Source organism: Tasmannia lanceolata, unplaced genomic scaffold, assembly GCF_043159265.1.
Source record: "Tasmannia lanceolata isolate RefF3 unplaced genomic scaffold, GAP_Taslan_0.1 ptg000003l, whole genome shotgun sequence".
NCBI classification, from domain to species: domain Eukaryota; kingdom Viridiplantae; phylum Streptophyta; class Magnoliopsida; order Canellales; family Winteraceae; genus Tasmannia; species Tasmannia lanceolata.
Genome location: NW_027518680.1, coordinates 32,995,366 through 33,067,454, shown reverse-complemented (window position 1 = coordinate 33,067,454; position 72,089 = coordinate 32,995,366). Strand labels below are relative to the sequence as shown.

General features: G+C 40.3%; 1 protein-coding gene across 1 annotated transcript; it reads right to left on the bottom strand.

The window, feature by feature from the left end:
• Window positions 1-16,767: 16,767 nt before the first annotated feature.
• Window positions 16,768-49,509, bottom strand: LOC143854190 (heme oxygenase 1, chloroplastic-like). The gene is made up of 4 exons (XM_077364034.1): window positions 48,732-49,509; window positions 17,737-17,960; window positions 17,232-17,339; window positions 16,768-17,019 (listed from the first exon to the last, which is right to left on the bottom strand). Exons 1-4 carry the CDS (start codon window positions 49,174-49,176, stop codon window positions 16,927-16,929), a joined length of 870 nt encoding a protein of 289 aa, XP_077220149.1. The 5' UTR covers window positions 49,177-49,509; the 3' UTR covers window positions 16,768-16,926.
• Between the last annotated feature and the right edge of the window lie 22,580 nt (window positions 49,510-72,089).

The window sequence follows — 72,089 nt, the reverse complement described above, 5'->3', positions numbered from 1 at the left end:
GCGGTATCTCATTTTCTGAGTCCATTTGTGAATGGTCTCATGTCCTTCTTGAGCCCGTTTGTGAATGGTGTCTCATTTTCCGAGTCCATTTGTGAATGGTCTCCTATCCTCTTTGAGCCCGTTTGTGAGCGGTATCTCATTTTCTGAGTCCATTTGTGAATGGTCTCATGTCCTTCTTGAGCCCGTTTGTGAATGGTGTCTCATTTTCCGAGTCCATTTGTGAATGGTCTCTTATCCTCTTTGAGCCCGTTTGTGAACGGTGTCTCATTTTTCGAGTCCATTTGTGAATGGCCTCATGTCCTCTTTGAGCCCGTTTGTGAACAATATCTAATTTTCTGAGTCCATTTGTGAATGGTCTCATGTTCTCCTTGAGCCCGTTTGTGAACGGTGCCTCATTTTCTGAGTCCATTTGTGAATGGTCTCATGTTCTCCCTGAGCCCGTTTGTGAACGGTGCCTCATTTTCTGAGTCCATTTGTGAATGGTCTCGTGTTCTCCTTGAGCCCGTTTGTGAACGGTGTCTCATTTTCTGAGTCCATTTATGAATGGTCTCATATCCTCCTTGAGCTCGTTTGTTAACGGTGTCTCATTTTCCGAGTCCATTTATGAATGGTCTCTTATTCTCTTTGAGCCCGTTTGTGAACGGTGTCTCATTTTTCGAGTCCATTTGTGAATGGCCTTATATCCTCTTTGAGCTCGTTTGTTAACGGTGTCTCATTTTCCGAGTCCATTTGTGAATGGTCTCTTATTCTCTTTGAGCCCGTTTGTGAACGGTGTCTCATTTTTCCAGTCCATTTGTGAATGGCCCCATATCCTCCTTGAGCCCATTTGTCAACGGTGTCTCATTTTTCGAGTCCATTTGTGAATGGTCTCTTATTCTCTTTTGGGAATGCCTCTTATCCTCCTTGAGCTCGCTTGTGAACGGTGTCTCATTTTCTTCTAAAAACCGTTTGAGAACGATCTTTGTTCCTTCTCTTCAGAATCCATTCGAAAATGATATCTCATTCTCTCATTGCCCGTTTGTGAACGGCGCCGCATCGGGATTTTTTATTACATTCAAATTCTAAGACTTCGTTTAGGGTCTTGCATTAGGTAGTATATGTTTGCGTCTATCTTCCATTTTGTCTAGAGTCATTTGTTGATTAAAGCTGCGCAAAATGGCTCTGTCACTTTTGCTTTGGTATTCGATGACTACATCATCTCTACCAAAGAGGGGCATCTGTAGACACCCCCATTTTGCTACACTTTAAAAAGTGAAAGATTCGGTAGTATCATCGAGTCTTGAGTCCATATTCAGCATTAGATTAGGCATCTATGCATTTTAGGGTAGATTTCACCTCATTATGGGAGTTTTGAAGTTGATTCGCGATCCTGAAGGTCTCTAGGGGGTTCCTTTGGCCTCTGGAAGATGAAAGTTTAAGTTTCCAAGCAAATGAAAAAACCTCCTATTTTTAAAATTTTCAGGGTTTCCCTCCATTTTGCCTATTTTGCACCGCAGGGGTATTTTGGTCATTCCCGATGTGTCTCGTTTGACCCCTGAGTTATATTTGAGAAATCTTGAGTGATTTTAGAAATTTTGAAAAAGCTGCTATTTTTAGAAACTCATGAGGCTTCCACATTTTTATCATCTTATGGATATTTCAATCATTTCTCATATGGCCAAAGCCATCTCGAGGGTACGGCTGATGGATTAGGAGTAATTTCGTAAGATTTGAGAAACCTGCTAAATTTAGATCTCTCAAGATTTTCTCTTAGTCTTGTACTTCGGGGGTATTTTAGACATTTTCAAACATATCATATTTAGTCCCTAAGTTGTGTTTAAGAAATCTTGAGTCAGTTCATAAATTTTTGAAAATCTGCTATTTTTAGAATTTCTCAAGGTTTTCCCTAGTCTCGCCAAATTCTAGCACCTCGGGGTAATTTGGTCTTTTCCTGTGTAATTCTTTTGATCCCCGAAATATGTCTGAGAGATTATGAATGATTTCCTGAATTTTGGAAAAACTGCTAAATTTAGAATTTCTCAGGAGTTTCGCTTAATTTGGAAATTCTAAGTGTTGAGGGCATTTTGGGTATTTTCAGGGGATACCAAATGATCCTGTTTAATATTGCTCACCGAATGGACCCAATTTTAAAAGTTTCTATTTTTGAAGTTTGACCACAAAGACTTTCCATTTTAAATTTTCCCTTTAGGGGTGAACCAATCTGAGGGTATTTTGGTCGCATTTGGATGTCTAACAGTCAAATAGGGGCATTTTGGTCCGAAAAGTTATTTTCCAAAAAGGATGATCCGATCATGTGTGAGGGATGCACCATAAATGTCAAATGGGTTGGGTCCATATATAGAATGTTGAATTTAGAAAGATTTCATTGATTTTTTACGGAAAAACCCGAAACCCGTGTGAAATGGCCCATTGGGCTAAAGCCCGCAAAGATGGAGCTAATGTGGGTTCACCCATATGGGTCAACTACCATGGTGGGCAGCCCATATGGTTGACCCACATGAGTTGAGCACCCAACCTTGATGATGTCACAATGGTGACATCATATCTGTTAAAAGAAAAATAAAAAGAATAAAAAATAAAAATAAGGAAAGAAGGAAAAGATGAATGATTGCTTAAAAATGTTTTCTTCCAAAGAAGCAATGTGGAGTGAGAATTGAATGTCTTGATTGACAAGAAATTAAGATTGGAATCAAAGCCAATTTGGAAACAAGAAAGAAAGAAAGCAAGAGGAAAAAATTGGAAACAAGCCAAAAAGGGAGCTCTCACATTGGAAATTACTATTTCTCTCTTAACCCTAGCTTTTTTGTAAAAAAATCAAAGAAAACAATGCTAGAAAGGATTGGAAAAAATCCAAATTCGTCCTTTTCTCACTCCTCCCAAGAAATTTTTTTTTTCTCTCTTTAAGTGTGATCTCTCTCTCAAGTGTTCTTCACAAAAGGAATTCTTGAATTCCTTCTTCTTCTCCAAGGCATCACACAATCAAGAATTATTGGAGTGTTCTTTCTACCTTTTGTTAGCGTATAAAAGGGTTGGACAAAGCGTATATCTTGGATCACCAACCCTAGAGACAAGGATCGCGATCAACGGTAAGGATTCCTCATCTTTGTGAAGTAGAAAAAGCATGCTACGGTTTTAATTTTGATGATTCAAATCAACGAGTTTTTCTTTGAAATTCCAGTATGTTATAATATAGATTATGAGTTTTCAAAAACCAAAATTTGATCCAAAATTAATTTTTCTCCATTTAAAAATGGTTTTCTTTTGTTTTTATTCAATATAGATTTAAATTAGATTATCAAAGCAAGTGTTTGAAAACATGGTTCTTTTTAAAAGATGATATTTTATGGGTTTTATATAAAATACAAAACTACTGGAAACTTAATTTCCAACTGCGGTTCAGCCGTTTAATTTTTCATTCTATTTTTCAAAGAATAACCCCGAAAAGGGTTATTTCTTGATGAATAGAGCCAAAATTATATCAAATCATGTCCAAATTTAGTGAAAGTTTGTTTCCAGTAGTTTTACAAGGTTTTTAGATCACCCAAAAATTTCATATTTTTTGGAGTTTATTTAATCGGATTGTTAATTATTTTAAATTTCGGCTATTTTTAATAAATACCAAATCATTTTAAAAATTGATGAACTTTCCAGAATTAAAGCCTAATAATAAATGGAAGTTTCCATTGAAAAATATTTTAAAACAAATATGGTTTTTACTGTTTTCTAATCGCTTCCCCGTTTTACGTGCCATAATTCCTTTTCTTATTAAATTAATATATTTTCAAACTTTTTCTTTACAAACCAGTAACTTTGGTTACTGGAATGTTAGAGAAATATTTTCAATTAATTTTGCAAAGATTTGATAAGGTTTTACAATTTATTTTAATAAACGGGTTTTAACTCCTAGGAAACAAATTGATATCTTATATTTAAAAACCAATTTTATGGAGGAAATTTAAGTTTTAAGTTTTGAAATTTTGGTAATAAATTCTATAATCTATTATATATCTACTGAAATTTTTCATTTGATTTTAGGATACCATTAGGTTTGCTTTTTAAGTAATTCTTTGATTTCATCTGATTTTTGTATGAATTTAAATAGACATCAAATCGTCATAAAAATCCATGAAAGTCATACAGTAGTCTAATCTCATGATTATCTTTATAGTGTAAGAGTTTAAGTTGATTTGAAATAGATATGCTACAGGTTACTGTGTTAATCTATAATCTTATTTGAATTTTGAAAAATCGGGAATTGATATCAAATCTTAATGATAATTCATGAAAATTTTCCAGTAAGCCACAATCATCCATATCTTGTTATTGGAAAAGTTTCAACTGATTTGGAGTTCGATTGCTTAGGGTTACTGTGTATTCCTAGCAATCTGGTCTTAATGATATTAAATCACAATTTAATAGAAAATCAATACAAAAGTCAGTAAAAATCTCCAAAAAACTTTAAGTTTTCATCATAAATGCAATCCCTAACTTTTTTGAAACAGAAACCTTAGGGTTCATAGATTGCCTTTGTAAATTGGCTATTCTGTAACAATTTAATTGCCGAGATCGCAACCGTAATCATATACTAATTGCGATTAATCCTGCATAATTGGAGTGCGTAAATTATAGTATGATATTGGCTCCGAGGTCCACTGTCCACGGAAATCCTGAGAAATATGCCAGGCAATAAGATACTGTAATTTACGTGCTAAATTATACAAGTGTTGAGAGCACGATTCCCTTTCATGGTTGCGATCCGAGGCCGAAACTTGCGAACCATAGAGCCTTTGGTATTCCGTAGATGTTTAGGAATAGAAAATCCTCAAAAATTGAAAATCATTAAGTTCAACAAATCGAATTAACTCGATCCGTGTCTTAGGAGCTGTTGGATTACGGTCTCCTATCGTATGAACCTTTAGGGCCTCTTAGGAACACTTATGTCACGTTGTGTCCTAAGTTTTAGGGAGTCCTAGAGTTAGGAGTCCAGCCTCATCACGAGTGTTTGCTATGGATAGCAATCGTGCCATAGATCTAGTTACACTAGTCACCTCATTTTCCCCTAGGACAAACCTAGTTACCTAGGATGTAGGTTAACCTGCATTAGTCTAAGGGACAACTTGCACTTAGATAGGATCATATAGCATCTTAGATGAAGTCGTAGGATAATAAAGTTGTAATAAAATCTTCAACTTGAATTAAATAACTTCTCTTAAAATTGTTAAAACATTCAATCCAGTCTAGATCGGTGTCTTAGATGAGTTAGGCATAAGTAGCTTAGCTTAGGTGCACCGAACTACGTCGACTCTGATCCCAGTGAGGCTTGGGTACGTAGGCAGCTTGGATGCTTGATGGCATACCAATCACGAGTCGGCCCCTCACATAAGTGGTGGGGTTTTGTATATTAGTTTTCATATAAATTCTTAATTAAAATATGTAGGATTTCCCTCAAATTAGCATTTTAGGAGAACTTTCACTTAGATTGAATTCAAACAAATTAAGAAAATCAAGATAGACATTTAGGAATTACATTGAAATTAGATCTTAGGATGCATGTCACGTAGTTCGCACATTAATATAGAGTTAAATGAGCCATTTAAAATAAATTCAAAAGAGTTAACTTTTGGAATTGAAGACCGATTATCGGGCAGGAATGGTGCATGTGGTGGTAACTCCCCATACCTTCCATTCTCGTAACCAGGTAACGAGTCTAGATTTCTGGTTAATTATGGGTCCTAAATCTCTCATCTAGGTGGCGACTCTGTCACTCTCTTTTGCGTGGAATTCGGATTGCCTTAGTGAAATCAAGTTCACGGAAAAGATGAATTAAATCTCACCTCGCTAGGCTCGGCGGCTTACCCCTGCCCTTATGGGTACTAGGTTGCATGTTTGTTTGTACCCTATGGCTTGGTTGCTGCCTACTTAGTTGGGTAATTAAAATCAATAATAAAAAGCACACGTCATTCGCGTGGGTACGAGAGACCAAGAGAGAGCCTGGTGGCTCGCGGGATCGGGTCCCACAGAAACGAACCGGCCTCAGCTTAACGGTATTATCAATACAATCACAGGAGGGCCTGCAGCAGGAGGAACTTCATCATCAGCCTGAAAAGCATACGCTTGCCAAATCAATGATGTCCATACCTGCAAGAAGAAAATGAAAATAGAAAATGAGATCTCGTTCTCAGACGTGGACCCTTATAACCTGAGACTCCCCAACGACGATGCTTTGGTCATAACCATGCTCGTTCCTAACTAGGAGTTGAAGAAAATCCTGGTCGATAATGGAAGTTCAGCTGACATCCTCTATTATCACGCTTTTAAAAAGATGATGATAGGAGATGACCGTTTAAGACCGGCCAACTCAAATCTGTTCAGATTCTCGGGCGAAGTCGTCAAAGTTGAGGGACAGATTGAGCTCCCCATCCTTGTTGGAGAACCACCCCGTCAAGCTTTTCCGATGGTCAACTTCCTGGTAGTGAGGGCCACTTCCGCCTATAACTCTATCTTGGGAAGACCAGGGCAGAACCTCCTCCATGCTGTTGCATCCGCGTACCATCAAAAAATGAAGTTTATAACACCAAATGGCGTAGGAGAAGTCAGGGGAGCTCAGCCGCAATCCAGGGAGTGTTATGCCATGGCCCTCAAAGGCAGAAACGCATCGGAAACACTCCCAATCGAGCTACTTAACCTAAGGGATGAAGCTCAAATTATTGTGAATGAACCAGTTGGAGACTTGATTTCTATTCCTATGTGCATGGACAGCGATGAAAAGACAATTCAAATCAGCTCCTCCTTAGACGAGGACACTCGGAGGGAGCTCACACAGTTTTGGAAGGATAACGCGGACGTCTTCGCATGGGCCCCCTCAGATATGCCTGGGATAGATCCCAAGGTCAGCATGCATAAACACAGTATCGATCTCATCTGCAAACCAGTAAAACAGAAAAGAAGACATTTCGCCCCAGAAAGGCGACAAGCAATCAGAGAGGAAGTGGAGAGGCTCTTGAGGGCTGACTTCATTCAGGAGATCCAATACCCTGATTGGTTGGCGAATGTGGTGATGGTAAAGAAATCCAATGGAAAGTGGAGAACCTGCATAGACTTCACCAATCTGAACAAGGCCTGCCCAAAGGATAGCTACTCGCTGCCAAAAATCGATCAGCTGATAGATGCTACCTCGGCTCAGGAGCTACTGAGCTTCATGGACGCCTTCTCAGGATACAACCAAATCCGAATGTATGAATCAGATATCCCGAAAACATCCTTCATAACGGATCAAGGAGCCTACTGTTACCGCATAATGCCCTTCGGTCTGAAAAATGCCGGAGCGACATATCAAAGGCTCATAAACAAGCTCTTCAGGAATCAGATCGGACAGAACATGAAAGTCTACATCGACGACATGTTGGTCAAAAGCAAAACAAGGCTGGATCACATATCTGATCTGAAGGAAACGTTCCAGGTTCTGAGAGAGCACAGTATGAAGCTCAACCCAAGCAAGTGCACATTCGGAGTTGCTGCCGGGAAGTTTCTAGGCTTCATGGTAAGCCAAAGAGGAGTAGAAGCAAACCTTGAAAAAATCAAGGCTTTGGTGGAATTGAATACGCCCACCACCATAAGAGAAGTACAACGGCTTACGGGAATGGTGGCCGCTCTGGGGCGTTTCTTCTCAAAATTCGCTGAAAGATGCCTCCCCTTCTTTAATGCCATCAAGGGAATCAAAACAGTCCCCTGGACATCAGAGTGCCAAGTTGCATTCGAAGAACTAAAACAGTACTTAGCCTCCCCACCGTTGTTGACCAAGCAGGAGCCAGGAGAAGAGTTAGTACTATACCTGTCGGTGAGTCTGATGGCATTAGCAGCAGTGTTGATTTGAGAAGAGCACAACCAACAGAAGCCAATCTACTATGTCAGCAAGGTCCTACACGAGGCCGAGATCAGATACAACCGCGTGGAAAAGTTGGCATATGCTCTCATCATGGCGGCCAGGAAGCTGAGGCCGTATTTTCAAGCGCACACAATAAAAGTCTTGACAGGTCAGCCACTCTGACAGATCCTTCACAGGCCGGACACGTCAGGCCGACTGGTGAAGTGGCGAATTTGACATCCAATAGCTACCAAGACCGACGATAAAAGCCCAGATATTTGCTGACTTTGTCGCGGAGTGCACTGTGCCCTCGCCAGATATGGCATCGGAAATAGCTCAACCTTCAGGTGCGGAGGAGATAACTGCACCTGGGGGGCAGATTCAGGATGGGGTGGCTCAGCCCACAGGTGCAGAATTTGCTGTTGCATCTAAAGAACAGAGTCAGTTGCCTGAAGAACCTCTCTGGGAACTGTATGTGGACGGATCTTCAAACAAGCTCGGTAGTGGAGTTGGCTTGATTCTTACTGGACCTGAAAACTTCATCATAGATTACACTGTAAGGTTCGGATTTCGTGCCACTAACAACGAAGCAGAATATGAAGCTCTCATCGCCGGGATGAACCTAGCGGTCTAGACTCGTGGCCAAAAGCGGAAGGCGCACTGTGATTACCAACTGGTTGTTAACCAAGTCCAAGGAATGTATGAGGCCCGCGATGAACGAATGATTAAATACCTAGCAAAAGTCGTCCGCTTAGCCGGCAAATTCCGAAGCTTTGAAGTCGCTAAGATCCCAAGAACGGAGAATACCAAAGCGGACATGCTTTCCAAATTAGCAGCCTCTGGTTATACCGTTCTGGGGAGCATACGCATGGAATTCTTAAAGAAGTCCAGCATCGAGAATGAGATCGTCAAAATAATGCAGATAGATCACGACCCGTGTTGGATGGATGAGATTATCAATTACCTGTGTGACGGAAAGCTTCCCAAAGGAAAGAAAGAAGCACGCAAAGTAGTACAGAGAGTAGTAAGGTTTTCCCTTGATGGTGAGAACCTGTACAAAAGGTCGTACACGCTCCCCTACTTGAAATGGCTCCGGCCGGATGATGCATCATACACTGTGCAAGAAACGCAAGAAGGAATTTGCGGGGAACACTTGGGGGGTAAGGCCCTGGCCATCAAGGTGCTTCTGAGAGGCCTGTATTGGCCAACCTTAAGGGTGGACGCGTTGGAACTCGTCAGAAAGTGCGAGAAGTGTCAAAAAATTTCTCCCACTATTCACCAACCGGCTGTACCCATGCCTGCGATCGTAAGTCTGCTCCCCTTTGCTGTATGGGGAATGGACATTCTAGGACCTTTCCCACTAGCCTCCGGAGGACACGAATTCGTCGTAGTCTCAATAGACTACTTCACCAAGTGGGCGGAGGCTGAACCTCTAGCCAGGATCACAGAGCATAACATACAGACCTTCTTCTGGAAGTCAGTGATCTGCAGGTTTGGGATACCCCGCGTCCTGATAACAGACAATGGTAAACAGTTCGACGGCCGAAACTTCTACAGATTCTGTTCAAATTTGAGGATCGAACAAAGATTTACGTCTGTAGCACATCCCCAAACCAACGGACAGACAGAGGTCACAAACAGGATCCTACTCCAGGGGATCAAGAAGAGGCTGGATGAGAAAGCGAAACGATGGGCGGACGAGTTGTACCATGTCCTATGGGCACACCGAACCACACCGAGAATATCGAACCACACCGCACACCGCGACAGGAGAGTCACCCTTCAACTTAGCTTTTGGAACGGAGGCAGTAATCCCAGTGGACATCGGCGTCCCATCTCCCCGAGTCTGTAACTTTAGTGAGCAGTTCAACGGGGATGGACTCCGTGCGAACTTAGACCTGCTAGAAGAAATCTGAAAAGAATCCAGCATAAGGGCGGCGGCCTATAAGCAGAAAGTGTCCAACTACTACGACGCTAAAATACGCTCCAGAGAGTATCGTGTGGACGATCTAGTCCTAAGGAAGGCAGCAGTGTCTCAACCAAGAAAGGTAGGAAAACTCTCCCCGACCTGGGAGGGGCCGTGGCGGGTGAAAGAAGTCATACGCCCAGGAAGCTACAAACTGGAGATGCTAGGCGAGCACCAGCTTCCCCACGCTTGGAACTCCAAAATCCTGAGGAAATACTACCAATAGATTGCCACCTCCAAAGTCCCAAACGCCATTGTAATCAATGAACACTTCCAGCTAATGAAAAAGGCCACCTCTTTTGCAAGCTCTACGAGTTCGGGTTAAAGATTAATTGGTTCACTCCGGTTCATCACCCATAGACCGGAAGTACACTTCTGGTCGGGGACAAACCAGGGTAGAAAACCAACTTCGAATAAAAATCCAAGTTTTTAAGCTCGAGTTAAAGATTAATTGGTTCACTCTGGTTCATCACCCATAGACCTGAAGTACAATTCTGGTCGGGGACAAACCAGGGTAGAAAACCAACTTTGAACAAAAATCCAAGTTTTTAAAACTCGGGTTAAAGATTGATTGGTTCACTCCAGTTCATCACCCATAGACTGGAAGTACACTTCAGGTCGGGGACAAACCAGGGTAGAAAAACCAACTTTGAATAAAAATCCAAGTTTTTAAAACTCAGGTTAAAGATTAATTGGTTCACTCCGGTTCATCACCCATAGACCGGAAGTACACTTTTGGTCGGGGACAAACTAGGGTAGAAAAACCAACTTTGAATAAAAATCCAAGTTATTAAGCTCGGGTTAAAGGTTAATTGGTTCACTCTGGTTCATCACCCATAGACCGGAAGTACACTTCTGGTCGGGGACAAACCAGGGTAGAAAACAACTTTGAATAAAAATCCAAGTTTTTAAGCTCAGGTTAAAGATTAATTGGTTCACTCCGGTTCATCACCCATAGACCGGAAGTATACTTCTGATCAGGGACAGACCAGGATAGAAAACCAACTTCGAATAAAAATCCAAGTTTTTCGACTCGGGTTACAAACGGCTCGGTTCACTCCAGCTCATCACCAGGAGGTCGTGAGTCCACTTCTGGTCGGGAACGAACCGGGATAGAAACCGCTCTTATAGGTCAAGGTCTGAGCCCATAAGTTGGGATATAAAAGTTGATTTCAATGGCCCAAGAGCCAGGAAATTAAGCACATATTAATCCAAACAGAGATGAACAGAAGCCAAAGCAATGATTTTGACATTCAGAAAGTATAACCATTCACTATTCATAAAAACCCAGGCGGGCAGATGTACAAAAAATAAGCATCCAAGGGCCTTACTAACAAAAAAAATGTACCAAAGTACGGAGCCAAACAAAAAGAATAGGGGGAAACAAGATCAGGAATCCTGGCGACTGCCGTTCCCCTGACGGTCATTTCCCTCCGGTGCGTCCGCAACTGGAGGGGCGCTCTGCTCGCCCACTTCCTCCGCCTCCAGCTCAGGCAGGTAAATGCCGACCAGAGCGATCTTTGGGTGAGCGTCCTTGACTCGCTCAAGGCAATCTGTGAAACCCAGCCTGTAGGAATCGATGTACAGATTGACGAGCTCCGCCTCCTTCTTCTGCACGGCCTCCTTCTCCCGTTTACGGGATCTCTCCCTCTGCTTGTTGAGGGCGTCATGGGCTTTCTCCCCTTGGGCGGTCATGTCACTATTCATCCTCCTGATCTCCTGGTCCCTATCCTCAATGGACCTTTTCAGCTCTGAGGCCTCCTGTTTGAGCTTGCCGATTTCCATCTTGGATTGGGTGATCGCTGTGGAGAAGCCTCGGCTCTTCTCACAAATATCATTATAGTGGCATGCAATCTACGAATGAAGGGAAACGAGATGAATAATAGGACGGGAGATGAATGGATAGGAATTCAATTAAAATTCAGAGTACCTGGTAAATTGAGGTGAACATGGCCTCCTCGGCCGTGCCCGGAGGCTCGTTCATAACCTTGAGCTGGTCCTCCGTCAGCAAGCCCATGGTCATAATCTCTCTGGCCACCTGGCTGTCTCCCAAGCCAGTGTCGTTCTTCTGAACGCCTCAGTTGGGGCGGAAAACTTTGTCCCTGGGCTGTGCGGGGGAGGCCACAGGGGCAGAAATCACATTCTGGCCGGATGAACTTCCCCGACAGTAAGTGCCAACGATCTTCACAGTGGGTTTAACCCCCTTGGGCCGTGCGTCCTGGGCAGCAATGGGAGAGGAGGTTTCAGGGACCTTCCTTTTCTAGCCCCTACCAAGAGCTCCCTGCCTCACCTTCTCCAGCGCGGACTGCTTCTGCATCTCTGAAATCCACCAAGAACACAACCAGCATCAGTGACTAAACTAAAAAGAGAAAGCGAAGGGATACGAAAGCTAGCCTAAAGCCACCTACGTGCTCGAGTCGCAGTACTAATGCCAAGCCCAACCAGAATCTCCTCCCTAAAAAACTTCGTACAATGGATCAGGCCCCCTCGTTGCAGCTCCTCGCAGATTTGGGCAAACGTCGACTTGTCCTCGCCCTCGAGGAGTGGCTTGCGGCTTAACGCAAGCGTGTTCGGAATGGACCATTTTAGAGGAACCGGCCAGACCCCGTAGGTTCACTGTCCTCGACATACAAGAACCTATTTTTCCACTTGTGTATGGAAGTTGGGATGCCCGTGATCATCTTCACCTCAGGTCGTTGGCTGATATAAATCCATCCTCCCTCCTGGTGCCTCTTCAGATGTGCGCACATACGAAACAGCGATATGGATAAATTCCTTTCGAGATGATTTCGGACCAGGTACATAAACCCGATCAGCGTCTCCATGAGTTCGGTACCACCTGAGCCGGGGCCAAGCCATAATATTGGAGAACTTCAACAAAGAATGGGTGTAGCGGGAACATAAGTCCGGCTCGAAGGGCCTCCTCCTATGTGCAGACATCAGAACTGTCGTTACTAGCCCTATCTCTCTCAATTGCCACTCTCAGTCTGAACCACCCAGGGATACAATACCTATCCCTAACCTCTCCTAGTTGGGACTCGTCAAGGAAGTTCTCCTCGTACAGAGCCTGGATATTGCGGGTTGGCATCCATCCGGGCCTCAGCTATGACTTCAGCAGCCCATCCCGGGATGAAGGATGTGGATGTCTCGGCGATATAACTCCCCTCACTCGCCTCTGCTCGGTCTAGGCTATCTACTCGGACTGGGGTGGTGTTTAAATCAAAAATCACCTCGTCCCTAATATCTACAAACTAGTCAAGGTCACCTATATCTTCCCTATGGCCAGCCATATAAGAGCCGGGAATCCTAATCGGGTTGGATCTGGTCCTCTCCGACGAACTAGACCCTGAACTACCAGTGGGAGCGGGTCCCACTGGAGGTGATCTGGAGTCCGGCTTAGCACCAGAACTACTACTGCTAGACATCAAGAATACAAAAAGAAAAACAGACATATAAAGGAAAGATGCACTGAAAGAAGATTACCGGTCCGAAGGAAAGCACCTAACCCAGCGATGACCATGACCTCAAAGCTACTCACAAAGCCGAGCAAGCGGAGCAGAAATAAGGCAAAAAGAAAATGAAGAATGAAGGGGTAAGCAACGCCTCTTATAACCTTGAAGGCTTGAGGTGGTTCGCATTCGCGAACCAAGGGCTGCCACGTGCCCCTCATTAATAGAGTAGGGCACAAGGCACGAGTTGACGCATATGTATATGTAAATAGACGGGTATATACATACGTGTATACGTACATATATACATACGTATATGGATGTATGAATATACATCCAGGAGCTTTGACCGTTATAAAAATCTGGTCGTCCCAAGCCGGCCAGGATATGACGCATTACATAAAACGACAAAAATCTGGTCGTCCCAAGCCGGCCAGGATATGGCACGTTACACAAAACGACAAAAATATGGTCGTCCCAAGCGGGCCAGGATATGGCGCGTTACACAAAACGACAAAAATCTTGTCGTCCCAAGCCGGCCAGGATATGGCGCGTCCACAAAACGACAAAAATCTGGTCGTCCCAAGCCGGCCAGCATATGGCGCGTGCACAACACGACAAAAATCTGGTCGTCCCAGGTCGTGCAGAGGGATTGGCCGGGCAGAGTAATTCACTTCATATCTCCGGTCATCCCAGGCCGTGCAGAGGGCCTGGCCGAGCAGAGTGATTCGCTTCATATTTCTGATCGTCCCAGGCCGTGCAGAGGGCCTCGCCAGGCAGATTAATTCGCTTCATATTTCTGATCGTCCCAGGCCGTGCAGAGGGCCTGGTCAGGCAGAGTAGTTCACTTCATATTTCTAGTCGTCCCAAGCCATACAGAGGGCCTAGCCGGGCAGAGTAGTTCACTTCATATTTCTAGTCGTCCCAAGCTGTACAGAGGGCCTGGCCGGGCAGAGTGATTCACTTCATATTTCTGCTCATCCCAGGCCGTGCAGAGGGCCTGGCCGGGCAGAGTGATTCGCTTCATATTTCTAGTCATCCCAGGCTGTGCAGAGGGCCTAGCCGGGCAGAGTAATTCGCTTCATATTTCTGGTCATCCCAGGCCGTGCAGAGGGCCTGGCCGGGCAGAGTAGTTCACTTCATATTTCTAGTCGTCCTAGGCCGTACAGAGGGCCTGGCCTTGCAGAGTGATTCGCTTCATATTTCTAGTCGTCCCAGGCCGTGAAGAGGGTTTGGCCGACCAGAATATTTCACCTCATATTTCTGGTCGTCCCAGGCCGTGCAGAGTGCCTGTCCGGGTAGAGTAATTCGCTTCATATTTCTGGTCGTCCTAGGCCGTTCAGAGGACCTAGCCGGGCAGAGTGATTCGCTTCATATTTCTGGACGTCCCGAACCGAGCAGGGTACCAGAAACCGGTCTATGCGCTTCATTCTGAGCCTTGACTCATTCAACCGGTCAGGAATGCAACCTCTCATGCTTCCCTAAGTCATCAAAATGACCTGGAGAACCGGGGGACAAATGATGGGTATTAAAAGTCACCCCCAATTAGCTGTCGACATGTGGCCCTTGAAAGGCCCACTAAGAAGTTTGCACCTACCCCAGGGGTAGCCAGGTAATCTACCAAGGGCAGGTAAAATCAGGCCCACACATGGGCTGACACCTGTCCTGGGGTAGGTAATTCAACTACCCCAGGGCTCCCGCTATAAATAACCTTCACAAATGCCAAGGTGGGGGACCAAATCCCTAGATGAAAAAGACCATCTCTAGTTTTGGTTTTTTGAATTTTGTGCCCATTACGGACTTGACTGTCGAAGGGCCCGTCCGGAGCTACAACTTCGGGTTGGATTTCTGACCTCGTGTACTTCTGTGCAGGACATAATTTTCAATCAGTTCAGCAGTTTGGACCCATCACTGCATCATCTGTTACCAATTTTGGGTCACTGCCTCATCTGTTACCAATTTTGGGCCTAACAATTGTATAAGTTTTAACAAAACCCAAAAATGATAGTCGAGTCCTTTGCTTTTATCGACCTGGGGTTTTAGGTTCTCTATTCATACGGGAGAAGAAACGTAATTTTTTAACATAGCTTTTATTAGATGAAACGTTTCTCTACAGTAAAAATAAAAAAAGAATTGGATGTGGGTGGATTGTTAAAGATGAATAATCAGTGGGTGGATTGTTAAAAAATTAACAGAGGCTTTTGAAGACTGTAGGCACGTTTGGGTTATCTAGGGTTATAACATAATTTTTTATCTGGTTTCCTTTTTTAACTATCCAGATAACCCAAAAGGCAAAGGAAAAGACATATAGAAGAGGGATCTAGGATTTCAAAATAGCCACAAAGAAATCGGGTTTGAAGAGAGTAGGGTTGGAGAAGATCTAGGGTTTCACATCTCATTCCAAAAAAGAAAAAGGAAAAACAAAAGGAGAAGATCTAGGGTTTCACGAATCTGATGATGGAGAAGAATAGAAAGGGTAGACTTGGAGGAGAAGACGCGCTTGAAATCTCTGGACCTTCAACCCAAGCCGTAGAGTTGGAGGAGACGAACTAGAGAAGATGAAAACCCTACCTTTCTCAAACTCTTTACCGCTCCAGAGACTGTCCCTTTTTTTTCTATTTGCAAGACTCAAGGGCTCAACTGTCTTTTTGTAAATATGTAAGTTAAAAATTGCTTTCCGGACGCACTGAAGACAGCTAATGAGAAACTACCTTTTAACTCGAGCATAGATGCGCTCTAGCGCAGAAACTCTTTTCTCTAAAAAGTAATATATTATAAATTTTAATCTGATAAGTAAATATATACAACCATGGTTTAAAATTTAGACCGAAATCCAAAATTTCGGGTTTCGGTTGGGACTGACACCGAAATGGCTAATACCCGTACTTTATTTTGCCGAAATTTCAAGAATTACTGTCAAAATTTCTGTTTCCTGTATTTCCGTCCAAAATTTTAGAAAAACAATTATATTTTATTCACCGTGTCTATCTTCTCACCACGTAAGTCTTACCGATGTGCATGTAACGGCTAATACCCGAAACGGTACTTTACGTGTCCTTCCCCGCTTAAGTATCTCCTTTACCCTTGTTTGTTTGAAAACACAGCCCACTTTTTTGATAGATACAGCCAAAGTCAAATAAAGATGGGACAGAGAACTCGCTGGGTTAAAAATCGTGTCCTTCTCTTCTATATCCCTCCTCCTCTCACTGCCACACCACTACACCGCCAACGGCCCTCGCCATATCTCTCTTCATCTCTCCCTCTCTGTCTACAACCGCTTGTTCTCGCTCTTTCTCTGCCTTAGGCTTTCACACACCATATTTCCGAAATTACCGAAATTTCAGGCAGGGATTAAAAGTGGATTTTTTTATTTCGTCGGATTTCGAACTAAATTTTGAAGTTTCGGTCTAAATTTCGATTTCGGTGGGGTCCGAAACCGGCACCAAATCCGAAATTTAAAACCATATATACAACTTACTATTAGGATGGATAAAACACAAAACATGTGATATTTGTGAAGTTGTGGAAGTAGTATATTCAGAAAAAACACAAAAAAGAAATCAGAAACATCACATAGAATCCTTAAGTATTAGAATCCGACACACAGGTATGTCGCCCGTTAAGAAGAATCCATGTAACATGGCACATCATGATAATATCAAACGGAGGATCTCGCCCGAGTGCTTGAAGGATTTCTCAGTTTCTTCTAAGCAATGGTCCTTCTCTTCTCTAGACCAGTTCTGAGTATAATCATAGAGAAAAAGATTAGTAACAGAACTCAATGATAACTTGCAAGTTAGAGATTTTCCAAAGCTGATGAAGCAACATGCGTTATTCGAATAGATGCTAAAGAAAAGAGGCTAGCCAATTTCGCAGAAAGACATTTCGCGGCCGCGAAATCGGCTAGCAAATCCCAAAAAAAGATTGAAGGATAGCTATAGCTAATTCTTACTTCAGCAACTCTATTCAACTTTTCTCTCACATTCTGCAACAGCTGGCGAAGGTCACCATCCCATTTATAGAACTCCAATTCCTTTTTGTCTAGTATCTTCTCAGACACCTGATATACACGAAATTAACATCTAAAAAAAATCAATTACCACAAGCAAGAAATGCTATAAATACTTTTTTTCTGAAAGAAAGCAAAATGTTTAAAGGGAACAGGTGGGACGAATAGGGCCAGAGTACGAACTGAAGGCAGAAAAAAAGTGAAATAAAAATTATACAAATTATGGTAGAGAGAGAGACGTTAGAATCTATCAATATATCCCTAAACTCCACGTTTTTCACAGCTCATCCACCGTATTATGAGCTAAACGAGGGAAAAGAGAGAAGTTGACATAGTTCAAGTCTCGAAAACCAAGAAATATTATTCATTAACTAGAGTGTGTAGGATTTTGGGCTTCAGCATTATGAGAAAAGAAATCGTAGAACAGACAAAAGCAAGGTAATCATACATTTTTACCGATCATTCGGCCCCCAGCAGAGTGAGCGAAATAAATATTGTAAAAGTGACAGATGAAAGCTTGAGGATCCTTTTCTGATAGTTCATTGAGATAATGGGCATAAGAAATCCCAGGAGAAGATGGTTCCGGGATGGCATGACCTTGCTCCTTGAACCAGTCTAAATCTTTTGCCAATTTCTCTGACCTTTCCAAGCATGTGTTGCTGAACTCGGCATCTGAAAATAAGGTAGGCATGTTGTCAAAACAAAGAAATTAAACAGGAAATGCAATCATGAACAAAAAAAATTAACATGGTTCGTCATGCTGTGTTACTATGTTTAATGGGCTAAAGGCAACCCGAGCACATCAACATAGGCAACGATGACAAGGATACCCCAAAAGTTTTACATTTAGACCTTAAATTAAATCCCGATTCTAATCTCAAGTGCTACCTTACTGGTACATTCCTTTCTCTCGTCTTATTCAATTTGAGCATATTTCTAGACACGAAAGGATCGTTTTGAAATGCAAATCGTAAGGGTTAAAATGCCCTTATTTGAGGATAGAATTTGAGACATTAAGTGCAATACCCCACTGAAAAGATTGACTTTACGGAAAAAAATTGTTCTTTCTTTCATTTATTTCATTCAACAAAAAAATATTTTACTATGGTCAAAGAAAATTAAAAAGCATCCGTAGGCAAACATATATTAAGTAAAAAAACAATATATACTATAGATCTGTTACGCGCCTACTTGGCTGTAACACAAATAAAGAAAGAAAAGAGAAGGGATTGTTGATTCGAGGCAACCGGACCTCCCAGTGGTTCAAATCGAGAGGAACCATTACTCTCCTATACAAACTTTCCCTTCTTTGCTGTAATTTTCTCTTCCTCTCCATTTCATTGAAACACAAGAACTTAAATACAAACGCAATGAGACTCCCACATCATCAGCCCATCTGCCCACAACCCTAAATGACATACCCACAACTACATAATAACTACCCATAAACATAAGCACATATCAGGATCATTGTTATGAATTTCGTTTGGTTTTGTCCGAAATTGTCCAAACGTCTCATATCATTTAGGAAAAGGTACAAAAGATCAACCTAAAATATCTGGCTGAAATTTTGTTCCGTACCATGCGGTTTGGTTCAAATTGCCCGTACCGGGCAAAACACAATGAAAAAGGATGAAAACGCATATTTGTTTTTGGAAAATTACAGAATGCCCTTCTATAGGTTTTTTTTTTTTCCTTTTACCGTTTGCCCTTAACTTTTGTCCTTTTTACTGTTTTATAAGCCGTTTCAAGGGTATTTTGCATCTTTTTGTGTCCCCAAACATAAAAACAATAAAAACCCATCCAAACGACCATTTTCTTTACTTCTTCCACACTATCCTTCTCAAATCATTCCCTACTCATTGTTATTGATTTATTAGAAATCTTTTTGTGTTTCTTATAATTACAAAGGGTGATTTTTAACTTCCAAAGGATTCTAATTCTAATTCTACATGAAGAGGAGGCTTGGAAGTGGAGAAGTTTTTTCTTCAAAACGGTATATTCGAAAGAGGTTCCTCGCGTACATTGTGCATAAAACATTTTTGGTTTTTCTTGTATTCTTTAGGGTTTCTTTTTGTTGTATTTCATTTTTATTTCGATTAAATTTAAATAACAAGATGAGTTCAAGACCTTCTGGAGCAGGATCATACATCGGTTCTGCTCCCCCCTAGATCTGATAACCTGACATGGGCTTACAATGCAGTGGTGTCAGGCTATCGAAATAAAATAGTTTCCATATTCTGTAATAAACTTATATTGAGAGAAGGTATTACCTAAATAAAAAAACATCGAACGGATGTTTCGGGAGAAGTGACGATATATAAGAATATCCCATTAGATGTAAAATGGACCTTCTCTTTTTTTTCAAAGGTAATTTCAAAACTTCTATAAAAATACAAAGTGAAAAATCTAGAAAACATATAGTTATGATGAAGGTTGGTAATTCATATGGAACACCACAAGAAATTGAAGATGAGGATGATGTTGGTATTGGTAGCCCCTAGAAGCTATATCGGAGCGTAAGGGAAAAGATGTTGCAGAAGAGAGGGTGTGTGGAAAGAGGAAGAAAGAAAAATGAGGGATCCAAACAATTTTTTGCACCACGAACGACCCCCTAGAGCCTAATCAATCATTAAAAGTGCTTTGGCAAAAAAGGAAACCACTGACCGGGTTGACATGGTGTTTGACATGTTTTGTTATGATACCAACCTCTATTACAATGTTGCTCATTCCCCATATTGATAAACAATATTTGATGCAGTAGGAGATCTAGGGTCGGGTTATAAGGCACGCTCTTACTATGACTTAAGAGGTCCAATATTAAAGAAAAGCGTGCATGAGATACACAACTACTTGGCTGAGGTCAAGTTGTCATGAAAATGCACTGGTTATAGTATTATGACCGATAGATGGGCGGATACAAAATAACATTTATTAATCAACTTCTTAGTTTATTGCACTAAAGGATTAGTTTCCCTTAAATATATCGATGCATCTTGCATAATGAAGAATGCCGATATATTATATAATTTTTTTATCGCACATTTTTAGTTCGGATAACATGCGATTTATAACTGACAGCGAGTCTAGTCATAAATCAAGAGGCAAGAAGTTAGAAATTAAATATCAAACACTCAACTGCACCCCGTGTGCATCCCAAGGCATATATATTATGCTAAAACGCCTATATCTAAACTGGATGAGTTTTCTAACTTTTCTTTATAGCAAACACAATTGAGAGAGCACAAAAGATAACATGATTTATTTATAATCATAGAGGGCAGTTGCATTAGATGAGACAAAAAATCATAAAAGAAAGACTTGTGTCGTCATGCTTGGATGAGATTTGCATTAAATTTTCTGACCATATACAGTCTTATGTTACATAAGAAAGCTCGGCAACAGAAGTTAGTGATTAACAAATATCTTGCCAGTAGGTATGTCAAACATTTGTTGAGTCAAGAAATTATTTAGACCCTTTTAGACAATTCTTTTTAGTCCAACTGTAAATTTAATTTGAAAGTCGGTGAACCTTTAGTGAGAGTGCTTTGCTTGATGGATCTCTAAGACAAAGCCGCAATGGGACATTTGTAGGAGTTCATAGATAAGGTCAAGGAAGCCACAAGGGAGTGGTTAAAGAATAAAAATCGAACTACATGCCCATATGGAGAGTTATAGATCACAGATGTGATAACCAACTTCACAGTCCCCTTTATCCAACGAAATACTTTCTTAACCCAGCGTTGTTTTTTAGTCTCACATTCTCCGGGCACAATGAGGTTACCATTGGCTACACGGATTGTATAAGTATATTGATACTTGATGAAGGTGTGCAGAACATCATCACTGCTCAGGTTGAGGAGTATCACACGGAAGGGTACTTCGTCATAGCGATGATGATCTGTAATCAGGTAAAGTATTTTGTTTCTTCTATGAGGTTCATTTCATTTCAATTTTTAACAGCTAATGATGCTTTGCTAACTGTCTAATTCATTATTATTTTACCATTACAGTTTGCATAGTGGAAGTAGTTTGGTAATGTCATCCTAGAACTACAAATCTTTGTTATTCGGATTCTTATTCAAATTTGTAATGAGACAGGATATAAAAGGAATTGGAGTACTTTTGAACACAACCACGCTGCAAAGAAGAATAAGTGGGACCGCCAGAGATTGGATAACAGAGTGTTTATCCATTACAATTTGAAGTTTCATGAATGATATAATATTTTTAGTTAATGTTCTCACTTCTCAAGAATCAATCACACTTATAAGTTTAAAGTTAAACTCATTTGAATAGAGATGGTTGTCCCTAAGTAGCGTCTCGGTTTTGTACTGGCCTAGGAGCTATGAAGCACCGGTGCGGGTGCGGGGTGCGGGGTGCGGGTGCGACACGACACGGGTACGCAGGTACATGATTTTCCAAAAAACTTGGGTGCGGGTGCGTTGAATATAATAATATTTTTTATTAAAAAAAAAATTTTAAATAGGAAAGCAATCAAATAACAATAACATCACCAGTCACCAAAATGGAAAATTCTAATATTACTCTTTATTTCATACGTGATTAAGTTCATCATTAAAGCACCAAAATAACATAAAGCATCAATGCATCATCAATCCTAGAAGTCAGTCGCTTCATCTCCAATATCGACAATATCATCCTCTACGTCGTCGGTAAAAACAATGAACTCCAACTCCGGCTCATCCAAAGAAAGACTAGCAACTTCAAGTACCCCTACATCCTCGAAGGAATCAAATGTATCTCTACTTATGTCCCACATCTTTGTCTCTCCTTGCTTATATTGTGGAGTTTGTCTTGAGAGAAGCCGAAGATTGCTATGAACGAAAACCATATCTTCAGCTCGCTATGGAGTCATCTTGTTCCTCTTGAGAGAATGCACAAAAGAGTAAGTGCTCCAATTCGTCTCGGCACAAGATGACGATGAAGGTTGCATAAGAATCTTCAAAGCTATGCTTTGAAGCATAGGGGCACATGTACAATAGATGGCCCACCACTCATGAGGCTTGATAGTGAACCGTTCATTGATGGAATCAACAACATTGAATAATCCGGACTTCATGGAGAATTGCGTGAACTCCACATTAGCTCTTGTGCGGTCCGAGGAATTGGTGAAGTACCTCTTGAAGCACTTCATCCTCTCGGTATAAATTTCTACATCCTTATGTGGAGGCACCCGACTTGAATCTTCACTAAGCCATTGCTCACTATAATACCTTTAAGAAGAAAAAACTAATTTAGCTTCAAATTTCAAGTCAAAAGTTAGAACTTAGAAATAAACATAAATAACTAATAATCCAAATAAATTTAAAGTCACCTAACCTTGGATTCAATGAATGAGCCAAGCAATGAAGTGGAGTGTTGCTCTTGTTCCAACAAGCAACAAGAATCTCGTGCACCACGTCAAAAAATTTGGACTCCTCTGCTTTCCTCTTTCCTTCCTTCCTATATATTGCTCCCTTACTTTCTCTATCATGGTATCCCACAAATCATAAACCAAGTGAAGGCAAGGCGTATGCGTGTCACACTCTCTAAGCATGTCATAGATGGGGGATGTAAATGCGAGTATGTAATTGATAGAATCCCACCATACGTCATATAACACCTTCTCTTTTACAAACCTCGATTTTCCCATGTCATCCTCCCTATAACAAGTCCATTTGTCGCTAATAACCACTACTTGAAGACCTTGCTTTAAGAGTTTCAATCTCTTAAGCATAACAATAACACTCGCAAATCGAGTCTCCGCCACGGCAAGCAACTTCAAAGTGTTGAACTCGTTGAATATGGCTAGTCTCATGGAATGATTCATTACGAAATTCTTAATGATGCTAGCATCTCCCGAAACATCCGTTATCCAACTGCATTCGTCATATGTAACTTGATTTGCTTCCACATTCTTCACCGCACATATGTTCTTCAAAGCAAGGTTGAGGGTGTGGACCACACATGGGGTCCAAAAGATGGAAGGAAATTGTGCCTCAATTAGTTGCCCGGCCACCTTGCAATTTGCGGCATTGTCGGTAATTACTTGGACAACATTTTCATGCCCAACTTCCATAATTACCTCCTTCAACAAGTTGGCAATGAAATATTTGTCCTTTGTCTCCCCCGAACAATCTACCGCCTTGAGAAACATAGGCCTACCCTCGGTTACCGCCATTAATGAGAGGCTGCCTTTGTGAGTCACTCCATCCATCACTAACAATGCTCACCCCTTTATCCTTCCATGTCTCTCTAAGGGGCTGCAACAACCTATCAACATTTGCCCTCTCTTTTTGTAGTAAAGTCGTTCTTAGCAAGTTGTACCCTGGAGGCAAATAACCGAAAATTGGATTGTTGGCCGCATAAGAGTATGAACTCGCATAGTGTGGGTTCCTTGCTAGGTGAAATGGCAAGCCACCGGAGTAAAACATCCGAGCAATCTCGCCATGTAGGTGATCGCGGGCCGCCATGTTAAATGCCTTTTCAATAGCACTCACACTTCCACTTGGACCACTTGTCTTCCTCCTCTTTAGATCAAAACTTGGAGGGACAAGCATACTACTTGGGCAACTCAATGATCCACTACTTGATGATGGCCGCAATGGCACTCTCTTGGGAGCATTTTGCTTCATAGCCTCCTTGCATTCTACCTCCAACCTTTGCATTCTGAGTAGGTCATTTGCTTTCACCTTAGGACACGTTTCGATTCCTTGTCCTAATACCTTCAACAAGTGCGCTCTAACCCTTGTGTAGGAGCTATTCCAACTCTTATGACAAAAATTACATTCCCATCTCACATTCCCTCCACCCTTAGGATCTTTATCAAATCTAGTGGCATACCTCCATAAGGGCTTCGAGAGGTCTTCATCAGTAGAAGTAGAAGGTGGTGCATTTGTGGCTTGGGCGGCGGCGCTACTAGCCCTGGATGAAGACATTCTATTAAAAGAACAAACACAAATTTAGTAAGCAAATAAGATTATTGGACTCCCAATCAGTTCACAAGACTCATAATCTTATATCTTGATGGTCTGAAGTCTAAACCCTAAGCCCCTAATTGTGAGCCCAAATCAAGTTATTGGAGTCAAAATTAAACATAATTTTTTTGACTCCTAAAATCAGTTTTGGGCTCCCAATCGATTGTCACAATCTTAAATTAACATGTCCCTAAAGGGTAAAGGCTAAAGCCCTAACTACCTAACCCCTCTAATTGAGCCCAAAACGGATTTTGGGGGTCAAAATTAAACATAATTTTTTACTCCTAAAATCAGTTTTGGGCTCCCAATCGATTGTCACAATCTTAAATTAACATGGCCCTAAAGGGTAAAGGCTAAAGCCCTAACGACCTAACCCCTCTAATTGAGCCCGAAACGGATTTTGGGGGTCAAAATTAAACATAATTTTTTACTCCTAAAATCAGTTTTGGGCTCCCAATCGATTGTCACAATCTTAAATTAACATGGCCCTAAAGGGTAAAGGGCTAAAGGCTAAAGCCCTAATGACCTAACCCTTCTAATTGAGCCCTAAAGGGCTCCCAATTGAATGTCACAATCTCAAATTAACATGGCCTGAAAGCTCACAATTGGAAATTTGGGATTTAGGGCTTTAGGCCCTAAAGCCCAAATTCCCAATTGTGACCTCTAAACTGAAAATCAGTTTAGGACTTCAAAATCACAATCCATTTTAAGATTATGCCAACCGATTGTGAGCTCCAAATTGATTTTTATGTGACTCACAATCGGTTAGGGCTTTAGGCTATTTTTTAGGGCAAATCACAAATAAAAATAAAGGAGAGAGAGAAAGAGAGTAGAGAGAGATACAAAGAGAAAGAGAGAAGTAGAGAGAGAGTACCTTTAAGTAGGGTTAGGTTAGGGCTCCGACGGTGGCGGAGGCGACGGTAGTAGTTGCAGGGAGAGAGAGGAGAAACTGAGAGGGAGAGGAGAAAATGAGAGAAGCCCGAGAGAGAGAGAGAGAGAGAGAGAGAGAGAGAGAGAGAGAGAGAGAAAGAGAGAGAGAGTTGCAGACGAGAGAGGGTGAGGCCGTGAGGGACGAGACAAAGAGGGTGAGGGAGAGAGTTGAATGAGTGTGAGTGAGGGGGTTTGGGTTTTAAAACCCCTTTTATATAATTTAAACCCCCCCCCCCCAAATTGCTATTGGCAGCCTCTTTTTTTTTGTTTTTTTTTTCAAACACTTAAAAACGTGTCGGGTGCGTCGGGGTGCGCACCCCAACCGCACCCGACACGCATCCGCCAGTAAAAATTAGAAAAAAAAAGTTTTTTTAATCGGGTGCGCACCCGACACGCACCCGATACGGGTACGCGGGCCATTTTGAAGCACCCGTGCTTCAGAGCCTAGGAGTATAATCCTAGCCAGCTTTAATTGATTCTATGTAATGCTAGTTGGGACCTCTGGTCCCCAATGTGATTTTCATAGTATCAATGAAATAGTCATCTTTCAAAAAAAAAAGTTAAACTCATTTGAAATTATTAAATTTTGCACCAGGAATTTACGGACGAAAACATCTACCTCTGGAGACCCTGTTAGTTTAGATAACCTTGATGTCTTCATGGATTGGATGATGAGCATATTATTTTCATCAGAGAGGATTTAAGTTAGCAACCACTGGAAGAACCTACTGGTGTTGCTTCTATGGACGACAAAAATGAGGACATCAATCTTGATAATGTCCGTAGAGCTATCGATTGTGATGGCGAGGGGTACTATTCAATTGAGTCGACTTATGACAACCCATAGAAAGAGATGAATTATGATTGACAGATGAGATGTAATCTGCAACATTTTTAGCATTTTGTATGATTAAACTTTGTTAGTTTCATTGATATATTGTAGGAAATTCGATGTTTGAAGTAATAAAACGTGTCATTCAGTTAAATTTGGTTGGCATAATAGTTTCTAATATTTTTCAGACAATTTTTTATTTACTTAAATTTTTAGCTCAACTCAACTCAACAAAACCTTTGTCCCAAACTAGTTGGGGTCGGCTAAATGAATCCTTTAGAAAAATTTCATGAAGAAGGTGAAAAGAATCTACCCGGCTCTAATCCTGGCTCTAGTTGGGTTCTTCTACGTGGATCATTTTCTTCCATTCTATCCTATCCAAGGTCATGTTCTCTGTTATGTTCCTAGCTATCAAGTCTTTCCTCACTGTTTCTACCCAAGTTGTTTTCGGTCTGCCCCTACCTCTTTTTACTACATCAATTTGGCACGAGGCGCCTCTTTTCACTGGAGCATCCAAAGGCCTACGTTGGATATGTCCAAACCATCTTAAACGGTGATCTCTCATCTTCTCCTCAACTATTAAAAAAATTCTCCATTAAAAATTTCTCGACTCATAGCCATTCTGTTTGAAATGAAACACCGAAACATCCTGTCGCACTGACCAAAACGAAATGCCAAACAAAACCGTACAATACGCTATGAACTAATGCAAAAATGATCAAATTACACAAGAAAATGATATTTTAATTTCTTTTGATTGGAACAAGCCAATAAAAACTCGCCAGTTGCATAAGAAACCAACACAGTTGATCAACAATCCAACTGGTTTTATAAATTGGTTTTAAAATTGATATATGCAATTCTAACAAACTAAGCTAAAATTGGAAAGTTCTGAATCACAAGTCACAACAACCTTTTAAACATGGACATTTGAGCACAAGGCTGATAAGACAAGATAAGAGAGCAGGTCAAGTGTGACATGAGAGATGCGATGATCTCATCACTTTGGGTTTGTTAGAAGTGGGTGTAGGTGTGTATTGTAGCCATAAGGGCATAGTAGTCTTTTGTATGTTCTCTTTCCTATAAATACATAAGTGAGGGCGAGGATCCCTAACTCACTCTTTCTCTTCTTCCTCTTTCTTTCTCCCTCTTTGGTGGCTTCTAACATGGTATTAGAGCCCTAGGGTTTGAAGCCCTAGGGACCACCTTGCAAGCCCCATTCCTCCTCCCATCTCCTCTCCTCCACTCCCTGCTACAGTACCTGCTACAATTCCACCACTACCACCACCACCCTCCACCTCCTCCACCACCACCACCACCACCTCCTCCACCCTAACCTCCACCATTTGAAGCCGTACATATTCTAAAACCCTAGTCCTCTTCTCCTTTCCTTCCTTTTCCCTTTCTTTTTGTCCCTATAACTCTTTTCGCAGCTCCGATTCCGATTCCTTTGTATATTTATGTCTTTCTCTCTTCGAGGCCTTATCATGCCTCCTGCCTCTCTCGGTTGTAGTAGTTGTCATCGGAGCCGCGGTATTCTCTCTTGGCCCATCTAGTGGCCCCTCTTCCTTTCGGGCTCTGCAGTCGTAGTGCTTGAGCTCAGTCGTAGTGCTTGAGCTCCTTCTTCTTTTCTTCTCTTCATGGATCCTCCATTTATTGCGGATCCCTCTCTTAGCCTGACTTTTTCGGTTCATCTTTCTTCATTATCTTCAGCGTCCTCCTTACCGAGCTCTTCTTCATTGGTGGATGGTTCATTCCCACCTCATTATGTGCCCTCTCTCATGGAGGACTATTCGAACGCTGAGCGGTCCTCGTTAGCGCCTCTACTCATTCTGATTCCTTAGATGGCTCTACTATTGCTGCCTATAGCACTAGTGGTCGTGGTACTCATGGTGGTGGTACCTTTGGCCGTGGTCGTCGCCGTAGTGTACGTGTTGGTGGCCGGTATCTTACTGGCGACCATGATACTGGTGGTCGTCCCCGTCCATATTGCTCTCATTGTCGGCAGGAGGGCCTTATCTTGACACTTGTTATGCTCTTCATCCCGAGCTCCATCTGCCTCATGAGCCTCGCATCATTCACTCTGTACCCCATTTGGCTTCTGCTCCTTAAGCCATATTGGCTTCCTCTTCATAGCACAGTACAGCCGCCCCTTCAGAGGACTTTTTTGTCTCTCGCGCTGACTATGATGAGTTCCAGCACCTTCGATTATCCCGTCGCCCGCAGAGTGCCGTCTTTGCCCAACCAGGTAGTTTCCCAGCCTCTTTTCTTTCTAGCTCCAACAACCGGATCATTGATTCCGGGGCATCGAACCATATGACAAGTACTTCTTCATCTCTTAATTCCTTTCGGCCCCTATCCTCGCAGTTTATTACTCTTGCTGATGGGAGTACTACTCCTATCTCTGGTATTGACAGTATTTCTCCACGCCCTGGCCTTACCTTATCCTCTGTCTTATGTGTTCCCAAGTCCCCTTTTAGCATCTTCATTGCTCTGTCTCATTTTATCCATCTTATTGTTTGTTTCAGGATCTCTCGACTGGGAAACGATTGGTTCGGGACGTGAGGTGGATGGGCTTTATCATCTCAACTGTGGCCCTTCCAGTACTGTTTTGAACAGCTCCATCGATGCCTATCAGTGACACTGTCACGTGAGGTGGATGGGCTTTATCATCTCAACTATGGCCCTTCCAGTACTGTTTTGCACAGCTCCATCAATGCCTATCAGTGACACTGTCGCCTTGGTCATCCTTGCTTCGAGCGTCTACAGCGGACCTCCATTGTTCCTACCCCCATTCAGTCGTTTCAGTTCGAGGCCTGTGAGCTTGGCAAACACCGTCGTGTGTCATTTCCTCCTAGACTTGTTAGAAGAGTCTCGCACCCTTTCGAATTAGTACACTCTGATGTATGGGGTCCCGCGCGGACTACCTCTATTTTTGGATACCGATATTTCATTGTCTTCATTGATGACTTTTCTCGCATGACTTGGCTTTATCTGCTTAAAGACCGCTCGGCGGTTTTCTCTGCCTTTCGCACCTTTCATGCCGAGGTTACAAATCAGTTTGGTCGTTCAATCAATTGTTTGTGCACTGATAACACTCGATGGTACTTTTCACAATCTAATGGCTTCCAAGAATTCCTCTCTACTCGTGGCATCATCCACCAATCTTCATGTCCTCACACCTCCCAACAAAATGGTGTGGCAGAACGTAGGTTGAGATCTTTACTGGATCGAACCCACACTCTTCTCATTCAAATGCGGGTCCCTAAGACCTATTGGGGTGATGCCCTCCTTACAGCATGCTTCCTTGCTAATAGGCGTCCTTCATCTGTCCTTGGTGGTTCATCCCCATTCGCCTTGTTACCTATGAAGCACAGGTACTCTCCCGGGGCTCCCGTACCCGTACCCGACACGTACGGGGTGCGGGTACGTTCGGGTACGTACCCCAATTTTTTTAGAAAAAAAAACCCCAATTTTGGTTGCTGGGTGCGTTTAGGGTGCGAACCCACGCGTACCCGACACCTCTTGCTTCTCTTATCTGGTGTAAATCCTTCCTGTGCTTCTTTTCTCTCCTCTCCTGTACTTAGTATTTACATGTAACCCATTTAAGTTAATGTTTATTGTCCATTTACTTAAGATTTACATGTAAATAACGGAATACCCCCCATTTGGATTTATTAAAAATAGTTTCAAGACCCAAATCTAAAAGGAAAAAAAGTCAACTCTAATGTTCTAGTACAAAATCCGAAGAAGGGTCGGGTCAAAATTTTAACTTTCTTAACTTCCAAACGGTGGAGTATTTTTCAAATTTCATAAAATTTATCATGTCCAAACATTATTAAATCCCAAAAGTCCGGTATAAAAAATCTCATAATTTGGCCTCTAAAAATAATTCATCTTGTCAGGCACTGGTCAACACACCGGTCAACACATTGGCGACAGACTTTTTTTCTAATGAATGACGTATTGATGCCTCATGTTACGAAATATGGAACTTAATCACTCGTGAAATGAAGAGTAATATTAGAATTTTCCATTTTGGTGATGTTATTGTTATTTGATTGCTCTCCAATTATTATTTTATTTTAATTTTTATAAATATATAATAAAATATTAAAATATATTATTATATTCGGCGTACCCGAATGTACCCGCACCTTTTTTTTTGGAAAATCATATACCCACGTACCCGTGTCGTGTCGTACCCGTGCTTCATAGCTTGTTACATCCCCAGCATGACCCTTTTCCTCTCACCCTTCGGGTCTGGTTGTGTGTGCTTTGTCCACAACCTCGGCCCTGGATTAGATAAATTGGACCCTCGCGCTAAGCGATGTATCTTTCTTGGGTATTCCCGGACCCAGAAAGGTTATCGGTGTTACAGTCCTCGCTTACGTAGGTCATTTGTCTCTGCCAATGTCACATTTTTTGAGTCCGGGTCTTACTTTATCACTCTTCATGAGGATCGTCCCGTAGTTCTTGATTCGGACATCCTGCTTCCTCGTCTAGCTCTTCCAGACCCCATACCTTCTCCTTCCTCATCTCCCCCTTCGCCGATCCCTGAGTCTTGCATACCTTCTCCTTCCTCGCCTCCTCCTTTGCCGGTTCCTCCGTCTAGCATTGTTTATGAGCCCTCATCTTCATTACGGGCTCCAGAGGCTCCTCCTCCAGCTCCTACGAAGACATATCAACGCAAGTCGAAGTCTACAGCCCATCAGCCTCCTCCTGCGCCATCGACATCTCAGCCGGAGATCACGACTACCTCTTCTCAAGTACCTGCATATTCTCCCATGGCCTCGTGTACTCGTTCTCATAGTACTGCTCATCCTATTTCCTCAGTTGTTTCCTATGACTCTCTGACCCCTATGTTTTGAAGTTTTGTATTTTCTTTGTCTTCTGTTTCTGTGCCACAGTCCTTGCCAGCAGCCTTTGATCATCCTGGTTGGCGTGCAGCTATGGACCTTGAGATGAAGGCCCTTCAGGCCAATCATACGTGGGATTTGGTTCCCCTTCCACCTGGAGCTCGGCCCGTCAGCAACAGCTGGGTTTATGCCGTCAAACACTTACCCGACGGGACAGTTGAGCGCCTTAAGGCGCGCCTAGTTGCCAAAGGTTATACTCAAACCTTAGGAGTTGATTACCATGAGACATTTTCCCCGGTAGCTAAAATACCATCTGTCAGGGTTCTCCTCTCACTTGCAGTTAACAACGGCTGGCCCCTACATCAGTTAGATGTGAAGAATGGCTTCTTATATGGAGAGCTTATTGAGGAGGTGTATATGGAGCAACCTCCTAGGTATGTTACTCAGGGGGAGATGTCCTCCTCAGTGTGTCGGTTGCGACGATCTATATATGGCCTGAAGCAGTCCCCTAGAGCTTGGTTGGCCGGTTTAGCGATGCTATCATGCACTTTGGCATGAAACAATGTGTTGTTGATCACTCTGTCTTCAATTATCAGTCAGGTGCTGGTTGTGTTCTATTGATAGTGTATGTTGATGACATTATCATTACAGGCAGTGATTCAGCGGGGATACACAAACTGAAGACATTCTTGAGGAAAGAGTTCTCAACCAAAGATCTAGGACGTCTTAGATACTTTCTTGGCATTGAGGTTGCCCATTCTACTAGAGGTATCTCTCTCTCGCAGCGGAAATATGTGTTGCATCTTCTTGAGGAGACAGATTACCTTGGAGTGAAACCTGCCTCAGTTCCTATGGACCCAAATGTGAAACTTCTTCCAGAAGAAGGGGATTTGTTAGATGATCCTGGCAGATACAGGAGGCTAGTGGGTAAGCTCATATATCTTACAGTCACTCGTCCAGATATATCATATGATGTTGGTGTTGTTAGCCAACATATGAGATCCCACCTGGCAGCAGTGATTCAGATTATTCGCTACTTGAAAGGGGCAGGGAAAGGCCTCCTATTCAATTTAGTGTCATGGAAGCATGGGCATATCAGGTTGGAAGGATTTTCTGATGCAGACTGGGAAGAATCTCCTGCAGATAGGAGATCTACCACCGGATATTATACTTTTGTTGGCGGCAATTTAGTGTCATGGAAGAATAAGAAACAAGACATTGTTCCCAAGTCTAGTGCCGAGGCAGAGTACCGAGCTATGTCCCATACTAGTGGAGAACTCCTTTGGTTACGTTCACTCCTATCTGGGTTTCTCCCCATCTTCTCCAGCTCAGCTTGATTGCGACAATAAGACTGCGATTCATATAGCTACCAATCCTGTCTTCCATGAGACAACCAAGCACATAGAGGTTGATTGTCACTTAATTCGCCAGCGAATTCACAGAGGCAAGATTCATGTTTCCTTCACTCGGTCTGTGGACCAACTAGCGGATGTTTTCACTAAATCCCTTAGTAATGCAAAATTAAATGACATCTGTAACAAGCTGGGAATGTATAATATATACATTCCAGCTTGAGGGGGAGTGTTAGAAGTGTGTGTGGGTGAGTATTGTAGCCATAACGGCATAGTAGTATTTTGTATGTTCTTTTTCCTATAAATACATAAGTGAGTGGGAGGATCCCTAACTCACTCTTTCTCTTCTTCCTCTTTCTTTCTCCCTCTTTGGTGGCTTCTAACAGAGTTCATTACAATGAACAAGAGAAAGAACATTGAGTGGAAAACAAAAAGAGGAGAGAAGTCATGCGATAATGCCCCAAAAAGGATGCATCCCAAAGGAAAATTAGATTATGGTAAAATATCCCAGGAATAAGAAACATATATCCTCCACTATAGTGAGTTGAAGCATCTGAAAGAAGGGAAATCGGATACATATGGTCAAATCATCTTAAAGAATAAGAAACATACACCACTCAGAGCTGTGAGGTTTTGGTTAACAAGTGTTTTCCCGTTCAACATCTTGGCAGTCAGATCATTCTTGTAACAAAATGAGTTTGTACATGGATTTGAGCTCCCTAGCTGTAGTTCATGATTTCTATGATACTGAAATCAATATATGGGTCAGAGTTTACCACTGTCATTAAAAGCCTGCCTAATAGAATCTTCATTCCTTGAACAGATCTCCCATTTTGGAATCCTAATAACCTTGTGCATTTCGAATTGCCAACATGACTTATTTTCCAATTGCGGCTGCCCTTCTGCCTAACTTCAAGCAACTCCTGTATCCTACAAGTTATCCACGCAACCTTGTCCGCAACCACAATCAATCTGGCTAATTTATTTGATAGAATTAGAAATATGTCCTCTTATTTACCAGAAGCGGCAAGAAGCTCCGGCATGTGAAGAAGTGTGAGCAGCAGCAAAAAGACAGAAAATATCCATTTTAGGGCATCTAGGCACGCACAGGTTGGAAACTGCGAGTGGTCTGCTAAGTTGAAGATCCAAAAAATTATTGTAAAACCTGGTAATCTTGACAAGATTAACAGAGAAGTCGACATGAACTGGTAGCTAGGAAATGGTTAATTGAGTCTTTGCAAGGGATCTACTAAGCAGATGATTCATAAAATTATTTCAGAACTGGTAATCTTGAAAAGATTGACAGAGGAGTCGACATGGACAGCTAGCTAGGAAATGGTTAATTGAACAATTTGTGCCACCTGCCCAGAATAATAAGTAGAAAAATCACAAGTAATCCAGAGACCTTAGTAGAATACAACTCAACTCAACTAAGCCTTTGTCCCAGACTAGTTGGGGTCGGCTAATGAATCCTTTAGAAAATTTTCATGAAGAAGGTGAAAGAATCTACCGGGCTCAAAATGACTAAGTCTAATCCTGATAGTAGTTGAATTTGTCTGCATGGATCATTTTCTTCCATTCTCTCCTATCCATGGTCATGTTCTCTGTTATGTTCCTAGCCATCAAATCTTTCCTCACTATTTCTACCCAAGTCGTTTTCAGTCTGCCCCTACCTATTTTTACTCCATCAACTTGGCACGAGTCACTTCTTCCACTTCTTCTAACTGGAGCATCCAAAGGCCTACATTGGTATGCCCAAACCATCTTCAGCAGTGCTCTCCCATCTTCTCCTCAATTGGTGCCACCCCCACCTTTTTACATATGCCTTTCATTTTTTATTCTATCCAACCTTGTGTGGCCGCACATCCATCTAAGCATTCGCATCTCCGCTACACTCATCTTATGCACATGCTGCTTCTTGGTGGCGAAGAACATATGACTAGCTGATTTCTACACATTTAAGAAAGCAGTAGAATGTCCATCTCAGTTTAAAATAATGAGAGAACCTACAACACTCTTTTGGGCAGATGATTTCTACTTTGCATCATTTTCTCTAAACATAGTACGTATCAAAGCAGTCACTCTAAACAAACATGTATGTGGCTTGGTAGATAACTGAGGAATGGACACATGTCCCACTGTTACACATGACCAATAGGTGTCACACGGAGCAACCCTGCAAACCTACAACACTCTTTTGAGCAGATGATTTCTACTTTGCATCATTTTCTCTAAACATAGTACGCATCAAAGCAGTCACTCTAAACGAACATGTATGTGGCTTGGTAGATAACTGAGGAATGGACACATGTCCCAGTGTTATACATGACCAATAGGTGTCACACAGAGCAACCCTGCAAAACTAAATGTGCTGGTGCATGGTGGTAATAATGGAAAAAAAAATTATAGAAGTTTTAGTTCAACAGAAGAACAAGATGAAGTTTGAACTACTTGGGAGAATTCTAGCATTTTTCGTGTTGCATTCCCTAGGTCCTTGGCCTTTCCATGGCCACCCCAGTTGAGTCTCCATCTAGTGGAGTGCTCCTCCACCACGTTCTTTTATTCTAACCGTTCTAGATGGAAACTCCACGCTTCACGCGCCTGTTTTTAGAGAGAAACCATTGTTTTCCTTCGCGTCTATGGTGACAAAAGATCTCTCGCTTCCAAAGATTCCTCTTACATTGAAGCCACCATCAAAGATCTATTCAGGGGAGACAGCGATCTACCTGAGTGAAGAAGATCTTCAGAAAGCCGTGTCGCCCTTTAAATTTTTTTTTCATAGCAAAGTGAGCTCATGGAAGACCTAATGTTTATAGCATAAAAGAAAACATAAAAAAACTTGCACCAGCAGAATGATTTAGTGATCAGCAATGTTGATCAGAGGCATTTGATAAGGAGGTTTTGAATGAAAAAGTCTTCCTAATTCGAAGGAGATTCGTCGAATGCCATAGCATGGGCATCTGGCCGTTCAGCCGGTCCGTGGAAGCTGCAGAGCGTGCTTGATGAGTCCCGTGACATTATCAGGGAGATCAATCCCCGGCTGGTGCACAGGCGAAGATCAGCCAATGGAATGGCTGATATTTTAGCCAAGGAGGGTGTTGACGTCCCTGTAACTCGTGTTATTTCCTTCACTGAGAGAGTGTGATCGTTTTATTTCTGGGACATCTTGTCCCATGATTGTATTTTATTCATATCCATAAATCTTTGTTACCTTTCAAAAGAAAATAATCTATATATAAAAGACTATCTTTTTTTATTCATGAGATAGAATCCCCTATTCAAGATCGCAAAGAATCCCAGTTGGCTACAGTTTGGATCAATAATCATCTTCTTCTACAACTAGAATACATGCTGCAAAACCTACAATCCAAGGAACGAGAATGCATGCTGCAAATTTTATTTGGTTGGGGAAAACCAAAGACAAAGGTGCATGCAAAAAATCATCCATGAGAATTGTCCCGATTAAAAAAATGTTGCTACAACATAGCAAATTCTTGTAGCAAATGTTGCTACAAGATTGAACAAAAGGAAGGTTTTCGTAAAATTCAATTAAAGAGATTGCTACTCATAACGAGATAGGAACTGGATAAAACAACCAAGTCAGATCAGAGTGGGTTAAGAAAGTGAATACATGAAAGGAATGTAATGTCTCAGACCCAACCACTGTCCTGAGAAGATATTGCTCAGAAGACAAGCTTCTTGTGAATAAAACAAGCATTTCAGCCCTTAAGAAGGGTCTTGAGAAATTATCGGACATGGTACAAGGGATCAAAGAAACGGCTATAAAAGAAAATCAGGCCATGGCCTCTCTTTTGAATTGAGATCCTAACTACAGTCAAGATGATGGGGTGCGAGATAAGGAAGGTCAGCAAATGTATAGGGTGACCTACAAGCAAAATAATACAGCTAGCTGGGTAAAGGCTCTCGGGAAAATCATCGGGTAATGTTTCACAATGAATAGTATGGAAACTTACAGGTTTAAAGAACAGTCCAACTGTTCGAAGATTGAAGAAATTAGTTAGATTGCATAAGCAATCATTTGTGGCTATCTACAAACCTTTGATTTCTCCCAATGAAGCTCCCAATTTTGCCAATAAACTTAGTTTGGCTTCTGTTTTAGCTGATGGAATAAGTCCCAAGTTTCTAAGTTACCCATAATTACGATGGTATGATAGCCTGCCTCGCCTTGGTTTATGAAAGCTGTTCGGTGGTGCATAGAAGAATTCGGTCAAACTATCTTGATGACTGGAGTTTATAATTTGATAAACCTTGATTAGACTGACTCTGGGGAGATTTTAATGCCATTACATATCAATTTGAGAAGTTGGTGGGAAGCATGGTTTTAAATTTCGACCGAAATCTGGGGACCGAAACCGAAATTTGCCGAAATTTCATTTTTCGCCATTTACCAAATTTCGGATTTCGGTCCGAAATATCGATTAAAAGCCATTATTTATTTTAAAAAATAAAGTGTCACTAAATTTCGGTCCGGAATTTCGAACCAAATTACCAAATTTCGGGCCGAAATTTCGGTTTTCGGTGGGGTCCGAAACGGTTACCGAAACCGAAATTTTAAACCATGGTGAGAAGCCACCTACCCAAAGACCCGTGCAAGAATTCCAGGAGACCATTGATAATGCAGGCTTAGTTGATCAGTACGTTGGCAGTAGATTTACAAGAAATAACAACCAAACAGAGGAAAATTGCGTCAGAGCTCGTTTGGACAGAGCATTTCCGATATGGATTGGATTAACTCTAATCAGTCTACTAAAATCACTCATCTCTCTAGGACATGTTCTGACCACTGCCCTCTTCTCATTTCTATCGTCGTTTAAGAAACACTAGTTAACTTAAACGGCCTTTAGGATTTCAGAAGATGTGGACATTTAATAACAGTTTAATGTCCCTTGTAAAGGAAAAATTAAGTAAAGGGACGCATGGCAACCCTCAACAGACTCACCTTAAACCTCAAGAATTTAGAGAAGAGTCCGAGAGAAAGGAATAAGACTGAGTTTGGGGATGTGTTTCAGAATGTTAGAGATGCTGATGATAGGGCAGCCCAAGAGGAAGTCAAATATGACGAAAACCCCAATCAGACCAATGCTAATATCATTAAAGATGACAATAGCCCAATACTCATCTGCATAATGTGACTCTCATCTCAGAAAGAAGTTGGGGTAGTGCTTCTTCTGTCAACTAAAGCAAGAAATATGGTGTTATACACAAGTTATATAACAATGGCACTTTGGTCTGAGGACCAAGACTAACAAGAGATCAGAAATATAGCTTGGATTTTCTTTGTACTGTATCTGAAATGAATCTGGCCTGGCTAGGCTATGTCACAAATGTCGTTCTCGGGAATTTCTCAGCTAGGGAAAATCTCGGGATATATTAATTTTATCATTTTTTTCGTGTTTATAACGGAAAATAAACGGTAAAATTAAAATTATTTAAAATATATATATATAATATTAAATTTAAGAAAAAATATAAAATAAAAATATCGTAAAAATATCGGGATATTATCGGGATATTTTATGATAACAATGAAAATATTGCTATATTTTCAAAATATCGGGATTAGTTCGGGATTTTGTCGTTTTATCAAAATCTCGTGATAAAAACGCTATATTTTGAAATATCGGAGATATTTGTGACATAGTGGCTAGGTACTGAACTGGCCAGGCCGGAGGAATGAGTACTCAAAGTTATTGAGGACCAAGACCAACAAGAGATCAGAAATATAGCTTGTGAGTACTCAAAGTTGTTAACTGAAGGAGTGATTTGGGATGAAAAAATTCTTAATACCATTCCCAACATGATTGGCAAAGAAGATAAAGAGAGTCTCTAGAGATGAAATTAAAAGTGTTATTTTTAGCAAGATTATGGATAGTGCTCCAGGTACTCACAGATTCAACGATATTTTCTTTATCCACAGCTGGGAAATTATAAAGGGTGATGTTGTGGGAGTGATGGTGGATTGCTTTAAAGGCGGTAACGATGTAGGAGCATTCTCGGATGTTGATTGAGCGGATGAGATCGCCGAGGAAGTCCAAAGGAAGATGAACCATCCGAAGGAAATCTAACGGTCAGCGCGACTAAAGAAGCTACTTAAGTAACATGTGCTATCATATGACTTGGAGGTAGTTTAGCAAGTTAATTTTCAGTTGTAATGGGCTGAGTATACAAGGCATTTTCCCTCTCTTTTCTTTGGTTTTGAATTGTTTTTGGTAGAATTTGAATTTGAAAAATAGTTCTGGGATCCGGACAAATTTCCATTGGAGGGAATGTTTTATCCAGATGAGACTTCTCTAGAGAAAAGGAGTAGTTGGCGGTAGAGATTTCCATTCTCTTATTCTCCTTGTTCTTGGAAATGATTACTAATTGTATCTCAGGACTTTCTATCTCCTCACAAATCCATTGAATTTTAATTCAAGAAGTTCTTCAAGAGAACCAAAAAACTCAACTCTACTCAACTCAACTAAGCCTTTGTCCCAAACTAGTTGGGGTCGGCTAATGAATCCTTTAGAAAATTTTCATGAAGAAGGTGAAAGGATCTACCTGGCTCAAATTCACTAAGTCTAATCCCGACACTAGTTGGGTTCTTCAAGAGAACCAAATTTCAGTTAAATTGAAGGCTGGATTTCTTGAAGTTTTCTACTTCAATTTCTCATGTATTCGTCAGATTTGTAAGTGATCATTACAATTCTCAATTTCATTTCTCTTTTGGTGAAGAAATCTAGTGGAATTCAGTTAAATTGGACAAGATTTCAGCAGATTTATGTTCTCGGTTTGTATACCTGGGAATTTGATCAAACCGAGAACCAGATCTGAATTCTATGCATGAATTCTCCCAGATATAGAACTCAGTCACTATTAATATCTTGTAATTGAATCCTACTAAGTTCAAGAGAATCTGGAGAGTTTTGCCTTGGATATGGACGAAACCATGAACTTCTGAAAACCATATAGCAGAATTCTGCTATATCACTTGTGATTTCTCACAAATTTGATGGCCACTATCAGATCTAAATTGTTCAAGGTTTCATTGGGAATTTGAGTTGAAGAACCATTGGATCCGGAGATCAGTTCTTCAAAATTTCCAGAGGGAACAATCCTAAGATCTTAAGTCTTTCTGCTGGAACTTTGTAAAAAAATCTCAGCTGAGAATTTGATCAAAACGATAACCAGATCTGAATTCTATGCTTGAATTCTCTCAGATATAGAACTCAGTCACTATTAATATCTTGTAATTGAATCCTACTAAGTTCAAGAGAATCTGGAGAGTTTTACCTTAGATATGGACGAAATCGTAAACTTGTGAAAACCATATAGCAGAATTCTGCTACATTTCTCACAAATTTGAAGGCCTCTATCAGATCTAAATTGTTCAAGGTTTCATTGGGAATTTGAGTTGAAGAACCATTGGATCTGGAGATCACTTCTTCAAAATTTCCAGAGTGAACAATCCTAATATCTCAAGTCTTTCGGCTGGAAATTTGTCAAAAACTCTCAGCTAAGATCTAGTTCAGAGAAAGTTCACAGCTCTGAACTACACTAAAACCTAAATATTTGAAGCCCAATTCTTTTTTTTTTGTCAAGGAATTCTTTATCCTATTAAAAAAAGAATTCCTCATCCCTGGATTCCATATTTGAAAATTGATTGTGGAGTGCTTTATTACCTGCTCTGTGAACGGAATGTGCCTTCATGAACTGTTATATTTCTGGCACCTATTAGCTCTCTTGAAACAGGGCTAAAACTCTCTGTCTTCCACCGCTGCCGTCCCACGCTTCAGCACAGCCCCAAAAGTGGTCTCAGAGCATTTGACAAAGTTTCTCAGCTTTGTGTTCTTGGCCGGGCAGAATTCAATGACTCTGGGCGGAGATATTTCAGACTTGTTCTGGTTTGTCTTCTATCTAGCAGAGCAGTTCAGATTTTTGTGTATTGGCTGTCATCACACCGAGGAAAAGAATTGAGTTGGGTCCTATGACTTCCACACCCAGTTACACTTACAGGGAATGTGGATTGTGCACAGCTTATGCAGATTTTGATACAGAACCAACACCAGCAAGAAGTGACAGGAGACAGGATGCTTTTAATTTTTGAAAATGATAGCCAATTTATTGAAAAAAGCGACCGAGATGGTCAAGATACAACGCGAAAAATAACAAAAAGCCAAGATACAATAGAGAAGAGAGAGATTTAAGGGGGAAGAGCATCAAAAAGAGCTAAAGCCTCCTTTGAAACTCCATCTCTAGCAAGGTGATCGGCTACTTGGTTAGCGAAGCGTCGAACATGACTAAAGGACGCCGAAGACTGAGCAATCCAGTCAAACATTTCATCAAAAAGCTGGTCAAATCGCCATGGCGGATTTTGAGATTTCTTAAGCCACCTTATGACATTAAAAGAGTCTCATTCTACTAACACATTTTCCACCCGGTCTCTATTTAATAACTTCAAGCCTTGATGGACCGCTTTCACTTAGGCCTCTATAGCATCGGTTGTACTGATTGGCCCTGCAAAAGCCCACAACACCTCTCCTTCGCTATTCCTTAGAACCCCGCCAATGCCTGCCGGACCCGGGTTGCCAAAGCTAGATCCATCAAAATGATGGCTGAAATGTGGAATTTGACTCACAAGTGTGATAGGCTATATCTTCCACCAACAAGTCTGCTTCCTAGATCAGACCAGACTTCCAAGAAGTGGGGGCACGATGACTTTGAGCGGAGGATGCCAAGGAAGGTAGCTCTAAGACAAAATTTTCAGCCGCTGATCGACATTAGGAATCTGACATCAATATAGAATATTCCAGAATTCTAGGTGGGATTGGATGCTGGAGATGTGCTAGATTGGATGAACCTGGTGGAGGAGATGTTTGAGGTCAAGGAGGTTCCCTTAGACAAGCAAGTGCAGCTAGTCACTCTTCAATTCAAAGGAAAACCTGCCACTTAGTGGCAAGCGTTAAAACTCCGACAGATGGAACTTGAAGAGCCGCAGACTAGATTGCCGACGGATGGAACTTGAAGAGCTGCGGACTAGATCGCCGACAGATTGAAAGAGGGAATTACGTGATGAATTCTTTCAACTATCTGCAAGTGTTTCTATCATCGGCTGAGCAAGCTTAGTGCAAGATACCAATACAATTTCAAAGTACAACAATGAATTTTATACGTTGGTAGCACGGAATCAGTTGAAGGAGAATCAAGGGCAGAAGGTTGCAGCGTATTTGAGTGGCTTAAAACCTTCCATATTTGAGGCATTACAAGTGCATGAGTTTCATACGGTTTTAGCTGCTACCCTAAAGCACAGTTGGTAGACGATTCACAAAAGAAAACACCATATAAATTCCATTAACAATAGCCAAGTAACCAAGCTATTCCGAGGCCTATGGTGTTAGACATATGCCCTAAAAATGGAATTTCATCATTTATTAAGGCTAAGATAGGAAATATATTATTATTATAATATCTTATTCAAATATCCTTTGAGAGAAAATAGGGAACAAATAGTTGCATAAAGAAAGAAAGAAAAAGCTTGTATGAATGGAAAGAAAGAGAAATGGAATCTTTGACCAAAAGTTTTGGAAACAAAAATTAATATAAAATGGAAACCCAAGAGAGTTGGGAAATAAGCCACGTTCTTTTTGGGTAGCCATATATTTAGCTTATATGTTACCATTGTTGACTTTTCTAACATTGACTAGTTTCCAATCTTTTGGTACTAGTGAAAGCAACTTTTGGGAATTGTAAAAAGCAACACACAACATTATTTAAACCACAAAAGGTGGACGAATTGGGCTGCCCAAGCTGCTGGAATTAATATTGACACTCCTTAATTCATCTCTCTCTCTCTCTCTCTCTCTCTCTCTCTCTCTCTCTCTCTCTCTCTCTCTCTCTCTCTGTTTTTCAACTTGTTTTGGGGTTTGAACTTAAAAGGCATTCAACAAGCAAAGCTCCATCATCTTAAAGGTGTTTTCCCACATACATATTCTGATTTAGATTATAATAAAATCAAGGACAATTGTTGGCTATCCCCTTTGTGTGAAACAAAGGATCCCATCGGATCAACTTGAGGGTTCGCGGCGTTTAGAACGATCGTGAGCGTTCGAGGAGTAGATCAAGCAGACGGTTATCCTTCTCTACTAAGTACGGTAATTATTTCTTATATGTCTTTTATTTGATCACCATCAGAAAATCTAGATCCTAGAATTCCTGGGTTTAGGGCAAAGTCGTTAATTTTTTGTTCTAAGCGATTTTATTCCGCTGCGGGTAGCGATTTTGCCCGAGGGTATACTACCCTTTCCAACATATGGCACATAGTGCATCTACTTATTCTACTCCTCCTAAGTGACAATAAGCAGGAACAGTAGCTGTTCCATATCCAAATAGACCGGTTACACATTCACAAACAACAAATCAAGGTGCACTAGGTCAAATTTCAGCACCTAGACCACTGGTTTGATGTCATGGTTGTAGAAATCCTGGACACTAACTTAGGGATTGTCCTAAAAAAGCAACAAATGCATATTCAAGAAGATGAAACTTATGACAATGCCGAGGAGAATAATTTGTTGGGAGAAGATGAAATTGGGCAAAATCTTGTTTCCGGGAGGCTTTATTTGACTCCAAAGCTAAGAGATAAAGAATGGCTGCGACATAACATATTTTCTACACGTTGCACTAACAATGGGCTGTTATCTAAATTAATCATCGACTTGGGAAGTTGCGAGAATGTGGTTGATAATGGGCTGTTATCTAAATTAATCATCGACTTGGTTTACAAGTCGAACCTCATCCACATCCTGATAAGTTGACATGGCTTGATAATTCAAATGAGCCAAGAGTCTCTACATGAAGTTTGGTGACATTTTCAGTTGGAAACACATACAAGGATAGTGTTTGGTGTGATGTGGTTACAATAGATACTTGTGATCTGCTATAGGGTAGACCATGGCAATATGATCGCAAGGCTGTACACTATGGCTTCACCAACACCTATACTTTCTTCATTGATAAGAAGAAATTTGTTCTTGTACCATCCAAGGGTGAGAAAAAGAAAGATGAAAAAAAGAAATGCACAATCACTCTTTCTAGAAGTGAATTGGAAGAAGAATGGCAAGAAAGTGAACTAGTTTTTGCATTGGTCACAAGGGGGTTAGTTTGTGATGAAATTAGTGGCATTCCACAAGTTTCTATACCTCTTCTTGACGATAGATGTATTTCCAGATGAACTACCCGATGTTCTACCGCCTATGAGAGAAGTTCAACAAGGCATTGATTTGCAACTGGGTTCAACTCTTCAAAATTGGACACACTACAGCGTGAGTAATAAGGAGCAGGAGAAATTGTGATGACAGGTTGAAAATTTACTTGAGAAGGGTTTTGAGAGGGCAAGCACCGTCCCTTGTGCAATTACTGCCCTCTTGGTTACAAGATGGATGGCACACAGTGAATGCGCATTGATAGTCAGGCAATAAATCATATCACCGTGGAGTACTGATTTCCAATTCCATGGTTGGATGACATTTTAGATCAACTAAGTGATGCTTGCTTCTTTAAAGTGGATTTGAACAGTGGTTATCATCAAATATGGATTCGACCAGTGTTTATAAACGTGGATGTGACGCGCAATGCGGCCAAGAAAAATCCTTGTCGACTCGACGCAGACATGGCCAAGAACGCGGTTGAGTCAAAGGAGTTTTTATTGACTCTGTTGGGCAAAACACAGAATGCGGATACGGTGCAATGCGGAACGCGACCAAGGTAAAAGGGAGTCAACTCAAGCGAGTTCCGAGTCAAGTCAACGAGTTCTTAAATATTGGATTCGACCATCATTCATTAAAAAAACATTAAAGATTCAACCTGGAGATGAATGGAAAACGAGATTCAAGACAAGAAAGAGTTTGCTTGAATGGCTAGTTATGCCCTTTAGGTTATCAAATGTGCCAAGTACTTTTATGACGGTCACGAATTAAGTGTAAGACCTTTCATTTGTTGTTTTGTAGTAGCAGACTATGATGATATTCTCATTTACAGCTGAGACATGGACTGAACAAGTCTTTGATATACTCCATAGTTTGAAAAAGTGTACTTTTTGTTCAGGCCATTTGATATTTTTGGGGTATGAAGGATCAAGTAAAGGACTTAAAACCGTATATGACAAAGGTTCAAGCAGTAATGGAATGGTTGATACCAAGAACATCAGAGATGTGAGAGATTTTCATGGTCTTGCAAGCTTCTATTGACGGTTTGTAATAGATTTCAGCACACTAATGGCTCCTATGAAAGATTGTATGCGTAAAGACAAGTTCAAAGTGGTCCAAAGTAGCTCAATATAGCTTTGATACCAGTGTTAGATTGGACATAGAGAGACTTGGGGCCAAAATTAATAGGGCTTCTTAATGATAAAGGCTCCCTAAGGCTTATTTCAACATTCTTACAATTTGGTAGTGGCTGTTGAGAGCGGACGTATTACATCCCCACTTATGTGGAGGCATTTCTGTCTTTTCAATGTAACCCTATTTCCATATATATATATATATATATATATATATATATATATATATATATATATATATATATATATATATATATATATATATAATTTTCGTGTGGGAGAGTGCAACACACAACTCTCTCTCATTCCCTCTTCTCCAACTTCATCTACTCTCTTCTCTTCTTCTACCATGGAAGATAGGATACCTCAAACATGGTATCAGAGCTAAAAGTTAGAGGATTCTCCACAAGACCGAAGGTTAGAATAGAAAAAAAAAATTTATTTTACTTGTGATCCTCTTTCCCATTTTTTTTCTCGCTTTCCTTTGGGTTCTCCAAACCTGAACCCAAGCCGCACCTCCCATCCTCAAATTTTTTTTGTTTGGATTTTCATCCAAACGCTAGCCACACCCCATCCTTGCCTTTGTTTCGGTTTTACAAAACCCTAATCCTAGCCACATCACCTAGCCTCAACCCCCACACCCCTTTGCCTGTAGGATTTTCCACCCAAAACCCTAGTTGCACCCCCACATCACCTATTTTAGCCCTTATTTTCTTTCCAAACCCAACCCTAACCCTAGCCAACACCCCCCCCGCCCCCCAAACTTCCATTTTTTTGGGTTTCTAACACCAAACCTGTTACGTACCTAAGATAAGAATAAGTAAATTAGTTATTTCTTATTCGTAGGATAAGTGTTATTAGTTGGTAGGACTCTTTGTGATGAAGATTGTGGCTAAGTATTGGTCCTAGTTTTTAGGAGTGTTACGTCTAGTCGTTTGACTCAAGGCTTATTAATTGTAATGTTTCTTTTATCTCCATTAATGAAGAATATTATTCCAGAAAATGTGTTTTTGTGCACAAGGAGGATTGATCCTTCCCTCGAAGTGGATCAAGAGGCTGATCTTCCCTCTGAGAAGATCACATCACGTTACGAACCGATCCGGGTTCGTAACAATTGGTATCAGAGCAGCACGATCTGGGCCGTTGAGAAGAAAATCGAAGGAGCAATGGATCCGTGGGATGAGACGATAAGAGAGATCAAAAGGCACCTAGCTTCCATGAATGCCAAGTTCAACAAGATGGCACTCTCACTTGACGTGAAGATAGAAGAGCCCCCATGTTTGAAGAAGTTGAATGAAGAGTTCAATGAGAGGATCGTCGAGAAGACTTATGTGATGAAAAATAAAAGAAGAAACAGAAAAAGAGGAGAAAAGAAGAGAGAAAGAAATCAGAAAGAAGAAAAGGAGAAGAAGCCACACAAGAAAGGCGTTTATTAGCATTGTCAATTTCGACAGGGTCGTCGTCGGAAAATTTGTCGTTCCTCTCAACAAATCCAAAGGCCATCCTTGAGTCAATGCCCGAATCATTTAAAAATGACACAACGAAGGAGCTTTGATGAACGGTGTGATGAGATCGATTTGAAAAGGGAGCTACCTCAACCCTTGATGGTGTCGTGCAAAATGCTGACTAATCGCAAGACGAAGAGAAGAGGAAAAGAAGGGAAAAGGAAAAGGACTTTCGGAAGTGGCGCAGGATCTGATTTTTCACCAATTGGCCAGCACTTCATCTCCAACCTTGAGGACAAGGTTGATTTCTAGAGGGGTGGAATGTTACGTACCTAAGATAAGAATAAATAAATTAGTTATTAAATTAGTTATTTCTTATTTGTTGGATAAGTGTTATTAGTTGGTAGGACTCTTTGTGATGAAGATTGTGGGTAAGTATTGGTCCTAGTTTTTAGGAGTGTTTTTTACTCATTACTTATTAATTGTAATGTTTCTTTTATCTCCATTAATGAAGAATATTATTCCAGAAAGTGTATCTTTGTGCACAAGGAGGATTGATCCTTCCCTCAAAGTGGATCAAGAGGTTGATCTTCCCTCTGAGAAGATCATCACATCACGTTACGAACCAATCTGGGTTCGTAACAAAACCCCGACCACAGCATCCCATCCTCCTTTAACCTTACTGCCCTTCCCCAAACCCTCTTTCTTTCGCATTTTCACATTCAAACTCTCATCATAATCCCGAAAATTATTCAAATCAGTCCCTAAACTTCCTTTTAACACAATTTTATCCCTTTGTATTCATGTCCTAAACATCCATTCTTATCATCTTTCATCCCGTTGGTGGTTCTGAGCTGATGTTTGGTGCTTCCTCTCTCTTGGTGATGCGCTTCTGTCTTGGTGTCGACTCTTTTCTTCCCGGAACCGCGTCTTGATGTATGTGAGAACATATGTTGGTTCTCTAGTTTGTGAATTCATTGTGGATTTATGATGGATAGTTGTTGGTGGATCGTTGGTACTGATACGTGCATGCCACCTGTTTGATGAAATGTCTGAGAGAATTTTTTGGATAATGGTCATGATTGGTGGTTCCTCGTTACTTCGTAGATGTTGGTTGCCTCATTGTTGGTGATGATTTGGTGGTTCGTTGTTTGAGTTGTTGGTGGATGGCCTCTTGTTGATTGTGTTGTTGGTGCTTATGGTTGCTTTTTGGTGGAGGTTAGTGTTTTTGGTGGATGGTTCGTTGTATCTTGATTTGACTCGTCGTTGTTGGTGCCTTGTTCCTGAATTGTTGGTGGTTTCTGGTTCGAAGTGGATTTGTTCTTGGGGATTTGTTCGTGACTCACTCGTATTTGGTGGTGGTCACTACCTTGTACTTCGTCATTTTTGAATGTTTACGTTGTTGATACTCAGTACGACTACTCCAGCATCCTCCAGTACAGTTGCTAGGTCTTCTACGACCCTCCCTAGGGTTCCGATGACCTCTGGTAAATTGAATGGTACAAATTATCCTGCGTGGTCTCGGTCTGTTCAGATTTACCTTCGTGCATAGGGGAAGACTTCTTATCTTACACCGGATCTACCGTCATCTGAGAGCGAGGAATATGTTCAGTGTTGTTAGGAGGATGCGCACATTCAGACTCTCATGTTTCATTGCATGGGGCCGGAGACTGCCGAACATATGATGTTTCTTGACACGGCGAAGGCTACCTGGGATCACGCTGTGACACTGTATTCAGGGGAGAATAACCTGACAAAAGATATGTTAAACTTACTCAGCACTACGACGTTTGCAATGTGGTGATAGACTCGTTTCTAAGTATTACTCCGAGTTTGTCCACTTGCTGGAGCAGCTTGTTACGTATCAACCTTGCTCAACGGACCCTGCCTTGTTAGCAAAACAGAAAAGTGATCTGCGAGTGGTTCAGTTTCTTGATGGCTTGGGACGTAAGTTTCTACCCATTCGCCAGCAGATTGTGAGACAGGGCTCTTTACCGTCCCTGACAGAGACCTTTTCCAGAGTTGAGCGTGCTATGCAGATAGAGGTCCCTGGTGATTCTTTCACTGAGCATTCTGCTCTTGTCGTTCACACTAGATATGGTCGTGGTGCACGTGGTGGTCATGGTCGTGGCACTAGTCGAGATTCAAGGGGGGCGTGGTGTAGGTGGCCGTGGATCCTGTTACTGTACTCACTGTGGTTTAGGGGGGCCATACTGTTGATTTCTGCTATGACTTCATCCGCAGTAGACTTGCACGCTTATCAGCTCCACTCTGTAAGTGTGCGCGCCTGTCACGTGCCCCGGGGTTGGGGGCGTGACATGACAGAAAGCATCTTGGGAATTGTAATAGCATCAAAAGAAAATAAGCGAAGGATAAATTTAAGATGATTAAAGTCATATTATTAAGACAATAGAGTTTTCCTATCAATTCCCTTACAACATACAGAATTCATATCAAAAGAAAGTTGAGAAGTTGAGAAGTATAAGGTAAAGATTTAAGTGCTATTACTTAAACAGTAGAAATTGGATATCAGTTCCCTAACAATTTACAAAATTCATTTGACCCAAACAAAAATAACCATAAACTGAATATACCAATTGAACAAGAACAAACAAATAGACAAGAAATTCATAAAATTTATAGTTACAAAATAAAAAATTCAATAGGCATTTCCTCAAGATAATTCATGAATAACTGAAACAACTCACACCAAGGATGCGCCGCCTTCTCAATGATCTTCTCGAGCGTATCGTAGACCAATTTGCTGTCAACCAAAAACCTTAAATACCCTTCAATAGTCGGCTCCCACTTCCCTACTGGCTGAGTATCAGCTTCTTTCTCACCTTCTTTAGACTGATCCCTCGTATGCAATTTCATAGCCACAAATCGCATTTCCTCAACAAATCCCTTGGCCTCTCCAGGGTATCGTTTTTTCGGTTTCTCTGCTGTTGTAGCCGAAATGATAACCGTCTTGAAAGGCATTTTCAAAGCTCGACGGCATGTTGGGGCAGAACTTTTTTGCCTAATAAACCCAGCTTGGAGATTTGGATTGCTTACAGAAACCGTCACGAAAGCGTTCCTAATTTTCGGGGTTTTGTAGTGGGTTTCGCTTGAAAAGGACTGAGACTGAGAAATGGGTATTGAAGAAGCCATAGAAGAGACTAAAATGATTGGTTTTTCTTGACAAGGAGAGAAAAACAGAGATGGGTTTCTCTTGTTTTCAACGTTCCTTTCAATTCAAGGCAATCGATACACGGTACTAGAGTTGGAGGTTCCGTGGGGAAGGGAATTCCTTGCAATTTGAATGTTGTTCAAGTGCTAGGCTTTCTATTTGGAGCAAGAAAAGAATAAAAAATTATAGAAGAAGGTGAGCCTTTCCTTTACTCTGTGTTGGGGAAGACGCAAGATAACAAAATAAAAAAAACAAAGAGGAGCATCCATCGAGCATTCTTGAAGTATGCCCATCCGGCTCTCGGATAAGCCAAGCGTCAGTTCCGTAACGTGTGCGTTGGTGGACTTCACGGCTAAATCTAAAGCTAAACGATTCACCTATTTTGTTGTGAACCGGTCTTGTGGCCGACCATGTTGCACGTAAAAGATAGAAAGGGCCTTTCCCATAATTAGAATTTTCATTAAAACCTTTTTTTTTACTTCTTTAAAGGTTTTTTGCACAAGTCCTCTGTTTGCTCTATTTACAAAACAAACCAGTCTTCTAGTTTGACAATTTTCAAATAGAGCCATCAGTTTTATAGAAATTTGTAAATTAGGTCGTACCAACAATTTGTGACCGAATACCCATGGTAGATTTTTTTTTTTTTTTACACAATAGACCAAAGTGTCTTTGTTGGGGGTATAAATCAGAACTAAGGCGATAACTACACGTCGTGCCACCATCGAGATGAGATCATCCGACCGAACTAAGGACATTCAGTCCTTCCGATAGACGGCTTATGCCGGAAGTCCTTCATCTGGCCTTCCTCCCCGAGTGGAAGCCTTAGTTGTAAGCCCAAGGGTTCTCATGGGCTCAATCATTCACCTTTACCTTCTTGTTTTGATGCTAGCAAACCTAAATTGATTAGTCTTTATAGACTAATGAGTTGTCTTTGAGTGTTGTGCCTTAGGCAGGAACTGTCATATCGCCATTACATAACTCAACACAACACATGCCTTGTGGATCAACATGCACAAGGAACCAAAGAGCTTGTACACACATGGGAGACACCACCCTTGGAAGATATTCAAGTCAAAGAGCTCAAGTTGAAGATCCCACAAGCATGCCTAGCATTTGTGTCAAGTAGAAGCTTGGAGATGAACTAGCATTGGTGACACATCATGCACCTCTTAACATGTTTTGAAGAATGAAGGAAGTCACAAGAACCAAATCAAGTTGAAGAAGTCCACTCACAAGTCAAGGATGTCCAAGAAAGTCCCAAGGAGCCAAGACATTCCAAGAAGACTCAAGGTTCTTTAATTTTAGAATGTATTTGGAGTCCTCTTGTTATATGTAGATGCACTATCAAAAGGGTTTTCAAATGGTTTTCATGAAACAAATTTACATCTTTGGAAACCATCCACACACCCAAAAATGTGTTTTGAAAACCTTAGACTAAAGCCCAAAGACAATGGCCTAAATTCCTGATTTAAAAGTTAAAATGAATTTTTAAACAGGGCCGGTCGACCGGGGTGTCCCGGGCGACCTCGGCAAGGTAGCTAGAATTCCAGCACTTGCAAATACAAAGCGGGCCGGTCTACCGGGGTGTCCCGGGCGACCGCGAATATGTTTCTGTCAAATCAGAAGCAATCCAGAATGGTTTGGGCGGGCAACCGCCATAGGGCCAGTCGACCGCGAATAGTGTTTAAGCTTAAAGTTAATTCAAACATGTAGCCCTTGCCGGGCGACCACCATGGGTCGATCGACTACGACGCTATGAAATTTGAAAATAAAATAGGTGAGCCCGATAAAGGAGGGCAACCGCCGTACCTCGGTCGATCACGCCGGTCTGGGAAACTAGCCGTTGGGGCTTTCGGGGCTTGCCTTTTTCAACCCAGGTTTTAACAGTTTTACCCCCAAACGGTCATATTTTGAGATGGGCTATATCTAAGCCCAATGGTTTCCACCTTGGCATTCCCATCTTATTTTGATGATTCCAATAAACAAGTGATTTATGATCACTAATGTGTTTGATTGTCTAAGTTGTAGATCACATTGGTGCTAAGACAACATTGCTTGGATTGAGGCAAAAAAGATCTCATTGGACCACATCATGAAGGCCAAAGACATCGAAGTCCAAGACATATGAAGTCTTGAAGAATCCATTGAAGATCAAAGTCATATTTAGATTGTAAAAGATCCAATCTTAGTTTTAGATTTTAGAGGCATAATTAAGTAAATAATCAAACACCCTAAATATATAAGTGATTGTCTTTGTGGAGTTTCAACACCTTGGAACCCTCATAGCAATCCCAACTAGGTGTTAAGTTGGAAGCCTAAAAACAAGAAATGAAAATCTGCATGAAATAGGCTTCTCGGAACTCCGAGAAATGGTCCAGTAGACTTTTTTCCAACTTCTGTTTGTATTCCCGGAACTCCGAGATTTTTTCTCGGAACTCCGAGAATTCTCGGAACTCCGAGAAATATTCTCGGAACTCCGAGAACACTACAACGGTCGGATTTTTAGCCGTTGCGATTTTTCCTGGAATTACAACAATGCCATTGAACGGTCATATTTGGTTTTTCCTATATATATGGGCATTCCAAACATTCCAATGATGCATCCTAACACTCAAAAACTCCATTTGAACATCCAAAGAGTGAATAAAACTTGATTATGCCTCTCATCCTCTAAAGCTTAGGATTTGGATCATAGGCTAAATTTGTACATCTTCTACAATTCTTGTAAACCCTTGTGAGGGATTTTTTGTTCTTTCTTTCTTATCAAGAACGTTGTATCGAGCGAGTGTTCGGAGAAGCGTAGCCCACTCTTCGTGGTGAAGATTGCCACCAAGGTTAAAGGTAATCGGAATTTGTATTCGGTACCGATCTTCGCCGAAGTTAAGAAGATCACATAGTGAAGCCATCAACGGGTTTGGTTGGTGGAGTGGAGTAGGCCTCGCGTTTGGAGGACCGAACCAGTTTAAATCTCGGGTGCTACTCTTGCTCTTTATTTGCATTTGCACTTTAGATTTTAACTTGTGTGCTTGAATTTTACTGTTGATCTCTTAATTTCCAAAATTGGGTTTGAGTTTTCAAAAGAGTTAAAACTTGTTAGTAACCTAATTTCTCTCTCCTCATAAGTTGTCGTATTAGGGACCACCCTTGGAATTTCACTATATATACACTATTTAAACCTTTCTAATTAACCTTTTGCAAGATTATTTTTCAATCTATTTGAGCTTACACTTTCACATTAAAGGTTTTTCCTCTTTGAGCTTTGATTTTGCAAATCTACATTTATTAAGAGGAACTCCATAAGGCTTCTACATTTTATCAATTCTTTGGAGAGATTGTGAGCTAGCACTTTTGTATCAAGCCTCGTCAAGAGGCTAAAAATGTTTTTCATTTGTTGTTCTTCATTTGTATTGAGGGTCTTCGATTTGGCCAGGTTAGAAAGGAGAATCGACTTTGTGAAGAAGGTTTTCGCTTTGGCCTTTGAAGGAGAAGCTTGACTGTAAAAGGGTCTCCGATTCGTTCCGATAAGAAAGGTGAATCCGAAGCTAGAGGGTTTGTTCTCTTAGAGGTGAATGAGTGCTTGTAATGCTTGGAGATTCGGCGCATAGAATCTCAATATTAGTGGAGTACCCAAGGAGCTGATCTTGGAAGAGTGGAGTGGGTCTTGATGATAGACCGAACCACTATAAATCTTGGTGCTCATCTTCTCTTGCTTGCCCTCTTCTTGCATATGGTGATTGGTAAATTCTAACCCTAACTTGTGTTTATGTTTTATTAAACAACGGCTAGAAAATATGAATGATAAGTAATATCTAAACCCTAATTGTATTATCCTTTTACTTGAACAAGGGTTAGATATAAATTGCTTGAACTTGTAAATTGATTTTTGAAATTCCACTTAGCAACCCAAGAGGGGGTGAATTGGGTTTCTTTTCAAATTTTAAGGATTTTGAAAACTTAGATTGCACTAGTTTTAGATTGAATAAGAAATCAAAAATAGTATTTAAAGCAATAGTAAAAAGCTTACCACAAGAGAACAGGTGAAGAGACAAAGAAGCTTTGACACAAGGATTTTTATAGTGGTTCGGTCTTAGCTCAAGACCTACTCCACTCTTCTCAAGTTACTCTCCTCGAGGATTCCACTATCTTCTCCAAGGAACTTAAATACGGCGTTCCTTCCGCCTTGAACAAATCGAGCTTCAAGCTCCAAGGGTCTACTAGGCGCCCTTTGTGCCAAATACAAAGAAGATGAAAGGTTTTAGCTTGCTTGCCTCTAGATAGGCTAATTACAAGTAAAGCTCACTCACTCTCATAAGAAAAGGATCAACAAATGAAAACCCAAAAGTCTCTCAAGAGTAATCGAAGGTAAAGGCACAAGAGAGATATGGAGAGTGAAAATCTTGAGGAGAAAGTGAATCAAGCCTTTTAGTGCTCTTAGAGTATTTTTTGAACTCTTTTGTTACTTCTCCAAAAGTCCCAAGGTTTATATTTCTAGAGGGGAGAAAATACACTTTTTTTTAAGCTCCCCAACGGTCTTCTCGGACTCCAGGCTCGGAGCTCTGAGTGGGCCGAAATCCCTTTAAATTTAAACCTGGAACCATTCTCGGAGTTCCGAGAAGCCTACGCACAGTAGATTTTTTCTTATATCTTTGCTGTCTTTGTTTGGACTTTTGGAACTTTAATTTATCAAGTTAAATGGAATGTCATGAGGGTCCAACAATGTTGGGACACCACTATGAACATTTACAAACCCATTAAGTTCTACTTAGTTTGATTTTAACTCTCCTTTGTGCCATAGACCTAGATTATACATTAAGGACCATTTACATCTTAATTCTACTTGGTCTTCAATCTTGTTGGCACCTTGTAGAGGCTTTGACATGTCTTTACTCAACTCCATTGATGCTTGAGCCAAGCTTGAACTTTTGAGTTGATTTCCATTCTTGTTAGGCTAGAGTTCAACCTTGTCTTTGAATACCTTTGAGATGGTGATGCCTTCTTCATGCCTTTGATATCACTTTGAGCTTGAATGATTTGCCATTTGTCATGCACTCTTGAGGATGCTACGCTATGAACATCATAACTTTGCCAATGGAAATCATTAGTGTATAAAACCTTTATTTTATAACAAATTGAGTTGTTAATCATCAAAACATTTCAATGGGAGTACTTGTTGAACCCTTGGGCTAACAATATCCCCCTTTTTATTGATGACAAACATAATTTGTTTTAGGGTAGGAGCTCCCCCTTTAGGGATGAATAAAACAATTTGTGCTCCCCCTAAGAGTTTGATTTAATTGAACATTTAAAACATTACTTTTAATGATGGAAATTTGATTGCAAAATTTTAAGCATGGAGCTTTGCTCCCCCTTAATATATGCATATTATTATGACTTAGGAACTCAAATATTCTCCCCCTTTTGTCATCATCAAAAAGGTGGAACAAAAGGAAAGAGGGTAGGTGAGAGCCAATGAGACAAGTGAATTGTAATGCAATAGAGAAAGCAGGCATAAAGTCAAGGTATGCGAGCAAAAAAAAGATAGAACAGAGAAGCACACCGCACAGTAAACCAAAGAGATATATATATATATATATATATAGATGATGTGAAATTGCATACATAAAAGTGCATACAACCAGTCAAAGGATATAGCATCCACGACACATCATAATATTGACAGAATTAGATAAACCGAATACATCCCAAAAAGATCCAACTGACTATAGAAGCATCTGGCTAAATAGGATCCATACGACCAACTTATAATCCAAAGACGACCGAGGCAAATAGAAACATATAGATAAGCCTAATATAAATAGAAGTCTGAGCAAAACGAGATCCATCATCAGAGAACGAGAGCCATCTACTGCTCCGGAGGAGGCGGTGGCTGATGAGAAGAACTGCCCGGCGCCTGGCCCCATTGGCCACTGGAGATGTAGCGATAATAGGCGGCCCACTGGTCATCAACTTGGGTAGTTATGGTCTGGAATCGAGTAGAAATCTCAAAGTCGACATGGGTAGAGAGCCGCTCAAACTGTGAGGCCATGGATCGCTCAATAGCCTCCTGCATGTGAGCCAAATCCTGGCGAGTGCAGAACTGAGATGTATCCTGTGACGGCTGGGGTGCTAGTGCAGCCTGATCCTCGGCTTCGTAGCCGCCTCCATCGTCAGAATCAATGTCAATCGCTGTTTGATTAAGAGCCATGCGGTTAAAGGTCTGATCATCAAACGGGGCAGTCGGAGTCATGGTCATCTCTCCATCCAAGATGATGCCAAAGTGGCGGAAGACACGGGTGAGAATCATGCCATATGGCAAGGAAGAGCGGTAGCGGCCAGGGGTCTGAAACATGTAGCGAAACATGATATAAGATAGACAAAGCTGGCGACCCTCTAGGATGCTGTAGATAATATAGGCTTCTAAGGGTCTTAGGGCTTCACGCATCCCAGCACGAGGTATGAAGATGTGGTACATGAAGTTGTGGAGCATGCGCGCAAGAGTGAGGTCGGCAGATTGTACGGGCATATTAGGATGGTAGCGCCGTGTAATCCGATCATAGACAGTGTCATGATCAATATCATCAAGTGAATGTGTTCCATCTTCTGGCCAAAAATAGTGTAAGAAGCCCTCATGGCTAATCCCAAGAAGTGTGGCAAAAATGTGATAGGTGAGTTTGATGACAGTTTTCTTGATCTTAGATTCGAATTTTGAGAAGGAAGGGGAAATGGTGAGATTGGCATAGAAGAGACGCACCAATCGAGGGTAAACGGGTTCGTTGAGGTGAAGGATGGGTGTCCAATGAAGGGCATCAAATTTGGCCTTTAAATCAAAATTTTGAAGGACAGGGGGATCAATGTACCTACCGGTGAGGATGCCCCTAGTGCCGACGTTGGCCCAGAGTTTCTTGGCCTTATCCCCAGTGAAATAGGAGTTGAACACAACCTCGGCCGCCACAGCCTTAGCCTTCGCCTTCTTCCTCGGGAACGTCTTCAGAAAAGTATTCGGGGTCTTCAACTTGGGAGGAGCCTCCAATGTTGAGATTTTTGGTTTTAGGAGGCATGGTGAGAGGAAATGTGGGTGGAGAGAAAAATAGTGTTAAAAAAAAAAGAAATAGCCCTAAAATGGAGGAAAAACAAGAGAAATAGAGAAAGGAAGAAAGAAAAAAAAATGAAAAAGGGGTGAAATACTAGGGTTTTAATGGACAAAAAAGGTGTTTGGAAGAAGAGAGGGATTTGGAGGAAGATGTAGGGGAAAATGAAGTAAAAAAAGGAAAATGGAGTTAGGGTTTGAAGAGAAATGGAAGGAAGAGGGAAAGAAGAGATGAAAAATGAGAAAAATTGAACCGGGTCCAGGGTTATAATGCTCCTGGCCCGATTCTCGAAGCTCCGAGAAAAACTCTCGGAGTTCCGAGAACACACGAATTTTTTATTTATTTTCTACTGGCCCGAATCTCGGAGCTCCGAGGACCACCTGGACAAAATCTCAGAGTTTCGAGATATTATCTCGGAGTTCTGAGAACCTTTCCAGGTTCCTCTGCCCCTATTCTCGGAGTTCCGAGACAAAATCTCGGAGTTCGAGAATTTATTTTTTTAAATGTAAGGAGGACATAGTTACATATGCATAAGGTGATATTTCAAATTCACTTACTTGTAACACTATACACACATACACATAGATAGATATGTATATAGGTGACATTGCAAGTACAAACCATGATCCAATGCATGAATTACACATATGACTTACCGAAGGTTTAGATGATGGCACATGGCCAAAGTTTTAGGTATCTTAATTAAGGGTGATGGTACCGACTCCCCCTTGAAATGAAGTGGGCTATGGGTACCAATTGAGTGAGTTTTAGAGTTAGGGTTGGATCATCTATTCATGCTTCATGTGTAAACTCTTTGACTTGATCCAAACTCCAAATGTTGAGTCCACTCCTAAGGTCACAAAATCGATCCTCATTAAGGGGTTTTGTGAAGATATCCGCCAATTGTTGATTGGTGTGGATGTACTTAATTTCAATATCCCCTTTTTGAGAATGATCTCTTAAGAAATGATGCCTAACCTCTATGTGCTTAGTTCTAGAATGTTGAATTGGATTTTTTGTCAAGTTGATGGCACTTGTATTATCACAATGGATTGGAATATTACTAAATGCAAGATTGTAATCCATGAGAGTGTTCTTCATCCATAGGATTTGTGCACAACAAGCGCCGGCCGCAATATATTCTGCTTCAGTAGTAGACAAGGCTACCGAGTTTTATTTTTTGCTAAACCAAGACATTAGAGACCTTCCTAGAAATTGACAAGTGCCACTTGTGCTTTTTCTATCAATTCTACAACCGGCAAAGTCGGCATCCGAAAATCCTACTAGATTGAATTCATTCGATCATTCATACCATAAACCTAAAGAAGGAGTTCCTTTGAGATATTTGAATATCCTCTTAACGGCACTCAAATGAGACTCTTTAGGACCCGATTGAAACTTAGCACAAATACACACGCTAAACATTATATCCGGCCGACTAGTGGTCAAATATAATAGACTACCTATCATTCCTCTAAACTTCTTCTCATCAACCGGTTTGCCTCTTTCATCATTTTCTAATTTGGTGGAAGTGCTCATAAGAGTTGGCTTGATTTGTGAGCTATCCATGCCAAATTTCTTAAGGAGTTCCCTAGTATACTTCTCTTGGTTGATGACAATTTCATTTTTACATTGTTTGATTTGAAGTCCTATGAAATAGGTAAGCTCTCCCATCATACTCATCTCAAATTCCTTTTGCATGGATTGTGCGAATTCTTCACACATCTTATCATTGGTAGCACCAAATATTGTATCATCTACATAGACTTGAACAATAAGCATATCTTTTCCTTTTCTTTTAATGAACAAGATTTTGTCAACCGTGCCCATTTGTAAGTCACTCTCTAATAAGAAGGAGCTAAGCCTCTCAGACCAAGCTCTAGGAGCTTGCTTTAGACCATACAAGGCTTTGTCCAACCTATATACGTGATTAGGGTATTTAAAATCCTCAAAACTGGGAGGTTGTTCAACATAAACTTCCTCCATAATATACCCATTTAGGAATGCACTCTTCACATCCATTTGATACAACTTAAAGTTTTTATGGGATGTAAATGCAAGTAGCATCCTTATGGCTTCCAATCTAGCAACCGGAGCAAAGGTCTCATCATAATCGATACCTTCCTCTTGGTTGTAACCTTGGGCTACCAATGAATATCTCCATGCTCATCGAGTTTGTTTCTAAACACCCATTTAGTCCCAATAATAGGGTGATCACTAGGCCTATGAACTAACCTCCATACTTGGTTTCTCTCAAATTGGTTTAGTTCCTCATTCATAGCAATCATCCAAAATTCATCCTTTTCAGCTTCTTTTATGGACTTGGGTTCTATTTGGGAGATAAAGGCCATGTTGGCACAAACACTCCTATAGTGAGATCTTGTCTTAACTCCTTGTGAGGTTTCACCTATGATTTGAGTAGAAGGGTGACTAGACATGATTCTACTATGTTTGGAAAGACCTTCTACTTCAAGTTATTCTATAGGTTGACCTTCTAAATCAAGATTTTCTAAGGGTTGAACAATGGACTCTACTTGGCTATGAGGCTCTAGAAGATTGACACCGTCATCATCTTCATTAATGACTTTAGGAGGTTCAAATGACTCATCAAATTTGACATGCACGGATTCTTCCATAATTTGAGTTCTTTTGTTATAGACTCTATAAGCTTTACTATGGGTTGAATAGCCTAAGAAGATACCTTCATCGGATTTTGAATCAAACTTGTGCAAGGTGTCTTTCATGTTTAATATAAAACATTTATGACCGAAAACTTTGAAATAGGTAACTTTGGGGGGTGTTCCACTCCATAGTTCATAAGGTATTTTGTTAAGGTGAGGTCTAATGAGCACTCTATTTAAAAGATAGCAAGCCGTGTGAACGACTTCCACCCAAAAGTTTCTTAGAACATTGTGCTCATTTAACATGGTTCTAGCCATTTCAATAAGTGATCTATTTTTCCTTTCAACTACCCCATTTTGTTGGGTGTTCTTGGAGCCGAGAAATTGTGCTTGATTCCATTTTCATTATAAAAGGTATCAAACTCAATGTTCTCAAACTCGGTTCCATGATCACTTCTAATTTTATTTATGAAAACCCCTTGTTCATTTTGAATTCGCTTGCACAAGTTGACAAATTTCTTGAAGGTTTCATCTTTACTAGTTAAAAACAACACGCAAGTGAACCTAGAGTAGTCATCAACAATCACATATACATATCTACTGCCTCCTCTACTACGAGTCTTCATGGGACCAAATAGGTCCATGTGAAGGAGTTGTAGTGGACAAGAGGTAGATAATACACTTATGGGTTTAAAAGAGTCTTTAGCATGTTTTTCATGAATGCAAGCATTACAAACTTTATCTCTAATGTATTTGAGTTTAGGTAACTCTCTCACAAGATTCTTAGAAGATAATCTTGAAATCAAATCCATATGAGCATGACTAAGTCTCCTATGCCATAACCAAGGGTTATCATTCATGGCGGAGAGACATTGGATGTTTTGATTTTCAAGGTCTTCTAATGCTAATGAATACATATTGCCATCTCTATATGCAACAAATTCAACTTCATTATTTTTAGCCTTCAAAATCTTACATCTATCTTTTTCAAAAAGAACTTTGTGACCAAGATCACATAGTTGACTAATGCTTATCAAATTAAATGAAAGACCGTCAACGAGCAAAACACGTTCAACTTTAATGTCCTTAATTTTAATGGTACCTTCACCGATGATTTTGCTTCTTGTATCATCCCCAAAGGTGACATTTCCTTGATGACTCATGGTGACAAAGGCGAACTTGGTTACGTCTCCCATCATGTGCCTTGAGCAACCGCTATCCAAGAACCACTTGTCATTTGAGGGTTTTCCTTTCAAGCACACCTATAAGAATCAGAGCTCATGTTGAAGTTTTAGGTACCCACTTTTTCTTGGGGCCTTCAAGGTTAGCAACATCATAAAGCTCATCTTTTTTAACCCACATAAATTTAGATGCTTTTGATTTCTTAAAATTGCATGCAAACCTTAAGTGTCCTATTCTACCACAATAGTGACAAGTATGAATAAAAGCACTAGTGTTAGCATGGATGTGGGGGGAATTCATTATAAACTTATTTTTGAATGAGGCTTCTCCTTTAGAAAGGGGTTGGTAACCAAGACCATTTTTTTCTAGAGAGACAAGCTTATTTTCAAGAATTTCATATAGTTTGTTTTTGCCACATGAGAATTTTCTAAACGTTAAATCAAGTTCTTTGCATTTCAAAACAAGTTTCTCATTTTCCTCTTTCAAGCTTTTGTTTTCAAAGATTAATTTGTCTACTTCTTCATTCAAAGATTTGTTTTCCAAAATCAATTTTTCACTTGTATTGGTTTGCAAATCGAATTCCTTTTTCAAGAACCCAAAATCCCTAGTTATATCTTGTAAGGACTTTTTCATTGTTTTGTTTTTGGCAAGTTGTAAATCCAAATTTTCATGAAGTTTTTCACAAGAAAATATTAGTTCATCATTAGAGAATTTATGAGACATATCATCAACATCATTTACCTCAGATACGGAGATATCTTGTGTCACATCGGCGAATCCTATGAAGCAAAGGTCATCTTCATCATTTCCGTTGGATTCTTTTTCGGATGAAGCACTCCCTTCATCCCAAGCCGCCGCACACAAAGTCTTTTTGCCATTTCTTCTATTCTTCTTATCCTTGTCATTGTTGTTGATGAGTGGGCAACTTGGCCTTATATGACCAACCTTGTTGCACTTATAGCATCTCATCTTCTCTTTGCTTGAAGGCCTATTTCTTCCTTGGCTAGAGTTGCCTCCTCTCTTGAACTTGAGAAATTTCTTGAATCTCTTGGTGAAGAGAGCAAAATCATCTTGTGTGTCTTCTTCACTCTCTTCCTCTTCACTCTCAACTCTTGCTTTAAAAGCTATTCATTTCCTTTTTGTATCTTCCTTTTATTTATTTAAGGTTTCTCTTCCCTTTAAAACCATTTCAAAAGTTATTAAGGAACCTATTAAGTCTTCTAAGCCCATTTTTGATACGTCTTTAGCTTATTCAATGGCGGTGACCTTGGGATCCCAATCTTTAGGTAATGACCTAAGTATTTTAGCAACTAAGTCCTTGCTGGACAATTATTTATCTAATGATCTCAACCCATTTGTTATGTTTGTGAACCTAGTATGCATTTCGACAATGGTTTCATTAGGGTCCATCATGAATAGTTCATACTCTCTAAAGAGAAGATTCATCTTGGATTCTTTCACTTGATTTGTCCCTTCATGAGCTATCTCTAACATATCCCAAATTTCCTTAGTGGTTTCAAGAGTAGAAACTCGATTGAACTCCTAGGGAGATAAGGCACAAATCAAGGCATTCATTGCTTTTGCATTGATAGTGGACTCTTTTCTTTCATTTTCATCCCATAGTTCCATATCAACACTAGGTTCTTTATATCTATTTTGGATACTTCTCCAAACATCAAAATCTAAAGATTTCAAAAACACTTTCATTCTAGCTTTCCAATATGGATAGTTTGAGCCATTGAAGAAGGGAGGTCTAGTAGTGGATTGCCCCTCATTGCTATGAGAAAAGGTTGCCATTTGGATCTTTCCCTTGTAGGTTTTCAAAGAGAAATCCTATGTAAGAGCCTATGCTCTGATACCAAGTGAAATTCCACTTAGCAACCCAAGAGAGGGTGAATTGGGTTTCTTTTCAAATTTTAAGGATTTTGAAAACTTAGATTGCACTAGTTTTAGATTGAATAGGAAATCAAAAATAGTATTTAAAGCAATAGTAAAAAGCTTACCACAAGAGAAGAGGTGAAAAGACAAAGAAGCTTTGACACAAGGATTTTTATAGTGGTTCGGTCTTAGCTCAAGACCTACTCCACTCTTCTCAAGTTAGTCTCCTTGAGGATTCCACTATCTTCTCCAAGGAACTTAAATACGGCATTCCTTCTGTCTTGTACAAATCGAGCTTCAAGCTCCAAGGGTCTACTATGGTGCCCTTTGTGCCAAATACAAAGAAGATGAAAGGTTTTAGCTTGCTTGCCTCTAGATAGGCTAATTACAAGTAAAGCTTACTCACTCTCATAAGAAAATGATCAACAAATTAAAACCCAAAAGTCTCTCAAGAATAATCTAAGGTAAAGGCACAAGAGAGAGATGGAGAGTGAAAATCTTGAGGAGAAAGAGAATCAAGCATTTTAGTGCTCTTAGAATATTTTTTGAACTCCTTTGTTACTTCTCCAAAAGTCCCAAGGTTTATATTTATAGAGGCGAGAAAATACACCTTTTTTTTTAAGCTCCCCAACGGTCTTCTCGGACTCCAGGCTCGGAGCTCCGAGTGGGCCGAAATCCCTTTAAATTTAAACCTGGAACCATTCTTGGAGCTCCGAGAATATTCTCGGAGTTCCGAAAAGCCTACGCACAGTAGATTTTTTCTTATATTTTTGCTGTCTTTGTTTGGGCTTTTGGAACTTTAATTTATCAAGTTAAATGGAATGTCATGAGGGTCCAACAATGTTGGGACACCACTATGAACATTCACAAACCCATTAAGTTCTACTTAGTTTGATTTTAACTCTTCTTTGTGCCATAGACCTAGATTATACATTAAGGACCATTTACATCTTAATTCTACTTGGTCTTCATTCTTGTTGGCACCTTGTAGAGGCTTTGACATGTCTTTACTCAACTCCATTGATGCTTGAGCCAAGCTTGAACTTTTGAGTTGATTGCCGTTCTTGTTAGGCTAGAGTTCAACCTTGTCTTTGAATACCTTTGAGATGGTGATGCCTTCTTCATGCCTTTGATATCACTTTGAGCTTGAATGATTTGCCATTTGTCATGCACTCTTGAGGATGCTACGCTATGAACATCATAACTTTGCCAATGGAAATCATTAGTGTATAAAACCTTTATTTTATAACAAATTGAGTTTGTTAATCATCAAAACATTTCAATGAGAGTACTTGTTGAACCCTTGGGCTAACAATTTTAATACCACACTTAATTAAGGCAAAAATTTTAATTAACCAATTCACGCCCTCTCTTAGGTTGCCTACTTGTATTTCATTTGGTATCAAAGTTTGGGCTCTTAAAGAGATTTTTAATTCAAAAGTCTACAAGAGATCTATGGCAACCCTAATGGATTTTGAGGAAGGCCGATCCGCTCTAATTCCTCCATCTTTTGATGGAACGAATTATAGAGCTTGGAAAATCCAAATGTTAGCCTATCTCAAATCCATAGATTGTGACATTTTAAATGTCATTGAAAAAGGCTATACTCCACCAAGGAAATGTAGTAAATTTGACAATAAATTATTTTCCTTGAACTCAAAAGCCATGATTGTTCTATGTTGTGGAATATTTCCAAATGCTTTTGAGAAAATTTCTTCATGTATAAATGCAAAAGATATTTGGACTACTCTTGAAAATATTTATGAGAAAAATTCTTTTCTCTTCACATCAATTGATAAAAATGTTGTCCTTGGACAAAATGAGACAATTCAAAAATCTTTTGCAAACAGAAATGGAGTTAAAAATTCAATTTCCAATTTGAAAAATCAAATTGATAACTTGAAAATTGAAATTGATGTAAGCTTAAAAATGAATGAAAAATTAAGTCAATTAAGCAATAAGCAAAAATTATGACTTAATCCAAAATTGTAATGCCTTTGAAAAAGAAAACAAACTTTTATGTAAAAATGAAGAACAACTAAGAACTAATTCATCTCATCAAATAGATCATCTTGAAAACAAAATAGAAAAGATGAAATTAGAAATTGAAAAACTCATGTTGGAATATAAGAGACTACAAGATGAAAATACTAAACATGTTTGTAAATGCTCTTGTGGTTCATCTTTATATTCCTTTAGTCCATCTACCTACTCATCAATTTCATGTAATTATTGTGGTAGGATTGGACATTACAAATCTAAATGCAAATTTAGACTTGTAAATAGTTCTAAATTTGTGTAGGTTAGAAAAGACTCATTACATCACACAAACTTAGTTGGGCCCAAGATGGTTTGGGTTCTAAAACCCCCTACTTGAGGCATTTTCTATGCTTAGTAGATTTAGGGGTAGTGCTTAAATTGTAATATCATTTGAACATTAAGATATGAGATACATGTGCACATTCTTGATTATTTTCTTGTATCCATATTGTGCTTAAAAGTTATATCTTGTGTGAGCATGCTAGATGCTATATTCCTAAGATAGATTGATTCTCTTTGCATCTAGTTGTTTGTGTCTCAATTTTTATATCTATTGGAAAAGGTTTCTTAGATGTCCCATGTTGGCATCTTGTTTATATTTGTGATAAAAAGATAAATCATCTAAAATACATTCTAAACATGATATCATATGTCTAGATGAGTGTGCTTAAAGATCACATCATTTTGAAAATCAATTATAGATACATATATATATATATATATATATGTGACTTGTTTTATCTATATGTATCTATATTTAGGCATTCATACCATTAATAACATGATATAGAATGTTTATATCTATAAACTCATGTTATGGTGCATAATAAAATATACTCTCATATAATGGTATGATCTTGTGATTTGGTCTAAGTATTTTGGTATCTCAATTAAAACTCTTTCATGCACTTAGTGCCTAAATTGACCCATAGGAATAGCTTTGTTTATTTCAAGCTAAATCCCTAAATATTGCCTTGCTATTGCTAGACTTTTCTATGTTAGAGTTGTTGATTATGTCATTCTAGCAAACATAAAAGAAATGGAATATAAATAGAAAGTAGAAGAAATAATAGAAATTCAAGATAAATACATAAATAGTAGGTCTAAACAAAATTATTGTAAATCAATCCTTAGACTTCTTTAAATAAACAAGGTTGGGTCAAAACACAAAACTTAGTGAATTTCTAAAATTATTATTAATATCATAAGAAATTCATAAGTAGATTCATTAGCCCAAAGTGATTTTCATGACTCTCTTGAAAATTCTTGGCCTTTGATATAAATCCCTTTGAACTTGAAATCTTAGAATAAAGGGAAATAGAAATTTGGTTCAATGTGAGAGATCCATAAGAGCTATATGAACCCATCATTGAACTAATCATGTCTAAAAGCTTTGATGTGATATCTCATTTATGACAAGTACCCTTAGCCTGAGCCTCAGCGTTAAAGATTTCTTAGGCTTCAAACTTATCTCGTATGGCCTCATGACAATTATCTCATTTGCCATTGATAAGTTTCTATTCCTGTGCCATATCCTGTAAATCTTTGAAACTCCATTCATAGGATCTTATCTCACTTGATCAATCCTATCTCCTATGAATTACACTCTCTTATCATGTGTTTTTTAAGGTAAATACATCATTCTTCATTATAAGATTCATTGGCTATGCACTGAAAGTCATATCTATAGCCATTTTGTATTGTCATGCCTTGCCTTATAGGTTTTATCTAAGGCCAATGACAAATACTTAGGGGGAGAGCTTAATTGTCATACTCTCATCTTTATATGGACTATTGTGATGTACTCACAATGTTCATTGCCCCATTTGTTGTGCTAAAACATAAATCTTATTGATTAAAAAAAAAACTGCTCATCATGCACTATGCTTGATTTTTCTTCTTCAATCTTTATGATAAGCATTATATGAGCTTAAATGTCATATCATAATTATTTTTCATGGAGCATAGAGGTAGTTTGTAGTATACACCATTTACCAATGCCCATTCACATACTTAACATAGGACTGTTTCATACTGTTACATTGTATCTCTAAGTTTGAGTATTCTTATCATGTATGTTTTCCTTTTGTCTCTCATATCCATGATAAGTAGATAGGGGGAGTAATTTTGGCACTATACTTTCAACCTTTATTGTTAAAATCCTTCCTTTTTGCTGCTGCCAAAAGGGGGAGAATTTTGGGAATTGATTAAGTAGTCCATGTTCTATATGCATTTCTAGCTCTACATTGCCATATTATATTTGTGCATATAGTGAGGAGGAGCTATGCTCTATGCTTATATCATTTAAATGGTTATTTGTCTATTCTTTTGATATCTCCTTCCTCCCTAATTAATTTGGTTTGCCATCATCAAAAAGGGGAAGAATGTAAGCCCAAGGGTTCCCATGGGTTCAATCATTCACCTTTACCTTTTTGTTTTGATGCTAGCAAACCTAAATTGATTAGTCTATATGGACTAATGTGTTGTCTTTGAGTGTTGTGACAGGAACTGTCATATCGCCATTACACAACTCAACACAACGCATGGCTTGTGGATCAACATGCACAAGGAACTAAAGAGCTTGTACACACATGGGAGACATCATCCTTAGAAGATGTTCAAGTCAAAGAGCTCAAGTTGAAGATCCCACAAGCATGCCTAGCATTTGTGTCAAGTAGAAGCTTGGAGATGACCTAGCATTGGTGACACCTCATGTACCTCTCAACATGTTTTGAAGAATGGAGGAAGTCACAAGAACCAAATCAGGTTGAAGAAGTTCACTCACAAGTCGAGAATGTCTAAGAAAGTGCCAAGGAGTGAAGACATTCCAAGAAGACTCAAGGTTCTTTATTTTTAGAATGTATTTGGAGTCCTCTTGTTATATGTAGATGCACTTTCAAAAGGGTTTTCAAATGGTTTTCATAAAACAAATTTTACATCTTTAGAAACCATCCACACACCCAAAAATGTGTTTTAAAAATCTTGGACTATAGCCCAAAGACCATGGTCCAAATCCCTGAATTTTAAATGTTAAAATGGATTTTTAAACAGGGCTGGTCGACCGGGGTGTCCCTGACGACCTCGGCAAGGTAGCTGGAATTCCAACACTTGCAAATACAAACCGGGCCGGTCGGCCGCGGATATGTTTCTGTCAAATCAAAAACAATCCAGCATGGTTTGGGCGGGCGACCGCCATAGGGCCGGTCGACCGCGGATAGTGTTTGAGCTTAAAGTTAATTCAAACAGGTAGCGCTCGCCGGGCGACCGCCATGGGTCGGTCGACCGCGACGCTGTGAAATTTGAAAATAAAAAAGGTGAGCCCGATAAGGGTGGGCGACTGCAGTACCTCGGTCGACCGTGCCGGTCTAGAAAACTACCCGTTAGGGGCTTGCAGGGCTTGACTTTTTCAACCCAGTTTTTTACAGTTTTACCCCCAAATGATCATATTTTGAGATGGGCTATATAGACACTATCTAAACCTTTCTAATTAACATTTTAAAGATTATTTTTCAATCTATTTGAGCTTACACTTTCACATCAAAGGTTTTTCCTCTTTGAGCTTTGATTTTGTAAATCTACATTTATCAAGAGGATCTCCGTAGGGCTCTACATTTTATCAATTCTTTGGAGAGATTGTGAGCTAGCACTTTTGTATCAAGCCTCATCAAGTGGCTAAGAATGTTTCTCATTTGTTATTCTTCATTTGTATTGAGGGTCTTCGATTCGGCCCGGTAAGAAAGGAGAATTGACTTTGTGAAGAGGGTTTTCGCTTCGGCCTTTGAAGGAGAAGCTTGAGTGTAAGAGGGTCTCCGATTCAGCCCGATAAGAAAGGTGAATCCGGAGCTAGAGGGTTTGTTCCCTTGGAGGAGGAGGAGTGCTTGTAACGCTTGGAGATTCGGCCTATAAAATCTCAATATTAGTGGAGTACCCAAGGAGCTGAACTTGGAAGAGTGGAGTAGGTCTTATTGATAGACAGAACCACTATAAATCTTAGTGTCTCATCTTCTCTTACTTGCCCTCTTCTTGCATGTGGTGATTGGTAATTTCTAACCCTAACTTGTGTTTATGTTTTATTGAACAAGGGCTAGAAAATATGAATGATAAGTAATATCTAAACCCTAATTGTATTATCCTTTTACTTGAACAAGGGTTAGATATAAATTGCTTGAACTTTTAATACCACACTTAATTAAGGCAAAATTTTTAATTAATCAATTCACCTCCCTCTTGGGTTGCCTATTTGTATTTCACTAGCCATGTGACGACATCCCACGGAAGACTGTTTAACATCTTGTCAATATCCCGCACTTCCACCGCTAGCATTCTTATCAAATCCCACCTCCACCGTACAATATTCTACACCTGCCAGCCACCAACCTGTCACTGCATGAAGAAACAGACCACCTATCCCGTCACATCACTCTCCAGAACCGTACGTGCATGGCCTGCAATTGTCAGCGTCTCCAACGATATACAAGGTGCCTCGTCACCGTCACATCACGCCTAGGAATCCAGAATCTCCTTATTAAGGGAACCCTCCACTCAAGAGATACATAAACACTCCGAGAGAGGAAGAGATAGACCAGATCATTGACTTACCTTTATTTCCCCAGACCAACCAGGCTCATCTCCTTCGGTAAATACAACCTCAGGTGCGGGTATCCACCCTTAGCTCACGGTGACACCTTGCCCCTCCAACATTCAGCTTTCCTTTCCTAGTGCCTTAGTATGACTTGAGTGTCAAAAGGTTCCCCCCGAAGTCCCAGCTCCAGGTGGTCCTCAACCTTTTGTCTGTGGATGCAGGTCGCAAGTAAAGCCAACCCCTACCGCCTGAACCAAACAGGAGTAAGGATCAGCGCATTCGGACCGTTCGCGTTCACGCACATATCTAAGCAGGTCATGCCAAACTCCTATTTTGCTACTTTATAAGTTTCTTCTTCTAGGTCAAATATCGAGACTGATATTTGCTTCCAAGCTATAATTGTTGAAGGTGTTGATCTTCTGTATGATGTAGAAGATTTAGATGATTCTGAGGTGGATTCATCCTCTTCGGTGGTTACGACCTTTTGTTGCCTGTGGATCCCGCAAGACTAGATTATCATTCCTATGTTCTACACAAAATTTGTGTATGTCCGAGTGTAGCTTTTTATTCTCTAACCACCATTGTTTTGGCACCTTAAGCTGGCTTATCGGGATAGTTCCTGGTTCGAATTTTCTATCATTTATTGAGGGCCTTTTGTAGATCTGGCTTAGACATATCCCTCGAGACATAGGGTTGAGGAAGTGGGGTGCTTATATGTTGGGGGTACAATTGGATAGCCTCTGATTAGACGCCACGTGGCAACCTTCACATGGACAAGATAGACCACTCGGCTGGTTACCACACTGGGTGCCGTGTTCAGCCGGATAACCAGCTGGGCAAAGGCTCCTCGGAAGCGAAGGCCTTTGCCTGGGTAGCGCCTAGCAAGGCCCTCCCTCCTATAGGCTTTCCATTCATGATGCCATTTCCTTTGGAATCATTTCTATCACCCTAGGAGACAACGCAACATCTAGTCACCTCCTAGCATTGAGTAGAGCGACGACGATCAAATACGATATTCAAATGAAACACCAATTGCACATTTATCAATATGTATTTGTACATGAAATCCCTTATCGCGAACTAAAATAGATATGTTCAATAATCCGGTGGATGAGATCTACCTGTCCCAAAAACAGAAAAAAGATGATCCCTTCTTACTGAGCATAACCAACAAATATGTATTTTTTGATATTGATCGTCCTAAATCTCTCTCTAATTCATGACCCAGATTAACCGGCCACTTGGGACGGGAGGTCACCTACTTTTGTTACAGGGGAAGGAAGACCTTTCAAGATTGAAGGAGTGAAAAAGGAAGAGGAACATAAGGCAGGTTAATCCAAACAGCAGGAAAGGGGCCATCTACCTATGGGTTGAACGAGAGAATTCCGGTGCCTAGCTAATCGCAGTTCTAACGAGATGATGATTTTCATGGATATAGTGAGCAAATTCACATTTCACATGCTGACTAAAAAGTGTTCTCTTACGGCTCCAATAAAGAAAAATGACTGTTGCCCGAGAGCAGTTTACAATTTAACAACACCAAAAGATGCGGCCGGCAACATGGAACACCACGCTCTTTAGAGGAGATTCAAAGCCAACTTTGCTCATCATTTCAAGCTGAAAAACGTCCATGAACATCAATGACCAAGAATTAGTAATTAATGTGGGAAGGAACTATAGAATATCTGAATCTCACAGAAAGATTCATTTTTGATGAAACTGTATCAGTGATTCTCAATGGAGGATCGGGGGGTTTCGACCAATTGTTCAATTCCGAAAAAAATCTGTTTGAGAAAGACGACCCTTAGATCCTAATTTATCTGCCGGTTGATAAGCAGAAGCCACATTCACCCTTCTCAATTTCCTAGTTTTCAAAATCTCATCCTTGAGAAAGATAAGCAAAGTGTCCACACAGGGATTCATTCATATCCGAGAACCGCTTCACCGAAAATATATATTTGATTTTGCTTTTACCTATACCTATTAATTCCATTGGACCCAGAAATGATACATTGGAAGAATCTTTTTGCTAACAACAGCTTGACTTAACTAATAGGGCATTGCTTGCTTAGTTTGCTTGTAGGGCTTTGAGAATGAAATCTATATATATCAGGCGTACCGCTTTAAGGATTTTCGACGACGGTGGAAAAGAAGGGACGCTTTCATATATTTCTTACTAGAAGTATCCCTGGTTCCACTAATAAAGATTGGGGCTCCTTTGGTTGGGCGATCACGTCAATCAAACCCGAAAATTTGGACATCAACTTTGTTTCCCCTCATCAGTCGGTGTGAGAAAATCCTTTTTGAAACAAACCTGGGAAAAACCAAAGGTAGTTATAGATGCTATAATGAAACTTCATAAGAAAGTATCTCAAGAAATCTATAAAGTATCTCGAGAAATCTATGAAGACTGAATTGGGTCTCAACATGAAAATCAAGATTTGACTATCCAATTCAGCATCAACCGAACTAATATATCCAGTTTATCTCGCAATATATCTAGTTTATTCTTCAGTAGCATTTTTCAAAGTATCATTCCCATAAGCAGAGGAAGAAACCCTTGCTTGTTTGTGCGTGTGAACTTCTTGTATGCAACACTTTTTTTTACAACTAGCAGAAGCGATGATTCCATTTCTTCCGAATTCATCTTCATCTGCCTCCACTTCGAGGTGATTGCAGCACCTTAATCAGTCAAAATAGCAATCTAATTTCTTGTATGTAAAGAGGTTCACTCAAGGATGTTGTTGATCACACCTCCATATTTTCTCTTCGTTCTTTCTGCTCTTTATGTTACTTTTATTTTTGATGTGTGTCCTGCTCTGGCAATGGGAAGGGAATACAGTTGGAAGTTACTGTAAGCAACATAGCCCCTCCAAAGGGGCGCATGTTAAAGTCCATCCCTGAGCTATGTCTCTAAAATCTTCTTTCCTTGTCATTTTGTATCTTTACGTGCCCTATTAGCCCTTACTAATAGGGGCTAATCAATAGGTAGTTCGATCCTTTTGATTCTTCTCTTCATAGTAAACAAATGAGAGGGGGGGGGGGGTTCGGAGCAATAGGTCGAATTACTATATAAAGAAGAGTTTTTCACTAAAGGACTTCTTGTTCGAGTAGGAAGATTTCAGTTTTTACTTTCCTTCTCCTTGATAAGAATATTAATTTGAAATGATACAAATTCCTCTTCATTCTGTTGTTATGAAGCTTAGAGTGGAAGAAAGCCAGAGGCTCTAGAAAGTCAATAGGGCATTTTAGAATCTTTGGTCCAATTGCTTTTGTTCATATCTATATATTATAAGGATGAAGGGCTGTTTTACTGTTCATGCCTACATGGTAGCTCTCCCTTTCCTCCCTCACATCATGTGGCAACAAATTTCCAACTGGCATTGCCAATTCATAAATAAAAAAACCCATTTCTCTTAATTCACCATTTCTATTCGATTCCAAAACGCATTCATATTTACTTCCCATAAATATTCAACGTTTTCCAAAATTTTTTGGGATCC

Excerpts from the sequence above, each read along its gene's own strand:
- LOC143854190 (XM_077364034.1), bottom strand. The coding sequence starts at position 49,176 with ATGGCTTCTTCAATACCCATTTCTCAGTCTCAGTCCTTTTCAAGCGAA. Across the intron at positions 17,340-17,736 it reads GCCGAATGATCGGTAAAAAT|GTGTCTGAGAAGATACTAGA; the intron begins GTATGATTACCT and ends CGTGTATATCAG. Across the intron at positions 17,020-17,231 it reads AGTTGAATAGAGTTGCTGAA|AACTGGTCTAGAGAAGAGAA; the intron begins GTAAGAATTAGC and ends GATTATACTCAG.